This window comes from Humulus lupulus, chromosome 9, assembly GCF_963169125.1.
Source record: "Humulus lupulus chromosome 9, drHumLupu1.1, whole genome shotgun sequence".
NCBI classification, from domain to species: Eukaryota; Viridiplantae; Streptophyta; class Magnoliopsida; order Rosales; family Cannabaceae; genus Humulus; species Humulus lupulus.
The window spans coordinates 44835939-44908027 of NC_084801.1; the positions used below are offsets into that span (position 1 = coordinate 44835939).

The following is a 72089-nucleotide window of genomic DNA, read 5'->3' on the forward strand; positions in this document are numbered from 1 at the left end:
CCTTTTTGAGTCTTCATTACAACTACAAGACAAGAAGTGATTTGAGTCCCACATTAGAGAAGTTCATGCTCATTTCAGGTGTTATCATAAACAAGTGATGTGATTATAATGTTCTCAACTTATTCACATTAAGTAATCACAAAAGAAGAACAATCATGTCAATCATAGTTTCAAAACTTTGTCTAATGTTGGGTTTAATGAAATAACTTCTCGTTAATTTATAATTATGAATTAATTAACAGTCCAACAAGCTCATGTTAATGTAGTTGTCAATGTTATCTAAAGACGAATATAAGGTAGATATTGAGGCATAAGATTGAAACAACACTCTTCTTGTTTTCTATCATTTACCACTATATAATTATTCTAGTATATATATATATATAAGTAGATGCCAATTGTTCTAGGCTCATAGTTTTTGGGAGGTATCCCCTTTGTAGCAGTCATTTTAGCTTCGGATAAAAAAAAAACACATAAAGCACACATATGCTTCCATAGGGATGAAGTAAGTGGTTCCATAACAGTGACAAATAAGGACTTTATCTACCAAATCATAATACAAGCAGTACATGAAACAAAATTTAAGCTGGGAAACCTAGAAAAATTTAAGCTGAAACAAAAATCAAGTTTAAAAATTTCTTACTGATGTGTCTCCAAGTAATTTGCGTTGTTCTTTGAGGTATTTTGCTAAGCTAGACTCAATCTCCTTATCCTCTTTAGATAATGGACCTATTAACCTATAAAAGATAAAATGGTTACACTAGATCATACTTTAAAACAAGATTTTAATATATATATATATATATCAAATACACACCAGAACTTAGCAAATGACGAAGTTGATCTGAGATGGAAAAAGACCCTTCTTTGCAAACTTGCAAATGTTCTCCTCAACCTAACAGCATCATACTGAAAATAAGCTTGTTAATAAGCTTGTCACGAGAGATTTAGGGAATGAGATGAGGGAGAGTAGTGAGGGAAATGTCAAAGATTATATTTATATATATATATTCAGAAAACATGGCTCGTGAATGCAGTGATTCTCAAGAAAAATATAGCCAAAATTTCAAATAAAAAATTATAGAGAAGCATACTTTACCATATATCTTGAGATTTAAGCTGGCTCCATTTTTTTTTCTTAGTCAAGGCTCCAGTAGGAGGTCGGTCCAAGAAAGGAAGTGGTTCAGTCCGAGAGAGGAGGAGGAGGAGGTGGTGAGAAGGTTGAGTCTTTACCAGATAAGCTTGAGTTTTACTTGTTTCTTGACAGGGGATTTGATTTCGTTACTCGTTGCCCACCCACCTTAGAGAAGTGTAACTCACTCCTACCGGCTTGTTGATATCCAATTGATCTACATTCTCCTGCGCTCTATTATCACATGCACCAAAATTCTCAGGAAAATGAGACACGGGAAATGGGTATAGCAGGAAGAGAAAGAGAGAAGGAAAATGAGACACGGGAAATGGGTATACCAGGAAGAGAAAGAGAGAAGGAAAATGAGACGCGGGAAAAGGGGAGTCTACTGTAGAAAAGACTTAGGCATATTTGGCGCTTTTTTATTTTCACTTGCCGCGTGTGAAACTTTACTAATATACAATAATAATTTTTTAATAGTCTTATAATCATGTGTTATTGAAAGGGGGTTTTGTTGTAGTGCATCCATCTGATATGATGCTAGGAGGCGCTACATACCATTCGACCTCTGGCCTAAGGCCATCGCGAGGTCGGGCTTTAGGTTGGATTTCTGGGGGTGCAATATTTACAGGTTGGGAATTCGTAGAAGGGTCCTCGGTGTGAGGGGCAGGCTGGTTAGAAGAAGGGTTGGCTGTTTTCTTCTTTCTACGAGCAGTATACTTCATGCGACCCATGTTCAGTTGACTGGTCAGAGGTCTAGTTGCAGGGTTTTGCTTAGAAAATGGGACTTCCGGAAATAGCTGTGACAGTTGTTCTTGATCCTCGAATAGTAGTGTGATCAGATCGTCATCGATTGGCCTCTGACCTCCCCAAGGATTGTGCATGAATATCTGGGAACATAAAAGGGGAGATGAGAATCTACGGCCAACAGACAGAAGAAGTGAAAACGTTGGGATAACATTGCTCGTGTATAAAAGTTAAGCTTTTATACGACCAACAGCATTCTAACGTAAACACTAAAAACATGCAAACAGTTTGGAAAAACGGATTAAAAAACGAAAGTGAAAAGTTATTTTAGGGAAACTTTTTGACTTCAAAAATAGGCGGGAAAAATCCAGATTTGTTCGAAAGCATAAAAATCAAATTTTTATTTCAATTTTGGACGGTAAATCAGTATTCCTACTTCCCATGCCAATTTCTAAGCCTCACTTAGTGTTTTTGCTAATTAAAATTCCTATCCTATCATGTTACTACATTTGAGCCTAGTTACCCCAAAATCGTTTTCCTCAAGAACATTCAAAATATCAAAGCCCAAATATCAGAAAACTCGAGAAATAAATGTTGCATGGTATATTAGAAACAAAGAAGATCAAGAAACTTACTTGATTGGAAGATTGAAGTGAAGTCACGAGCGTTGATGCTTGGGGCTGGAAGGACACACCTAGAATCACAAAAAATTTCTAAGTTTTTTTGCTTTTTTCTTCTGAGTTCTTGAGAAAAAAAAGAGTGGTAAAAGGTAAAAAATGAGAAGAGTGGGTTATTTATACTGATCATGGCACAGTTAAAAAGGTAATGATTGGGGTGAGTTTTCGATACATGGGGAATCGTGTTATCCATCAAAACGCTTTTGGGAAACTGCAACATCCATAATTAGTTACTTTTTCGAAAAGGCACTGACAGATGTGACAGGTTAGGCAAAAGTTCGGTCGATTAAGTTTATTATATGTTGGTCGCAGTAAAATAAACTTGGGGGGAAAATGTTTGCCCAAAAAATGACTACCTGATGACGTGGAAAAATTAGCATACATGTTGGATACACGTGATTATTTAAGTGAGTATGATTTGTTTGACTATCGACTTGAAGAGAATCCACTTAGCATACATTATATTTTATGGGCGACCAGTCTGGTCGCAACATTTCATTTATTTCCTTCAGATATGTAATTTTTTATTTATGTAATAATTGCAATTTCCATTATTATTTAGATACGCATGTATTAAATGTAATTAAGGCTCATCGGCCCATGTAAAACTCCTTGAGCCTATAAATAAGAATCAAAGGGCTCGAGAGAGGAGACTTTTTTTTTTCTTTGGACTTTCTAAAATTCAGAATTCTAAGAGAGAATCATAGTGATTTTATCTGCCATACTTGTATTCATCCTGAAACTGGTGAAACTCGTGAACTCTTAGTTCATTGATCACAGTTCTTGGGATTCTACATCAATAAGAACACTAAGTAAATGTATGTTATTACCATTTACTGGGGTCGAACCACTATAAATATTTTTGTGTCGTTTATCCTTTTGTCTTGATTTCATCTAATTTCCATCGTTTTACTTGACTCTGTGTCGTTGACCAATTCAAGGGTCTAAACAATAGATTAAACAAAAAAAATCAAGTTCATTATATATATTCATATGCGACAAATAAAAACAAAAGAAAATAGACAAATTTTATATACTAGGTGATTCGAAACATATTATATATATATATAAGTTAATAAAAATATGTATACATATAAAAATGTTTAACATATAAGAATGTTTAATCATTGCAACAAATGTTACACGACAAAATCATGTGAAGATTTATGATAAAATTTATATATATATATATTTATATATATGGGACATTCTTAATGGTTACTTTAATATTACCCATTAGATTAAGATTAATGATCCATATTTATAATTATTAATTAATATTTCTAAAATTAAATTTTGATTTTTGAAATTTTTTGAAAATACTACCTGATTACATGACGGTCACATATTTATTAAATTAAATAATTAAAAAAAAATCTTATTTAAGAATTATATATGAAAATTCAAAATTAATGTAGAAATTTTTATTTTACTCGTTGGTGACTTGCTATACCAAGTCACTATGTTGTCACATCATCATAATTGTTAGTACCCATCTATGGGTAATAACCATTAAGAAATCTTCCATATATATACATGTATAACATTAATTCTTATTTCACTTTTAACTACTTCATTCATTTGGTCATCACACATATAACCATACATGATTAATTAATATATATATATATAAATATATTGTTACACCCCGATTCGAGAATGTAAATCTTGATCTCGAAACTCAGGGTCGTAAGGTGTTAGCTTGAAACAAGCACAGTCGTCCTGTGATCAGCAAGTCAGAAACGGTCTCGTTGAGCAGTAAATGCGACAACGTCAGGATAGGTGAGCTCGGAAACTCACAATGGCAATGGCTCAACACTTGTATAAATTTCTTGATTCATTTCCTCCCCTCAGACAAGACGATTTGAGTTCGAGTATTGTGAGCTCGAAGAGGATGGTGTCATCAACATTATTTGTCGACAACAGAGGCGAACCAAGGTGATGAGCTCGCAATGGGTGAACGATCTCGAAGGTGTGTGGGTCAAATGCCTAAGCTCGTAAGCTATGTGTGAATATGTTTATTTTTGTAAAATCCCCATGTTTAAGGGAACTGATGTAATCTGTTAGTGAATCACAAATATCATGGGATATTACCGCGCCATAGTAACTAATGTATTTAATGGCATTTATTTTAATTGATTTGTATTATATCAACCCGAATTTTGTGGGAAGATAATTAGAAAACCACTTTATAAATAGAGTGGGATGATTCATTTGTAGAGACGAAGAAACTGAGACTGGAAAAACTCAGTATAATTGCTTCCAGAAAGCTTTAAGAGAATTCCAAAGAGCTAATAACACAGACTCGCGGACTAGGCAGATTTTAACTACTGAACCACGTAAAAAATATCATGTCTATTCATATTGTTTCCTCTGGTATTTTTTTTTTTCGTTTAATTGCTCTTCTTTTCTAAGTTAACGAAAAATGGTGTCAACAGTTTGGTGCTTTCATTGAGAGCTATTAAACAAGACGTGAGCCTATTTAATCCGAAAGTCTCCCGAATCATCAATGGTCGCTGCAAGTGACCCCAGTACGGGTGAGCGCCCAGTGCCCAATATACCTGAGGAGCAGATTCCTCATGCTGAGGATTACCCACGACTGCCTGGAAAGTAGCCCATGGCGGATCCAGATCCTGAAGAAAGGAGCAATTCGTTCAACTCTCGGGGGCCGCCTGCCCCCAGGCCTGACGAAGATATGTATTGCAATCCTGAAAGATATGTTTCAATTGTGGAACTTGAAAATCGCCAACTGTGCAAACAGTTGGCAGAGGCCACGAAACGAAACGAAGAATTAGCTAGACATTCTACTAATGCCCAGGCCCCTCCTCAGAGACCTAGGGGACGTCCTCGTGGGAGCATGGCCTCCAGAAGGGCAAAGCAAGTGCCGCCACCAGCGTCTCAGCCAACCCAACCAAGGCCCCAGAGGAGTAATTGCGCTGAGGCTACTACCAACCCAACTGTAGAAGTACCAGCATGAACGGGTAATAACCGAGCCCCCTCGATGACTCGGAACCCGTATCCTGATGCTGCACAAAACAACCTAGAGCCTGATCGAGTGAACTCTGGACCATCCAGGCCTGACAATGGGAGATAACCACCGTCACCCATAAGGCACCCGCCATCGCCAATAAGGCACCCCTCGCCAGTCCAAGAGGTTCCACGACCTGCACATCGGGATGGAAATCGACGGGCTAGGCATGGACAAGGGAATGAAAGAGAAGCTACTTGAGATTGAAGGGCTCCTCATCCTTTGGGAAGCCAAATAATATCACAAATTGTTGGGACAAGGAGGCCAGCAGGGGACCTACCTCATAATCATCGAGCTACGAGTTATATAAGTGAAAGCTTGGATTACACTCGGTCCGTGAGTATTTACAACCCAGAACCGACGCATGCAGGGAATCGAGGGAATCACCCTAATCTGTGGGGACTCCTAAACCATAATCGGGGTCGAGATAATCCTCTGAACTCGAATCTGCGAGACCATCTGAATGGCCGCAAACAGTTAGCGTATAACCCTGTACCGAGATAGGGAGCTGGAGTTTTTATTAATGATAACCAGCCCCCTCAGGTCCAGAATCAACCTCCAGTGGATTTAGTCCAGGAAAGGATTGATAAATTAGAAAGAGCATTCAGGCTCCTATAGAACGAGCGTAATAAGGACAAAGCGGAAGAGTCCAATGAAGAGCTCGAGCCTTTTGCCCCGCATATCTCCAGCACTCCATTTCCTCAAGAATTCAGGATACCTCATGTCCCGCCATTCGATGGAAACTCAGACCTGTATAGTCATCTGAGTACATTCAACACCATCATGTGAGCCAACAATGTTGGGTATGAGCTCAGATGTATGTTGTTCCCTGCCACACTTACAGAACCAGCAAAAAACTGGTTTGAGAAGTATAAAAGGAATTTGATCTTGTCTTGGGATCAGTTATCTAGAGACTTCAAGAAGCAATCTAAGGCTATGATTAGCATCAGGCCCGAGGCCTCAGCCTTAACAAATGTCCGACAACAGCAAAACGAGTCATTGAAGAGTTACCTCATGAGGTTTAACCTAGAAGTGGCCTGAGCTCGAGATGTCGATGATAGCAGTCACCTGATGGCTATTAGAGTGGGTATACTGCCAGGAAGTCCCCTTTGGGAAGACTTACAAAGGAAACCTATCAAGTCATTAACCGAGTTCAATCGAAGGGCCCAGAGGTTTGTCAATGTAGAAGAGGTGAGGTCAGCACTGAACATGACCTCTCAACCCATAACCACAATGACAAACGTAAACTCTGCCTCAACCTCAGCAATCCCATCAACTTCGAAACCCTCTAGGGACAACCCTTCCAAAAGGAAGAAGAGCGAAGGGAACAACCCCAAGACTGATGGAGGGAAAAAGAAGAAAGGGGACAAATATTTCTCCGTATACAAAGTATATACCAAGCTCAATGAGTCTCGGGAGAATATTTACCTAGCTAATGAGAACCAGGTCCCATTCAGACGACTTGACCCCATGAGGAACCAAAAGGAAAAAAGGGATCCAAATAAATATTGTAGATTCCATAGAGATATTGGATACACAACCGATGAATGTTGACAACTGAAAGATGAGATCGAAGGGTTGATCTCAAGGGGATATTTCGGACAGTACGTGAGGAACCAAAATACCAATCAAGCCTTGACAAGCCAAAGGGCAACAGCTGTACAACCTGCCTAAAAGAATAACTCCCAAGCTTAGGAGGACGAGCGACCCCCTCTGATTGATGGAGAAGATGAAATAACCATCTCGGGGGGACTTCATACCACAACATCGGGCAGGAGCTTTCAAAAGAGATACGTGAATGAGCTCAAGACTGGAGATAGTTCTCCCTATGAACCCGAGCCATGAGCTCCAAAATAGTAGAGGGTTGAGACTCAACCCATAACGTTTACTGAAGAGGAAGTGTCACACGTCTAGTTTCCCCATAATGACCCCCTGGTCATAACACTCCAACTCGTGAACAAGAGGGTACGCCTAGTCCTGATTGATAACGGGAGCTCAGTGAATATCCTCTATAAAGCCACACTAGAAAATATGGGACTCGCACTTCGAGATCTAAAAGCATGTAGAACAACACTGTACGATTTTTCAGGAGAAAGGATTGCCTGTATGGTATCCATTGAACTCCCCATGACCTTGGGAGACTATCCAGTCTCGGTAACCAAGATGATGGAGTTTGTCATGGTGGACCTCTCATCGGCCTACAACCCTAGTTGGGCTGGGGGCAGTATTGCTTATTAGGCATTTGGCCATCAAGTTCCTAACTTCTAGTGGCATCGGGACGTTGAAGGGGGACCAGCTTGCGGGAAGAGAATGCTATAGCATCTCCATTAGGGGAAAAAAGCAAACAAGTGCACAAGCACTTGTAATTATTCAGAACAAGTATGGGACAGTCTTCGAGATAGATGAATAGATCGACCCCAGGATAGAAGAAAGGGCTGCCTCGAACCTCTGGAAGATCTTGAGGAGTTCAAGCTCGAAGAAAAGATCCCACAAGGACGGTGAAGGTGGGTAAGAATCTTTCAAAAGAAGCGAAATATCAATTAAGCTGCTTCTTAAAAGAAAACCAGGATGTGTTTGCATGGTAACACTCGAACATGGTGGGAATCAGTCTGAATGTCATGAGCCATGCGCTTAACATTGACAAAAGCTTCCCCCCGAAGCAACAAAAGCGAAGACTCCTGAACAATTATAGAAAGAAGGCCCTCTAGGAAGAAGTCGATAGGTTGAAGGCAAATCAATTCATACGAGATGCCTTCTATCCCAATTGGATTTCCAATCCAGTGTTGGTTCCGAAACCCAATGGTAAATGGCGAACCTGTATCAACTACTTAGTTCTTAACAAGGCATGCCCTAAAGATTGTTTCCCCCTACCTGAGATAGATCAACTTGTAGATGCCATTGCAGGTCATGGCACCATGTCGTTAATGGATGCTTATTCTGGATATAACCAGATTGCCATGCACGCACCAGACGAAGAGCATACGAGCTTTGTAACTGATAAAGGGTTGTACTGCTACAATGCCATGCCTTTCAGGCTCAAAAATGCTGGAGCCACGTACCAAAGGCTTGTAAACAGAATGTTCTCCAAGCAGATAGGGAATACCATGGAAGTGTATGTTGATGACATGTTGCTCAAGTCCAAACATAACAGTAAACATGTGAATGATCTCACGAAATGCTTTACTATACTACGGAAATATAACATGAAACTTAACCCACAAAAGTGTTATTTTCAGAGTGTTTTAAGGAAAGTTTCTGGGAATTATACTAAATGCACGAGGAATAGAGGTTAATCCAGACAAGATCAAGGCATTGATTGATATGCCCTCACCTCACAAGCATAAAGATGTCCAGAGTTTAACTGGACGGATGGCAGCACTAAGTAGGTTTATTTCAAAAGCTACATACCGTTGTCTCCGTTTTTTCAACCTTTTAAGAAGGGGCAAAAAGTTCGAGTGGTCAGAGGAATGAGAGCTTGCATTCCAGAACCTAAAGAAACATCTTGTCGAACCACCAATTTTATCGAAGCCTGTCACGGGAGAAGTCTTATACTTGTACCTCACTACAACCAAGCACGCCATTAATGTCGTGCTCGTTCGAGAAGACAAGAAAGTACAAAAACCAGTGTACTATGTCAGCAAAGGGTTACTGGGGGCAGAATCGAGATACCCTTTAATGAAAAAACTAGCTCTCAGCCTGATCCACTCATCTTGAAAGCTCCGACCTTATTTCCAAGCACACCCTATTCATGTGTTAACTGACCAACCACTTCTACAAGTTCTATCTAAACTAGAAGCTTCTGGAAGATTGTTAAAGTGGGCTGTCGAGCTCGGCCAGTTTGAGATTACATACCATCCGAGAATGGCCATCAAGGGACAGGCCCTGGCGGACTTTATTGTCGAGTGTACTGGAGTATCTAACGATGAAGTTGTAACCCCAGTCCGCGAGCTGTAGAAACTTTACATTGATAGATCCTCCAATGAACACAGATCGGGGGCAGACATTATACTAATCACCCCAATAGGAAATCAATTTCACTCAGCTTTAAGGTTCAACTTCGAGGCATCGAATAACGTGGCTGAATACGAAGCATTGCTAGGAAGACTTCGAATTGAAAAGGAGCTCAAAGCTAAGGATATACACTGCTATAGTGATTCACAACTGGTGGTCAATCAAGTTTTGGGGGAATATCAGGCTCGGGGAATATGAATGGCCGCGTACCTAGACAAAGCAAAAGCTACGCTCGGACAGTTCGAATTCTATGCTATAGAATAGGTTCCCCGAGAATAAAATTTCAACGCAGACGCATTGGCTAGGCTTGCTACGACTAGTGAGGTCGATATACTGAACATGATCGCAATAGAGTTTCTATCGACCCTGAGTATCAGCAAGCCCGACGAAGAAGACATGTGCATGATTGACTCTCAACCTACCTGGATGGCCCCAATAGTCTATTACCTCGAAATGAGAATTCTCCCAGTAGAACGGAGCGAGGCTCAGAAACTGGTGTGTCAGATCCCGAGGTACACTATTGTGGAAGGAAGGTTGTATCGAAGAGGGTATTCTATGCCATTACTTTGATGTGTAACTCCACCCGAGGCAAAGAAAATTCTGGAAGAAATTCATGAAGGATTTTTTGGAGATCACACTGGGGGGCATAGTCTATCCAAAAAGGTAATAAGGCAGGGGTATTTTTGGCCCATAGTCAAGGTAGACGCATTTGAATATGTCAAAAGGTTTGATAAGTGTCAGCAATTTGCTTCAATTCCATGAGGTCCACCTATCGAGCTTGCCATGCTGACCTCCCCTTGGCCCTTTGCGGTATGGGGAATCGACCTAATGGGCTCACTACCAATAGGCAAAGGCAGAGTAAAGTATGTTTTGGTTGTAGTAGATTAATTCACAAAATGGACCGAGGCTGAACCCCTAGCTACTATTACGTTGAAATTTTTTTTAGACTTTGTCGTAAAGAATATCGTCTGCCAATATGGGATGCATAGAAAGATAGTGTTGGACAATGGTACCCAATTCGACAATGACCTGTTTACCCATTTCTGTGAGAAAATGGGATTATATATAGCTTCTCCTTCATCGCCCATTCCCAATCAAATGGCCAGGTCGAAGCAGTCAACAAAACCCCTAAAAGGCTCCATAAAGAAAAGGTTAGAAGAGGCTAAGGGAAGGTGGCCTGAGGAGTTGCCTCAGGTTTTGTGGGCTTATCGAAGCACAGCTTGAACTTCAATAGGGCATACTCCTTTCTCCCTAACATATGGTTACGAAGCCATGTTGCCGATTGAAGTCAAATTACCTACAATACAGAGCCATGCTTACGATCATGCCTCGAACCAATCTCAGCTCGAAGAAAGTCTAGACCTCAATGAAGAAAGACAAGATGAAGCTCAATTGAAAAATGCTGCATACCGGCAACGAGCTATCCATATATTTCAACAGAAAGGTTCGAGATAGGAAGTTCGGATTGGGGGACTTGGTCCTATGACGTATGTTTCTGGCTACACGAGACCCGTCTACTGGAGTACTCGGACCTAACTGGGAAGGACCTTACTAGATCGAGTCTATCATCCAGCCGGGGGTATATAAATTGGCGAGGCTATACGGAGGGTTGGTGCCGCGAGCTTGGAATAGTGAACATCTATGACCTTATTATCAATAATGTAGGTAAGATATTTTCGTTGTAACCAAGCTTTTTTATTTTTCAAACATTTGTTAATAAAAATGTTGAATTTTGTTCCAGAGTTGTTTTCTTTATTAAATGTTGTATTTTTTGCAAACTCCCTTAATTTAATAACCTATGGTCATGCTCATAGGATATTAAGGGGGCATTAGTGGTATACACTCATACCATAAGTTTGAAAAAATAAATAACATAGAATAAAAAGTCTGGATCATTAACTCAACATAAAATGTTTCTAAGTATACATGAAAACTAATAAAAATGTCTAGATTATTAACCCGACATAGGTGTTATAAGTGTGTACGCGAGCTAAGATGGTCTGGATGTAACCAGATCATAAAAAGTATAAGTGTCTGGATATAACTAGATGCGCGAGCTAAGATGGTCTGGATGTAACCAGATTATAAAAAGTATAAGTGTATGGATTACAAACCAGACATGAGCTAAATAAGTTTGGAACAAACAAACTAAAACTAATTGACGGAAAGTTGGAATGTAAAGAATCCCACTTCGAGTTAAGTCGAGTCCGAGGCTGGAATATTTTCCAAAAAGATAGTTTTGACCTCACAACCTTGGGGAGCTACTCGAGGAAGAGGAAAAGTGACTAGATTGGCAAGATATAACTAAACTACTAATCTTACATGCCATATAAGTACTTTCAAGTGCATGGTGAAAGTAAGGTCCGACCTTGACAAATAACAAGGTTAGGCATTGATATATCGGGTAAACTGTGCATGAATGCATTGAAACTCAAACTTAAATCCAACACGTGTGTTTGTACGAATAAACAAATATAAAAGCAAACCTTTAATATAAGATGCTTGAAATATTTTGACCCAAAAATGTAAAGCAAAAATATTAAAGTAAAAGCTGAATGTAAAATTAAATGTATAAAGGTTTTAGAGCAAGAAAATCATATATATAAAAAGATTGAAATTACTGTTTGAACAAATAAAATAGCCCTAAAATGAGCTATAAATTGTCCTTGCCCCAAGGGCTTAAAATAAAAAAATTATTACAAAAAACTTAATGGGACGCAGCCCATGACCACGCTTTTATAAAGCAGGTGCATCCTCCTTAGCGGCATCAAGCTTCTCCGCCGTCTTTTCGGCCTCCTCCTTGGCGTCCTCCTCGTCCAGCCGAGTTTGCCACCTCTCAATGTAATGACCCACTAATCTGGACTAATTGGACCATTATCGAAACTATACATAAAACTTACATTTTTACAAAAATACCATAATTTATTGAGTAACTTGAAAAATAAGAGTTATTTACAAAGAAACAGAATACTAAGAAGGATTTTGGGATCCCATTGTCTTTAAAACAAAACAAGATTTAAAATAAAAGACATTACATAATAATGCGGAAAATACACATAAAAACCATAAAAACATAAAAGGAGACTATATCCTCGAATCGAATAACGCTCGGCCCCTTGACTCCATTCATCATCGATACACATTCTCCAAGCGTCACGAATCTTTCCGCCTCTAAACTTATTTTCCTGCACATAAACAGAAAGGAGTGAGCCTAATGCCCAGTAAGGAAAATCTAACACAAAGTCACATACATAATTTCATAAGAAAACATAAAGACTTAACATAACGCATATATAACATACACTTATTATAATGGCCATTATTACTTGGGGTCCCATAGGCTAAACAAGCATATGCCCATGGGGTTAATGGGGTCCTACTAGCTAAGTAGGTCATATGCCCATAACCCATTTGGGGTCTTGTTAGTCATATGGGTCATATGCCCAAGCCTACAAACATACACATATATCATAACACTTTTAATAACATAAAACATATAGATAACATAATCACATAACATGTTAATTCTAGCCTATTTTCCTTACCAAAGTTACCGAGATTATGGACTGAGTTGGGATTGTTGGAACACTCCTAAAACCATAAGAAAGAGTAAGTCTAAAGAAAGGAGATGAAATGAAAGAGATGGAAAGACTAAACCATAGAAAACATACTTACCGACTTATATGCTTAAAAGCTTGGATTCCCTAACCAAAATAAGAATAAGGTTAGGGGACTGAGTAGAAGGTTTTGAGAAAGGAAATAACATAAAAATACAGAAAAGAACTAGAGTTTTGGGTTTACCTCAAAGATTGCAAGATCAGTCTAACATCCACCGAAATACTATAGCACTTACTTACTTCCCAAAGTGTTTGATAAGCTTATGATGTTTAAGCTTATAGTTTTTCCCCAAACCAAGTGTTTACACTCTCACACTCACTTAACACTAGCAGCCTCTGAACTTAGAGCAAATGGTGAATAATGGCTGGGTACTAGGTCCTATTTATAGAGTTTGGGAATGAAAATATCTTGATTTTACTTGAATAAAAATAATGGCTTTTTAAGTGAAAATCATTTGAATAATCGTTCAGCAGAGGCTGAAGACTCGTTCAGAAGATGCTGGATTGTTGAAGGAGTTTGAATGGCTGAAGGGAAAAGAATTCAAATGTATTTGAATTCATGCTGGTGGAGGCGATATATCGCCCCCTATAGGCGATATATCGCCTGGACCTTTGTTCCCGAGGCGACCGTGCATCGATTCGTGTTTTCCGTATCTACGTGCTGCGACATATCGCCCCCTATAGCTGCGATATATCGACATACGCTGAATATTTAAACACGAATTTACACATTTTTAGCTGAGTTTGAATGGAGTAAACAGCCTTGACTAAGCCCTCAACGTGCTCAAAGCTGCTGACTGACCCTATACATTCAAACTTTTACCCTTATTTAATTTAATCCTCAAAAATACTTAATCCTTAATTACCATTCAAAACATGTGCTTAAAATCCTATTGGTTGATGTCTAAACCTTATAATATAATAATATAATCCTTAATATCAGACACATTAATCAAACCTTAGGTTATACTTAATATTCTTAAACTATAGGTTAAACTTAGAAAATCTATAAGTACTACTATGAGTGTCCAAATAACTCCCGGTCTGAACCAAAAATCCAAAGTAACAATGATAACACTAAACATACTATAATACTACTAAACAATTAGGTAAGTAAAGTTCTTGGACTCTACAATTCTCCCCTACTAAAAAGAATTTCGTCCTCGAAATTTACTTACCAAATAATTCCGGATACCGGCTCTGCATGTCCTCTTCCAACTCCCACGTTGCCTCGCGTTCAGAACTATTGCTCCATAGGACTTTAACTATAGGAAAGCTCTTGGACCGTAACTGCTTCATCCCCCTATCTAGGATGCTAACCGGTCATTCCTCGTAACTTAAGTCCTTCTGGAGCGCTATGGTGTCGTACTTGAGGACGTGAGATGGGTCTGACACATACTTGCGTAACATCGAGATGTGGAAGACGTTGTGACTATCGGCTAGTGCTGGCGGTAGGGCTAGTCTATACGCAACTGGTCCCACTTTGTCCAATATCTCAAAAGGACCTAAGAATCGGGGACTGAGCTTGCCTTTCTTCCCGAACCGCTTGACACCCTTCATAGGAGATATCTTCAGGAAGACTTGATCTCCAACTTGGAACTCCACATCGCGTCTCTTGGTATCTGCATAGCTTTTCTGTCGGCTTTGAGCAGCAAGCATACGCTGTCTAATAAGCTTTACTGCTTCTTGAGCTTGCCTAACAGCTTCGGGCCCTAGAAGCTGCCTTTCTCCTACCTCGTCCCAGTGCAACGGTGATCGGCACCTTCTTCCATATAGCAACTCATAAGGTGCCATCTCGATCGTCGACTGGTAGCTATTGTTGTACGAGAACTCGATCAGCGGTAAGTACTTGTTCCACGATCCTCCGAAGTCAAGTACACATGCGCGTAGCATATCCTCTAAAATCTGAATCGTACGCTCTGACTGCCCATCTGTCTGAGGATGGAAAGCTGTACTAAGACTTAACTTAGTACCCATGGCTTGCTGTAAGCTTCTCCAAAATCTTGACATAAACACTGATCCTCTATCCGATACTATCGTCTTGGGGATTCCATGCAATCGTACAATCTCTTGGATGTAGATGTCTGCATATTGGTCTGCCGTATAAGAAGTCTTAACAGGCAGAAAATGAGCCGACTTGGTTAGTCTATCTATGACTATCCAAGCAGAATCATGCTGCTTATTTGTCTTTGGCAGACCCGTCACGAAGTCCATGGCTATATCGTCCCACTTCCACTCCGGTATGCTAAGCGGTTGCAATAATCCTGCAGGCCGCTGATGCTCCGCCTTCACTTGCTGGCATACCAGACACTTAGATACATACTCCGCTATGTCCTTCTTCATCCCTGGCCACCAATTGACTGCCTTGATGTCATGAGTCATCTTGGTAGACCCTGGATGAACCGAGTATGGGGTGTTGTGCGCTTCTTCTAGGATCGTCTTCTTAATACTTTGATCGTCTGGCACGCATACCCGATCCTTATATCTCAATAAACCTTGACTGGATATTGAGAAATCTGTAGTCTTGCCTTCTCTGACTGCATCCATGTGCGTTGCTCGTGAATCATCATGTCTCTGACCATTCCGTATGTCTTCTAGCAGATTCGATTGGATAGACAAGTTAGCCAACTTGCCTACAACCACTTCTATTCCGGCACTGATAAGCTCCTGTTGCAGTGGCTTTTCTATTCCGGATAAGGCTGCTAAGTTCCCATAACTTTTTCGGCTAAGTGCATCGGCAACTACGTTTGCCTTCCCCGGGTGGTATAGGATTTCGCAGTCGTAATCCTTTACTAATTCCAACCACCGGCGCTGCCTCATGTTAAGCTCCTTCTGAGTAAAGAAGTATTTTAAACTTTTGTGGTCCGTATAAATCTCGCACCGTTCTCCGTAAAGATAATGGCGCCAGATTTTTAACGCAAAGACCACCGCTGCCAACTCCATATCGTGAGTTGGATAGCGTTGTTCATACTCCTTTAACTGACGTGACGCGTAGGCTATCACCTTGTCATTTTGCATCAGTACGCATCCCAATCCTAACTTTGATGCATCACAGTAGACAACGAACTTGTCGTTGGGTGTTGGGACACTAAGTACTGGTGTTGAGCAAAGCTTATCCTTAAGCAACTGGAAGCTTTCCTCACACTTATCATTCCAGTTAAACTTTTGTTGCTTCCGGGTCAGGTTGGTGAGTGGAGTGGCTATTTTTAGAAAAGCCCTCTACAAACTTTCTATAGTAACCTGCTAGCCCTAAGAAGCTTCTTACTTCCGACGCGTTCTTTGGTCTAGGCCAATCCTTCACGGCCTCTACCTTCGATGGATCTACTGCAACTCCGTCTTTCGATATGATGTGCCCGAGGAACGCCACTTGTGAGAGCCAAAACTCGCATTTGTTGAACTTCGCGTAGAGTTGGTGCTCCTTCAATCGCGTCAAAATCATCCTCAAGTGTTCCTCGTGCTCCACTTCATCCTTGGAGTAAATTAAAATGTCGTCGATGAACACAACGACGAATTTATCCAAGTAGTCCTTGAAGACCCTATTCATTAAGTCCATAAACGCGGCTGGCGCGTTAGTAAGACCAAAAGACATAACCAAGAACTCGTAATGTCCATAACGAGTCCTAAAGGCTGTCTTAGGGATATCTTCTCCCTTTACCTTGAGCTGATGATACCCGGACCGTAGATCGATCTTAGAAAATACAGTTGTGCCTCGGAGTTGATCAAACAAATCATCAATCCGAGGTAGCGGGTATTTGTTCTTAATTGTTACTTTATTCAGCTCTCAGTAGTCTATGCACATGCGCATACTTCCGTCCTTCTTCTTCACGAATAGTACCGGAGCTCCCCATGGTGAATGGCTTGGCCTAATGAAACCCAAGTCTAGGAGTTCTTGTAGCTGTGTCTTTAACTCCTTGAGTTCCGTAGGTGCCATCCGGTATGGTGCCTTAGAGATAGGCTCGGTGCCCGGTACTAATTCTATCGTGAAGTCTATTTCTCTAGTTGGCGGCAATCCTGGCAAGTCATCGGGAAATACTTCTGGAAATTCTTGTATGACTCGAACATCTCCAACTTTGAGTGATGTCTCCTTCTCCACATTCGTGATGTTGGCTAAGAATGCTTGGCATCCTTTCTCCATCATTCTCTGAGCTTTGAGAGATGACACTAACGGTGTGCGTAGTCCTGAAGCTTGTCCCATGAAGCACAGTTTCTGGCCGTCAGGAGTATCGAATGTCACCTTCTTGCGTCTGCATTCGATCGTTGCGCCATGCCGTGCTAGCCAATCCATGCCTAGTATGACGTCGAAGTCTTTAATCACCAGCTCTATCAGGTCTCCTTCTAGTTCCTTGTCCTCAATCTTGATTGGTACGCCTCGTACAATTCGTGATGATAGAACTACTTTGCCCGAAGGCAACTCGGTTGCAAACCTAGTTCTAAATCTTTCACTAGGTTTGTCTAGTTTATCTATCATTCCTAACGAAATATACGAATGGGTGGCTCCCGAATCAAATAATACATGACATAATTTATTGAGGATGGAAACCTGACCTGTGACCACCTTGTTGCTAGCATCCGCCTCTCCTTGGGTTAAAGAAAAAACCCGAGCAGGAACCATCTTTTCGTCCTTCTTTCCTTCCGGCTTTTGCTGAGGACAATCTCTTTTACGATGCCCTTCTTGACCACAGTTGAAACACTCCTTGGTGTTGGCACGGCATTCTCCGGGGTGCTTCTTCTGACATTTGGCACATGGCGGGTATTCCACGTAGCCCGACCTATTTCCCCCATTACTTGGTCGTGCCCTTTTATTGTTGTCGGCTTGCTTGTTGTCAGGATGCCTTCTCTTCTGTCCGTTACCGTTGTTGTTGGACTGACTGTTGCTGGACTGATTGTTGTTCCGACTGGCCTGAGGTTGGCTCTGCTGCCTAGGTTCCGGCTTGCTGGCTTCTTCTTTGCTCACGTTGGCTTGCAACCTTTCTACTTCAATTGCCGTCTCAAGAACGTCGGCATATGAAGTGTTTCTCGGGTTTGCTAACTTAACCCCCATCTCGATCTTCGGGCGAAGTCCTCTAACAAACTTGTTCACCCTTAGATAGTCGGTCGGAACTAACTCTGCCGCGAACTTGGCTAAGCGATCAAACTGACGAGCATATTCCGCCACTGTTAAATTCCCTTGCTTCAGATTGGTGAACTCCTTAACTCTCATAGCAAGTACCGCTGAATTGTAGTACTTCTTGTGGAAGAGCTCCACAAATCGGGTCCACGTCATAGTGGCAGCATCGTGGGATTGCTGGACCAGATCCCACCATATCCTGGCATCTTTCTTGAGTAAAGATGAGACGCAGGATATGCGGTCAGCATTATTGAGGTTCATGTGGGCTAGGATCGGCTCCACATTCCTTAGCCATTCTTCTGCTTCAAAGGGGTCCGTAGTCCCTTCGAAGATCGGAGCGTGCTGCTTGCGGAACCTTTCGTACACTGGCTCCATGTGCTGTACAGGATAAGGAGCGTAGTTCGTCATAGGCCATCCCCCATACGGACCAACTTGTTGGGGTGCTGAGGCCATTGGCTGTGGCTGCGGCTGCGGCTGCGGCTGCGGCTGAGGCTGAGATTGAGCCTGTTGGCGTTGTTGCTGCAGAAGTTCCTCAACTTGTTGTCGCAGTCTGGAAATCTCTGCAGTGTTGTCAGCTGGCTGTGCCGGCGCGTTGCGGCGAGCAGTAACACGCACTCTCCTTCGGCGAACGGTAGGGACCGCATTGGTTGCTGGAACATCGTTGGAAGCGTTCCCGTTGGTGCGAGCAGATCTTCGGAGAGACATCGTAGCAGAGTTCTAACAGTTAAAAGAAACATGTTAGAACTTTTTCCTAATAGGCTCGAAGGCAAAAACTTATATTAAAACAAACATATCTCGGACCTATTTATTATGACTTTTTATGAAAAATTATATAGGTCTTTATTTATTATTAGAGTGGGTTTCTATACTTAGAAAAACAAGTCATCTTTATTTTCTAAGTGTGTTTCTAATAATCCTATATGACTTAATTCTCAGGCTCGAAACTTATCTTTGTTCCAAAGTTAACCATATTGAGGGAGGGCTGGGATCAGTAAAATCGTTCCCACTACTAAGGCCCCCTAACTCTCAACAAGGAAACCAGGTTCATTGATTTGTATCCACCCTCACCGAACTCAGTCATTATTCATTTTATTTAGTATTTATTATGATTGAAAAAAAAATTCAAACTCACACATGATATTCAAATAGCATGTTTATTCATTTGGAAAACAATTTCACTTATTACAATCATAACATAAAAGTAAATAAAACAAATAAAAACTACTAATCTAAAAATCGGGATCTTCTACATCCGATCCGTCATCTAACATATCATCATCTATAGCCTCATAGTCATCATTATCATGAGCATCAAAATGCCCTCTAGGAAGGTTTGTGAGAATCCTATTCTTTTGCTCCTTGGTGAATTGAAATTCAAATTTTGCGGTGAACCTAACTAAGAGGAAGTAGTATCTCATTGCTAATGGTGATTCATCCTCATCATTCATTTCTTCCCATATTTCTTCTAAGGCTGCTATTACAGGATGGAAATCTTTAAACAACCTAATCACTAATACATATTGTTCTGTTGATCTTAGCATTATTTGTTTAGCCTCTTGAAGGCCACCTATTGCTTGGTGAAACAAAAGCAACCTTCGTGTAATCCTTTCTAAGGCTCCTACGGTGTTTCTTGGCTCCCTTATTCTTTTTAAGGCCTTAATGGCTCGGATATCTTGGTAGGTTAAGGCTCCGTTCATTCTTAACTGAAACATAAACACTAAAGTTGTTAGCTATACACATAGACAAAGTAACTTGTAACTTGTAACTTAAATACTTACTTGGCGGTCCGATTCGGAGCTTTGAGAATGTGTATCGAGGAGAACTTCATGCGAAGGAACCGTTTGCTCTGATACCAACTGTAATGACCCACTAATCTGGACTAATTGGACCATTATCGAATCTATACATAAAACTTACATTTTTACAAAAATACCATAATTTATTGAGTAACTTGAAAAATAAGAGTTATTTACAAAGAAACAGAATACTAAGAAGGATTTTGGGATCCCATTGTCTTTAAAACAAAACAAGATTTAAAATAAAAGACATTACATAATAATGCGGAAAATACACATAAAAACCATAAAAACATAAAAGGAGACTATATCCTCGAATCGAATAACGCTCGGCCCCTTGACTCCATTCATCATCGATACACATTCTCCAAGCGTCACGAATCTTTCCGCCTCTAAACTTATTTTCCTGCACATAAACAGAAAGGAGTGAGCCTAATGCCCAGTAAGGAAAATCTAACACAAAGTCACATACATAATTTCATAAGAAAACATAAAGACTTAACATAACGCATATATAACATACACTTATTATAATGGCCATTATTACTTGGGGTCCCATAGGCTAAACAAGCATATGCCCATGGGGTTAATGGGGTCCTACTAGCTAAGTAGGTCATATGCCCATAACCCATTTGGGGTCTTGTTAGTCATATGGGTCATATGCCCAAGCCTACAAACATACACATATATCATAACACTTTTAATAACATAAAACATATAGATAACATAATCACATAACATGTTAATTCTAGCCTATTTTCCTTACCAAAGTTACCGAGATTATGGACTGAGTTGGGATTGTTGGAACACTCCTAAAACCATAAGAAAGAGTAAGTCTAAAGAAAGGAGATGAAATGAAAGAGATGGAAAGACTAAACCATAGAAAACATACTTACCGACTTATATGCTTAAAAGCTTGGATTCCCTAACCAAAATAAGAATAAGGTTAGGGGACTGAGTAGAAGGTTTTGAGAAAGGAAATAACATAAAAATACAGAAAAGAACTAGAGTTTTGGGTTTACCTCAAAGATTGCAAGATCAGTCTAACATCCACCGAAATACTATAGCACTTACTTACTTCCCAAAGTGTTTGATAAGCTTATGATGTTTAAGCTTATAGTTTTTCCCCAAACCAAGTGTTTACACTCTCACACTCACTTAACACTAGCAGCCTCTGAACTTAGAGCAAATGGTGAATAATGGCTGGGTACTAGGTCCTATTTATAGAGTTTGGGAATGAAAATATCTTGATTTTACTTGAATAAAAATAATGGCTTTTTAGTGAAAATCATTTGAATAATCGTTCAGCAGAGGCTGAAGACTCGTTCAGAAGATGCTGGACTGTTGAAGGAGTTTGAATGGCTGAAGGGAAAAGAATTCAAATGTATTTGAATTCATGCTGGTGGAGGCGATATATCGCCCCCTATAGGCGATATATCGCCTGGACCTTTGTTCCCGAGGCGACCGTGCATCGATTCGTGTTTTCCGTATCTACGTGCTGCGACATATCGCCCCCTATAGCTGCGATATATCGGCATACGCTGAATATTTAAACACGAATTTACACATTTTTAGCTGAGTTTGAATGGAGTAAACAGCCTTGACTATGCCCTCAACGTGCTCAAAGCTGCTGACTGACCCTATACATTCAAACTTTTACCCTTATTTAATTTAATCCTCAAAAATACTTAATCCTTAATTACCATTCAAAACATGTGCTTAAAATCCTATTGGTTGATGTCTAAACCTTATAATATAATAATATAATCCTTAATATCAGACACATTAATCAAACCTTAGGTTATACTTAATATTCTTAAACTATAGGTTAAACTTAGAAAATCTATAAGTACTACTATGAGTGTCCAAATAACTCCCGGTCTGAACCAAAAATCCAAAGTAACAATGATAACACTAAACATACTATAATACTACTAAACAATTAGGTAAGTAAAGTTCATGGACTCTACACTCAAGGAACTCATCTTCGAGATTCTCCAGAAAGCTAGTATCGAGATCAGCATTGTTGGCCTAGATACGGTACATGGCCATATCAACAACATGATCTTTCTTCCGCTTAAACTCCTCAAGAAGTCGAGCCTTCTCACCCTCGATTATATCGAAGGTGGCCTTCTTCTCCTCCTCGAGCTTGGCATTCAGCTCTTCAAGCTCCTTGATTCTAGAGTCCCTCTCCCTGATTTCAGAATCCTTAGCCTCCAACTTTGACTCGAGCTTAGACTTCGTGTCCTTAAGGTTGTCTGCGAGCTTTCTCTGGAGGGTCTTCGCCTCCTGAGCATAGGATAAGCTTGAGTAGACTTCATTGTTCAGCTTGTAGATAAGATGAGAAAATGTGGCAAAGGCCTATACACAAACAAAAACAGGATGGAACACATACAGAATAAATCCGAGCGGGCAACATGACAGTGTAAAAGGAATTACCGAGGTGAGGAGCTCGCTGCCCTTGTCATAAAGGGTGTTGTTGTCTTGGCAAGAGGTGAGGAATTTTCATTGAGGGGTGCCAAGGTTGCTGAAACTATGGCCAACTCGGGACAGTACGTCCGAGCCCAGAATGGCTCCGTGTTTCCCCGCAGCGTTGTCGATCACATACTTAGGGGAATAGGTCGAAATCGACAACAAGTGTTCCCGAGTGGGAACCAGCTTCTTTGGAGCCAGAGCAGTCTATTGAGAAGTTTGAATGGCAGGAGGAGGTGGGGGGAGCAAGACCTCGGTGGATACTCTGACCTCGGGGTTCGGATCAGCAGGTAGGCTCGGGCCGTGGGCGCCCGAGGCAGGAGGTGTTGCCTCGGATGTCTTCAAGATTTAGAAGGGTGCCCCGCTCTCTACGACACCCTCAGACACTTTCTCTACTTAGCTCCCAAGCAGCGGCTGAGCACATTATCAAGATTGGACTCCATGTCGCCTGCACATGCACAATTTACACATTAGTGAACGAGCTTAAACTACAAAAAGAAACAAGGCTAAAGTCAAAAGAAACCTAATTGGAACCCTCCCCCGAGCTTGTGCTAGGCGACCAAGTAATCCCCCTTTCTTCAGAGGAGGCTAGGGGAGTCCCTTCCCTATATGTAGGTGACAACCTTGAAAGGTCTCTATAGTCATTGGTCCCATATTGAATAGCGACCCCATCCCAAACTTCGTTTATACTATACATAGTTTGGAATCTGCCTAACCAACTATCGAACCTATGTACCCTATGATCTACCCAGGACAAAACATGAAAGTTATCTCTAGAATCCAGGAATAGGATCAGAGTGTTAGGCTTGTACTTAAGCATAGAAGGAGACCACATGGCTGAGCTAAGTACTATTTTACCTCCACCACTTGAGCTCGAGGCCTCGTCTTGGGCTTCATTTTCCAAGGTGGGTTTGTCATGACGGCGAGCCACAAAGGGACGGGCTCATGAGCTCGAATACCTCTGTCTCGGAGGAATTTTTTCAGTGGGAAGAGGCACGTGCTCCTACTTCAAGTACTTGTGATAGGTGACATCATCTGTCAACTGATCTTGCTCCAAGAGGCCGTAGGCTCGGAGCTTTTCTTCGTGAAGATGATAAGATAGGGAGCGCCGACCATATGGTAGTTGGAGCAGGGCTTCTTATACTCCACCATAGAATCTGAGGGTGTGGGACACTGATAGTTGGCTGGAGAAATGGATGTGTTATTATCTTGAGCTTAATCAATTGAACGAACAAGAAATAAATAGGAATGAATACTTACAGATTCGTTGGAATAAACATAATTTGGAAGGAGCGTGGCCATTCGTCCAGAAAAAGGCAAGCTTGAATTTTGGAGGATGGTTTGGCATATCCTCGAAAATCTTCTTCTCCTTCAGATAGCTCGACAAGTAGTAGAAGCCATCTCCTCCCCAAGCTCGAGAGGGGTTGCTTTTCAAACAAAAGAGATAGATAATCTCTTTTGGTTAGGGTCCTTCCCACTTCAGCTCGTGATATAACGATCTGAGGGTAGAGAGAACCCTATAAGAGTTGGTCTGGAGTTGGAATGGGGCGAGCCCAACAAAATCCAGAAAATCCTTAAAAAATGATTTTAGGGGAAGTAGGGCCCCTGCCTTCATATGCTCGCGACTCCAGGCCATGAGTTTGATCTTGCTGTCAGGATTGCCATCACCTGGGGCGTAGCAGCTCCACTCGTTTGGGGTCACAGGCTGACACATCAGTGTGCCAGAGAGTTTCAGGCTGTGGCAGGCGAGAATTGCAGAGATTTGGTTTGTTTAGGTGACTGAGCTCAAATAATGCTTGACCTCGAAGAATTCCTCCCTGGAGGTAGGAACAGATGCAACTTGCGAGGTGGAAGGGCGGTTTGAAGAGTCCTCCATCAGCGAGAAGGCAAGAACACCAGGCTCGTAAGCGAAAGTGACTTTGAGTTGAGGATCAAGCGGGATAGGCCTGATCTCGGGGTCTGGATTTGGATAGATCGCGACCCAGAGTCTCTTCTATTTTCTTTCCTCGACCTTATCAATCTAACGTTGGAAATGGTCTCAGAAGTCCTCTTGTTTGCACCTCACGATGTGCTCGTGTATTAGTTGCTGGTTCCGAGTGAAGGGAGACTCTGGACTGGGAGTTGATGGAGAGTTAGGAATTGCAAGCACTGACCCCCACCTATTCTCAAAGTTCTGCGACATCTAGCAAGAAAGAAAAGGGCGAGGGCCAAGCATACAAGAAATCATAATACAATTTTAGTGATTTGGGCTCAAAAGCCCGAGATCACGAAGTAGGCTCAATCAAGACCAAGGGTCTCGAAAGGACAAATCGAATTCGAAGTGGAACTTCGAACTATTGTAAAGTTTAACGAGAGAGTGGGAAAGTGTGGATTAATTTTTAGAATCCTGAATTTTCAGGGGTAAAGTTGGCGGTTACCCAAAAATGTGATAATTTTGGGATTGGTGCAATTCAAAACCCTAATTCAAAACCCCATTTCTTGGCATACACGATACACTACCCATAACCTAAAAAAAACCCAATGTTTGCATATTTTTACACTACATATGGGTTTCAGAACTATGTTGTCAAAAACTTTGAATCGAAAGTTTTTGCTAAACAACATTGCTAAAAAGCTACCAACTGCAGCATACATTCATACGGGAATGGAAAATATAGAAATGCATGAAGACATGAAACATAAGAGTCAAGAACCAGAAACTTACACACTAAAGCTTGCGGATATAGTGAAATTGACGACTGTAGGAGTGATTGCAAGAAAGATCTCACGGAGTCGAAAATGCCAAGGTTGTTTTGTTTCTTCGGTTTGGAGAACATGCAAAGAGGAAAAGAATGTTTTTCGGCATTGGGTTTTTCTTTCTCTGAAAACTGGAACGTAAAAAGGAAGGAGACGAAGTAGGTGTATTTATAAACCTCAGAGGATATCAAGGGTCGGAATGATCTGGGCCTTTCACTTGATTTAGAATTCAATCTAATGGATGGGGTACGAATATAACGTTGGCGGAAAAAAAGGAGATATGAAAAGACATGGGCAAATGTAAAAGGTATTCAAGTACTTTGACCGTGCAATCCTTGGTTGACGTGTGTCCACACTCGAGTGTAGTAGGTGGCCCGACTTTCAAAGGTAGCAGTTCGAAAGTTTCCTTCTCATAGGATTTAAGCTAATACTTATCAGAGGGCAAAATGTTACACCCCGATTTCGAGAATGGAAATCTTGATCTCGAAACTCAAGGTCGTAAGGTGTTAGCTCGAAACAAGCACAGTCGTCCTATGATCAGTAAGTCAGAAACGGTCTCGTTGAGCAGTAAATGCAACAACGTCGGGATAGGTGAGCTCGGAAACTCACAATGGCAATGACTCAACACTTGTATAAATTTCTTGATTCATCTCCTCCCCTCAGACAAGACGATTTGAGCTCGAGTATTGTGAGCTCGAAGAGGATGGTCTCGTCAACATTATTTGTCGACAACAGAGGCGAACCAAGGTGATGAGCTCGCAATGGGTGAACGGTCTCGAAGGCGTGTGGGTCAAATGCCTAAGCTCGTAAGCTATGTGTGAACATGTTTATTGTTGTAAAATCCCTATGTTTAAGGCGTGTGGGTCAAATTCTTAGTTTTATTGTTTTGTTAACTTTAGCGGAATATTCTAAATATTTAACAGAATATACTTTTAAAATTAACTAAAAATAGATATTTATTAATTATATTAATATAATTCAAATATTAGAAAATATCATTATTATAATAATATTTAATATATAAGACTACATATATAATAATTATATTAATATAAATTTAAATTCAATGTTATAAAATATCATTAATATAATAATATATAATACAAGACTAGATATTTAATAACTATATTAATATGAATTCAAATATTTTAAAATATTATTAATACCAGACAAGATAATTAATACTTATAATAATATAAATTTATATATTATAAAATATCTTATAATAATATAATACATAATCATAATTTTTATTTCAAAAAATTATCCTTTAATTTTTTAAAAATTATCATATTATATATATTTAAAAAAATCAAAACCAATCTTTTCGTTTAATTTTTCATTTAATATGTTTATGTTATTTTTTATATATAATATTGTTTATTTATATGATGATAATATAAATTTAATAAAAATAATTAATAAATTCTATAAATAAATATAAGCAAATAATATGTATTGCACGTTGTTTGTATCTAGTATATATATATACATATATACTAGATGCAAGTAACGTGCAATGCACGTGTCCTTAGTTTTATTTATAGAATTTATTAATCATTGTTATTAAATTTATATTAATGTCATATAAATTTCCAATAAAAATCTTATCTTAAGTAAATAATTAATTAATATTTTTAAGTTTATGTTTGTTCTAGTTTTTGAATTTGGGAGTGACAACAATAGATTATATATTATATGTTTAATGTAATATTTAATATTATACGTGGATTTTAAATTTAAGCTTCTTCTTAGTTTTTCTTAAAAAGTATTTTGTTGCTAATTGATAGTAGATTATATTATATGTTTAATATGATATTATTCTAATAAATGAGTTTAAGTTTAATTAAATTTTATTTAAGTTAAAAAACGTATGATTTTATTATTTTAAAATAATTATTATTGTAAAATATCTCAAATATATCATATTTTAATTTGTTTAATTATTTATTTATTTTATTTATTATTTTTTAAATAATTATCATTGTAAAATATCTAAAAAATATCTTATTTTAATTTTTTTAATTATTTATTTTATTTTATTTAAGTTTAAGTGATATTTACAATCTATCGTTAAATATAAGAATATTCTGTTAAAGTTAACATTAAAATAATAGAAAATCGTTAAAACCAAGAATTTTTGTTATCTAATACACACTTTTTTATATAGAAGAGATATTTGTGTGCATATAATATGTATCATCAAATGTGGCAGTACCCAAGTTTAAATACTAAAGACTATCGTGGCATTCTGTTAAAGTAAATGATTAAGAGAGTATTATGTGCAGAGGACACGTGATTAGGTTCTATTTACTATAATAGGTGATTAGTCTAAAGTTGTATTATGTGTAGAGGACACGTGCTGTGTGGTCCCTCACAATTCAGATATATATGCTCTTGTACTATCCTTTTCATTTTCAAGGAATATACAACCTAATTCAATTCCTTCTTCACGTCTGTCATGGTATCAGGCCTTAAACAACTCTAAATGGCCTCTGCAACCAGCCCTCAAGATTCATCCTCTGTCTCCCACGGAGAGACCACCCCTGTCCCACCTGTTACAGATGTTTCTTCACAGTCGACCATGGCCCCTATGGTCTCTATCTCCGCCCTTTCACCTCCCACCTTACCCTCTCTTCCATCTGTAAATCAACCTATTGTTGTCAAACTTGATGAGCACAACTTTGTTGTTTGGCAAAACCAAATGCTCAATATCATCATTGTTAATGGTTTAGAGGATTTTGTCAATGGAACTCATCCCTGCCCTGACCCGAATGCTTCCAACCCAGTTGACCCAGTCAATCTGACTGTTCAAACATGGCATTGGTACAACCGATTAGTGATGAGTTGGATTTACGCCTCCATAAATGAATCTATGCTTGGACAAATCGTTGGCTATCGCACGGCTGCTGATATTTGTCTTGCGCTTGAGCAAATCTATGTCGCTGCTTATCTTTCCCAGATTTTCGAGATTCGTACCCAACTTCAGACTCTTAAGAAGGATGGTCTTACTGCTTTTGCATATATTCAAAAGTTCCGAGTTCTTTGTAACATCTTGGCCTCGGCAGGTGAACTAGTTTCTTACATAGATCAGCTTCTCTATTTTCTCAATGACCTGGGTCGGGAGTATAATGCTTATGTTTCTCCCATCCAAGCTTGATCTGATAAGCCTACAATGGAGGAGGTCTTTAGCTTCTTACTCAACTTTGAGGCCCACATCAATCATCAAAACGTGGTGGATACCCTAAGCTCCCTTCAAGCCAACTTTACCAATTTAGCTCTCCATAAACCCAAACCCAAACTCCATCCCACTTATCAGCCTCCACCTCACTCTTCCTCTTCTTCTCGCCCATACACTTCTTCTTCTCACCCCATTTCTCGCCAGCCACACACCTGGTCTCTTTCCCCGCATCCATCATCCTCCCATCGTCCTACCTCCACTCTCCCCACCAACCATCCTCGCTGCCAGATCTGTCTCAAAGTTGGCCACACTGCCAATGTGTGTTATCATAGACAGAATCTTACTTATCATCCACCCCCTAACCCGATGCGCCCTTTCAATGCCTTTCTCTCTCAGCATATCTCTGGTTCTTCTTCGAACACTGCCCCTCCCACTACCTCAGCTATTGCCAATCTCTACTCAGATCCGGCTTGGTACTTGGATTCTGGTGCATCTCATCATTTCACACCTGACTTGAATGTTCTTGAGGGGGCTCAGCCATATACTGGTTCTGAACAGGTGACCGTGGGTACTGGTTAGGGTGCTTGCATTTCTTATGTTGGTTCTACTACTCTACCTGCCTACAATTCTGCCTTAAAATTATCTCGTGTCTATCACTCACTAGCTCTCTCAAATAATCTTCTTAGTGTTTCACAGCTTTGTGCTGATAACCATGCTTTCGTTGAATTTCACCCCCATTGTTTTTATGTGAAAAATTAGGTCACCAAACAAATTCTTCTCACGGGTCATCTTGATAATGGCATTTACCGAGTCTCCAATCCAGCGTCTCCAGTCTCCTCTCCCTTGTTTCATCTGTTTTCTGCCTCAACTTTGGATCCTAATCTGTGGCACTCCCGTTTGGGTCATCTAGCGAGTGATGTTACTTGTCATGTTTTTTCTTCTTGTAATCTTTCAGTTCTGTAAACTTGTCATCAATCTATGGCTCATAGGTTGCCTTTTCCTATATCTGCATCCAGGGCCTCAAAACCCTTTGAATTAATACATAGTGACTTATGGGGTCCTTCCCCTGTGTGTTCCATATCTGGTGTTTGTTATTTCATTTTGTTCATTGACGACTTCTCTCGTTTGACATGGTTATATCTTCTTAAAACCAAGGATGAAACATTTCCTGCCTTTCTCATCTTTCAAAAAATGGTCTCCACCCAGTTTACAACCAATATTCAGCGGGTGCGTACCGATTGGGGAGGTGAGTTTTGCTCACTTACCTCTCTTTTTGCTCAGCATGGTATACTTCATGAGTTGTCTTGTCCATATAACTCCAAGCAGAATGGGCGTGTTGAACGAAAGAACCGACATATTGTCGATATGGGGCTTGCCTCAATGGATCATGCCTCGGTTCCTCTTGAGTATTAGCCCTATGCCTTCACCTTTGCTTCCTATTTAATTAATCGTCTCCCTACTTGTGTCCTCCAAATGCAATGTCCTTATTCTATTTTGTATCACAAGCCACCCCAATACACTCACTTACGAGTGTTTGGCTGTGAGTGTAACCCTTTACTCCGGCCTTTTAATGTCCACAAACTTGAGCTTCGTTCTCAGTTTTGTGTCTTTCCTGGCTACAGTAGCCATCACAAGGGTTATCTCTGTTTGCATCAGGCCACATGCCGTTTATATGTTACCCGTCATGTTGTTTTCAATGAACACAACTTCCCTTTTCAGCAGGCTTCCATTCCTACCTCACCTTCTCCAGCCTACACAGTTATCAATTCTCTTTCATTTTTCCCTCCTCCACCTCCACCTCCCACTTCCTCTACCTTGTCTTTATCTATCTCTCCTCCTCGTCCACCCCTTTCGGTCAGTGAATCCTCTCCTGTTATCTCCTCTCCTTCCTCATCTGCTCCATCGCTGGCTCCTTTTCTCTCCACACCTGTGTCATCATCACATGCTGCTACCCGCATCCCACATAATTTCCATCCCATGGTAACCCATGCTAAACAAGGTATTTTAAAACCTAGAGCCTTTCATGGCACCCTTGCTGGTATTCTAATTGAACCATCCTCATTTTCTGAAGCTGTTAAACATGTTGAATGGCATAATGCCATGGACCAAGAGATGTCGGCTCTCCACTCACAAGGTACTTGGATACTTGTTCCTCCTCCTTTGGATGCCAAGACAGTAGGCTGCAAGTGGGTTTACCGTGTTAATCTCAATCCGGACGGCATAGCCTCCAGATATAAGGCCCGTTTAGAGGCCAAAGGGTATCATCAAACTCACGGCATTGACTTTCATGATACCTTCAGCCCAGTGATTAAACCCACTATGATCTGCCTCATCCTTAGTCTCACTATCTCTCGTCATTGGGACATTAAACAGTTAGATGTCCATAAGGCTTTCCTCCATGGCGGTATCATGGAAACTATTTACATGAGTCAGCCTCAAGGGTTCGTTGACAAGACTCGCCCTCATCATCTTTGTCTTTTACAGAACTCTCTCTATGGTCTCCGCCAATCACCAAGGGCGTGGTTTACTAAGCTAAGCACATCTCTCTGTCAGTGGGGTTTCAACGCCTCTAAGGCCGATTCCTCCATGTTTCTTTATGTCTCGGGCTCTACTATGTCATTGTTCTAGTATATGTGGACGATATTATCTTGACTAGTTCCTGCAACTCTTCTATTGTTGCCTTGCTAGGTTACTTAAAGTCTCAGTTTGCCATAAAGGACCTTGTCCCACTCCACTTTTTTCTTGGCTTAGAAGTGCATCGTTCTTCTGCTGGACTTGATTTGAGTCAGACAAAGTATTTTCAGGACATTCTCTCCAAAACAGGCATGTTGGATTCCATACCTTTATCCACACCTATTGCCTTGGGCTCTATCTCTCTTCACGATGGTCATCCTTTGTCCTTAGCTACGAAGTACCGGAGCATTGTGGGAGCTCTACAGTATGGTACACTAACAAGACCAGATATAGCATTTGCTGTCAACATGTTATGTCAATTTATGCACTCCCCTACGGACGTTCACATGCAGGCTGCAAAAAGGGTGTTGCGATACATCAAGGGAACCGGTCATCTAGGCTTACTCTTGCAACCTGATACTTCACACACCTTACATGTTTATACTGATGTCGATTGGGCCTCCTGCCCTGATGATAGGCGCAACACTAGTGCCTATTGCTTGTTCCTTGGCTCCAACCTCATCTCTTGGTTGTCTTCCAAGCAAAAGGTCGTTTCTCACTCTAGCATAGCCTCTTAATATCGTGCATTGTCCAATGGAGCTGTCGAAGCATCCTGGATTCAATCTCTTCTTTCTGAGTTGGATCTTCCTCTACCTCAACCACCAATGCTTTATTGTGACAACTTGAGGACGCTTCACCTTGCCTCTAATCCAGTCCTTCATGCTTGTACAAAACATGTCGAATTGGACTATCATTTTGTCCGCGAACGTGTCCTTTGCAAGTCTCTGCTTCTCGCTTTTACATCTTCTACTGAACAATTGGCTGACTATTTAACTAAACCCCTTGTTACTCACCGGTTTCAGGAGCTGCGTACCAAACTTACTGTGCTGCCTCGCCCAATGAGTTTGAGAGGGGATGTTAAAGTAAATGATTAAGAGAGTATTAATTAGGTTCTATTTACTGTAATAGGTGATTAGTCAAAAGTTGTATTATGTGCAGAGGACAAGTATTGTGTGGTCCCTCACAATTCAGATATCTATGCTCTTGTACTATCCTTTTCATTTTCAAGGAATATACAACCAAATTCAATTCCTTCTTCACGTCTGTCACATTCAAGCCAAAAAAATAAAAGTTTTCCTTGTTTAAAGCTTATGATGATATCTATATAATATATCAACTATATCTTTATATATTAGTTTAATGAAAATTGTTGTTTTATGTTAGATTTAACACTTTTTTTATTGTTTTCTAACATTGTTAGTTTTAAAGTTATCTAAATAAGATAAATATATATATATTTAAAAAGTAATAAAGTCATCTAAATAAGATAAATAAATTAAAAAAATAAAAAGTAATAAATGAACCATAATAATTTCTCATCACATATTTTAAAATTTCATATTAAAGTATTTAAATTACTCTATCAATTATGTTTTCAAAACTATAATCGAAATTTTTTAATGTGCTTAAATTTATTCATTTATTTCTTTTATTAATTATTTATTTTGCTATTTAACGTGTTTTGTTTATCTAAATACATATATGTAATAGTAAAATAAGACATAATATGCAGTTTGTTAAACAATCCATTTTGTTTTTTTAATGAGAAATTATGTATTTTAATTGCGCTAGTAATTAATTAAATAATATATATTTCTATATTAATTTTTGTTTACTTTAAAATTGTTTAAATCAAATAATTAAAATTTGATCAAGTAATTTTTTTTTAATTCATAGTTTTAATTTAAAAATTTTAAATATCTTATTATATTGAAATTTATATGTATTTTTTCTAAAAAAAAGTTAATTTTAAAACTATAATGCACCATATCTGTATATATAAAAAGCGTGTATATAATAAATTATTAGTTTAATGATTTTTCATTTTTTATTTTTTTAAAACTATAAATAATATTTTTCTTTATTTTTTTAAATATGTTTATGTCATTATTTTATAATAGATATGATATTGTTTATGTATTTAAAATTTATATGATAATAAAAATAAATTAATATATTTTTAAAATAAAACTAAGTAAATGTGTATTGCACGTTGCTATACATGTGAGTGGACAAAAAATTTGGAGAATAAACTTCAAAAGGTCAAATCCTTAACTGAAACCGACTAGGTAAAAAGGACAAAATGATGTGTGCTATCAAGTAAAAATGAAGAATGCACACTCAATTTGATGAAAAAGAAAATTGAATGAGAAGCAAAAAGAAAATATTTCAATTAAAATTAAATTGTGACAAAAATAAAAATGACTATAAACATAAGTCATCATACCTTTGTTAAAACACATTTCTCTTAAATATCATTGGATTCAATTCCAAACTATAAGATTTTAATTACTTTCACAAAGACAAAATCTCAAGTAATTTTGAATTTTTTTCATAATTTTTATCAAAATAGAATTGTAAGTCCAATCATATTCAAACTTATTCAACTGAGATTAAAAATGAGTTTCATTCCAAAACAAATTCAAAGTCTCCAAAAAATATAAGTTTCACAAAATCCATGAACTACCTTCGACTTGATTCCTTCAAAGGATACGCAGGCAACCTAATCTCTAAGGTTGGGTACAGTTACAAGCTCCCCAAGTTTCTCAATGAGGTCATTTAGCTCAAATTCCCAAACGAGGTCATTCACCTCAACAAAAATTCAAAGTGAGGTCATGCACCTCAAACCCCCACGTCAAATGGTAAGAATTTCCAAGTGAGTTAATTATTCACAAAATTCTCAAAGATACAAAAATCCATGAACTACGTTAGACTTGATTCCTTTAAAGCATATGTAGGCCACTTAGTTGCTAAAGCTAAGTGTAGTCACAAATACCACAAATTCCCAAAGTTCTCAAATATTAAACACAACTCTCAAAATTCCATAAAAGGTCATTCACCTAAGAATTTTTCCTAACTTCCAAAACATCAAATAATTCCATGATATGGTCATCTAACAGAATTTCTAAATTTTCTAAAATTTCTATGGATTCCTAAATAGTCATTCACCGGAATTCTTCCACTCACTTTCTAAAATATCACATCTAGAACTACAAGTGGCTTGATCCCTCAACCGGGGTATGTAGGCAGCTTAGTCAACCAAATTTACTCAGTTCAACAACTTCCCAAAAATTACAGAAGTAATTAATCTCATCATAATTGGATTTAAAAGGTGTTCCTTTAAATAAAAGGATTGTAATTAAGGGATTATTCCTATAATATTGGATGGGTCGAACTCAAATTAATAAACTCTTATGCTATAAATTTGGCAAATGTGAAATTGTATTGTGCATTAATTTTTATATTTAAATTTTCTGAGCCTGCCAGAAATCATGTTAGGCAAAAATTTTATAGTTTGGAATTGAATCCAATGATATTTGAGAGAAATGTGTTTTGACAAAGATATGATGAGTTATGTTTATAGTCATTTTTATATTTTGTAACACTTCAATTTTAATTGAAATATTTTCTTGTTGCTTCACATTCCAATTTTTTTTCATCAAATTGTGTGTGCATTCTTCTTATTTACATGAGAGCACACATCATGTAACGTCCCAAAATTACCTAATAAGGCTTAGGGCCGGGATGGAAATATGTGAAAATATGTGTTTAATTGCTATATTAATTGTTAATATATGTGAGTTATGTGATAATATGATTAAACTCGCATATTTAGGGATATTAAATATGCATGTGAGCCCGCTTCTTATTAGAAGAGCGATTTGGTAATTTGGCTCGTTGCGGGCATAAATGTGTATTTATGTGCATATATGTGATATATGTGAGAGACCACATTATTATGTGGGTTTATTTGGGTTACTTGGCACTAGGCGATCCTAGGGAGCAAGATAGCGGGAAAGTCACAACGGGACCCAATACCCGAATCGGGGCGAGTCAAGGGGTATATTGGGTATTATATATTTAATTGGTTATCAGGTTATGAAAATAAATAATTGGAGATATATTTGGAGTTAGAGTGCTTAGGAGGGAATATTGGGGAAATTTACCATTTTTCCCTCGGGGACGTTTTTGGTACCTCGAGCCTTGGGATTAACTTAAGTCACTTAAGTTAGATAGGACAGAAAAGAGAGACACCTAGGAGCTGCCTAAACCGACCCTCCTTTCTTCTCCTTCACTCTTTTTTCTTCTCAAGCTTTCTTAAGCTATTATCATTGAAACTAAGGAGAATTTTGGGCTAGAAACATAAGGATTGGAGCTAAAATCTTGGAGATTAACTCAGTAGCAATGTGGTGGATTCAATCTTCAGTAGAGGTAAGATTTTAACTATAGTTTTAGCATTTAAATTCTAGAATTTGGTGGCTGCTTTTCAGGGTTCTTGAGCCTTTGAAGTTCAAAGATTGAAGTGTGATTTTGATGAGTTTCTAAGCTAGTTTTCTATTGGGTTTTATTGCTGGGAACATGTTAGAGTGATTGGGATAGTTGAATTATGTTTTGGGGTGAAATTTGGTATAGTTAGGATTGAATTGGGCTGCTGAAATGGAGATTATTTCTGGGTTCAAGGGGCCAAGTCGCGACCTTGTTCTTGACAAGTCGCGACTTAGCTCGAACCAGGCGCCTTGGGAGGTCTCTGCCTGGGGGGGGGGGGGGGGGGGCGCCGCGACTTGTTAGGCCAAGTCGCGGCCCGTGCCTCTGGACAGAGAGGGGGAAGAGGCTGGTCATGGGGGCAAATCATGGCCCGCCTGGGCAGTTTTTCCTTGAGAGTTTGTTTCCAAAATAGAACTTTTCTTTAGGGCTCGGGATTATTTTCACTACCCGGTTTGGTGGAACCCGAGGCCCCGAAGGCTAGGACTTGGTCCGGAAGCCTTTGATCTCTTGATATTAATAGAATCCTATTTTATGGTTGTGACTTAGGGTGTTGCTAAGGGCTCGGAATCGGGATCGTGCTCGAGGGTCGCTCTTATTTACGCTTGCTTGGACCTAAGGTAAGAAAACTGCACCCAGAACGTGTTGTATGTGATTAGCGCTTGGCTCGTCTGTTGTATATCAATGTGATAAGGGCTTGGGCCCCAGGATTGGTTATGTTAGGTTATTGTTTTAAATGCTTCTTGTTAGATGCCTAAGTGCTTATATTCGTTATGTGAATTCTATGGTTAGGGCAAGTGGCTCCGTTATATGAATATGCTTGGTATTATGAAAATGGTTATCCAATGGGATTATATGATTAGTGTGAATATGTGCTTAATTGAGGGATGTGCCTATCCACACTTGTTCCTTATAAGTAAGGTATGAAATCTTGGAATGATGGCTTGACTTATGAGCCAAGAATGGCAATAGCGCGCTGTGTGCTGGTCGAAAGGCATTGGCCTAAACCAGCAACGTATTATTATGTTGATCGACTCTAAGGTTGAAGGTGAACCACAGGGGTTGGGCTAGCTCGATGGCTAGTGAGACAGAGCTAAGGGCGAGGTCCCCGATGACTCTATGGTCACGTAGCTAGGGCATAGGCCCAAGAGTTGGCTTAAAATCCAACTGAATAGGGCAAAAGCCCCAGGTTGATCCAACGATCACTCGATTGAACTTACATAATATTGGTTATGAATTGATGTCGCTGATTTTGTTCAATGGTTATTTTAAGTTATATTCTCTGTTATCGCACGTTCTGTATTCTTGCTGAGCCTCGGCTCACAGGTGCTTTGTGGTGCAGGTAAGGGAAATGGAAAGCTTAACCATTGAGTTGGAGAGGTTCGGTGGTGGCGTGTACATATGCGGCAACTTGACCATCACGGCAGGGGTTATCTCAGAGGAACTAGGGTTACTCTCTGTTTTGCCGTTTAGGCTGGCTGATGTAACTTTTGTTATGTTGTATCCTTTTTAACAATTGAGTTGTAATATTTTAGGATCCCATGTTATACAACACTTTTGGAATAAAATTCAATGGTTATTTGACAAAAAAAATTTAACCCTAACCCTTGTCATAACCTTAGTTACACGTTTTAAGCCAAATGACCTGATTAGCAGGTCTGACACAATTTTAAGTACACAGTGTAACGATCCTGGATTAGAAGGGTGCTACAAATCATTTTGTTTTTTTTACCTAGTCGGTTTTGTTTAGGATTTGTCCCTTTGAAGTTTATTCTCCAAATTTTAATTGATATTTTATACAAATATGATGATAAGCTTTAAATAAGGCAATTTTTTTTTCTTGAATGCTACGGTAGGTTTTAGTATTTAAACTTGGGTACTGCCACGTTTGATGACACATATTATATATTTTAATTAATCATATGTATGTATGTTGATATGTGTGATCACCAAATGAATGGGGCTATTCAAAGTGAAACAAGAATTAATGTTATACATATATAAAAAATTTATCATAGTTCACATGATTTTGTCGTGTAACATTTGTTGCACTGATTAAACATTCTTATGTATATATATTTTCATTAACTTATATATATATACTAAATAGTATTGTGCACGCTTGTTTAGTTTTATTTATAGAATTTATTAATTATTTTTATTAAATTTGTATTATTGTCATATAAAATTCAAATAAATAAACAATAATATATATGTTGACTGTATTTTTTACTATCAACTTAATCTGAAAGATTAAAGGAAAAACAAGAAAAGAACACAAGATTTTACGTGGTTCAGGCTGTAAAATAACTCTAGTTCCACTACAAAAAACGTGACTTTTGCCAGTGCAATTTTGCGTCGGCAAAAGCCATATAGTCTTTCTCGACGCGCTTTTGCATCGGCAAAAAGTGACGACGTACACCCATCAATAATGTGACTTTTGCCGACGCAAAACACACTGTGTCGGCAATTGTATCTTTTGGCGACGAAAAAATGCACTGGGAAAAATAAGGATGCGCCAATGAAAAATTTTGTCGCGGGATTGTGGAAAACACTTTTAGTAGCGCAAAATTGCGCCGGCAAAGATGATTATTTTAGTGGTGCAAAATTGCGCCGGCAAAAGATGTGTCTTTTAGTAGCGCGCTTTTGCGCTCGCAAAGGTGGATATATGTAGTGGCGCATTTTTGCACCGGTAAAGGTTGAGACTTTTGCAGATGTAATTTTGCGTCGGTAAAAGTATTTTTTAAATAATTTTTTTGATAATTTTACTAATTTTATTTTCAATATATTAATATTAATTAATAAATTTTGATTTTAATATATTAATAATTATTTAATTTTTTAGTAATATTATTTAATTAGAAAAAAATAAAAATTAAGATTTTATAAATAAATAAATAAAAATTGATAACTATTAATGTTTATTGTCTCTACCAAACATGAAAATATAAAAGAAGTTTAGTAAATTAAATCTCTAATCAATTAAACTTTAAATAAATAAATAAATATATAAGTTTTACAAATGTGCACTGCCCTCCTCATCATCCCCACCCCCATGAGCATGATCATCCTCGTCTGGATCCTCTTTTGTAAGTCGACAGGAAAACCAGAGCCAATACACCAACCTGCTTCAACAAAGCACTGAGCAGTACATCTTGCTTCAAGAGACGAAGCTCTTCCCCCTGTCTTAATATTGTAGCCTGCAGATCACTGACTATCTGCTGCCAATTTACAGGAGCTGGTTGTGGAATCTGTGACTAGTCATTTTCTTGACCCTGACTGTTATTATTATTCTAGCCCTGATCACTCTGGCCAGCTGAAGTGTCTGTCTGCCCTGGATTCATAATTCTGTCACTGATACCTTGCTGAAATAATGATCAATACGACCAGTAAGATAGTAATAACTAAACCTCTTGCCGCCTTACGATCCAAGAACAAGCAGACAATTATCATATTCCACAGTCATACAAATATATGAGCAGATACATGTTCATAGCATTTAGCACTCATCATGTATCACATAATAACTCATAAACAACCACACTAATAAGTATGTTCCAGTAATCTCAGTACTAATTAGCACACATTTGCTGAGAATATAATATTTCAGGGCACAGGTTTAACATGGTGTCTCATGCACACAGGTAAAGCATATATACCACATTTAAGCAGTTATACATATAACCACATAAATAGTTACCAAACCATGAGTCGAGCTTGACTTCAGTGATGTGTGTACATGCCCAGCCAGTCTACAGGAACCTTAACCATGGCATGCTCTGATACCAAGTTGTAACGCCCTGGTTACCCCAAGATAGTTACTGTGAACGGTGAACCAGAAATTTGACCCGCTACCCGAGTCCATTGGTTAAAAACGTGCTCTAAATGTGATTAACAGGTTAAGGTGGAAAAACCAATAAAAGGGAAAGGATATTTTTCATTACAAACTTCTCTGCAAAGCTAATCAAAACATTTACAAGTTGTTCTCAGTACAAAGTGGTCATTACTGTTTCAAATTTACAATCCCGCCGACCTAAGCGGCAAAAATAGGGTGAACCCCCTAGTTCCTCTTAGAACACCTTGGCTGTGGTGGTCAAGCGGCCGCATATGTACACATCACCACCTAAGCTCTCCACTCAAGGCTGGGTGAGCTTTTCTTTCCCTTTACCTGCACCACATAGCACCCATGAGCCAAGGCCCAGCAAGAAAATACAATATTGCATGATATAATTCCAACAATGATCATAATAATCATTCAGGACTACCAGTCCAAAACAGATAGGTGACAGTCGCAAAAGTCACAAAAGTGGGTACAGCCCCCTCTAGCCATGTGACGATAGGGTCACTCGGGCTTAACCGATAAGTGAACCTTTTATTAGTTTAACCAGGATAGGTGTATGGTGAATAGTCACCAACATATCCTTCCTCACGACCATAGAGTCATAACCCTGGAACATTGTTCCCTAGCCATGTGACAATAGTCACCAGGGCCTTATGCCCTGGCTCTAAATAACTAGTCTTAGACTAGCCAAGCGCTTATAAGTTCATCGACCTTAGGGTCGGTCCAGCATTAATTCCATAGAGCCATTCAATGCTGATATCGATTAGATCTAATCTTCATTTGGCTCGACGTTCATGACGCTATGCCATTTCTGACTCTTAGGTCAGTGTCCCTGACTAGTCAGTGCCCCTGACTAGTCAGTGCCATAAACAAGTAAGCAACATTCTCTAGCATTTAATATGCAATCCATGTCCACATTTATCAACCAATGTGCCTCAATAACAATCACGCATGTCATACATACACAGGGTGCAGTCTTCTTACCTCTGGTTCGAGTGAAAATTAATATAAGAACGACCCTTGAGAACGATCAATCTTTTAATTCCTTGACGGTCACCTGGTCATAACAAAAATATAGCATTCATCAATGAAAATGAGAAACAAAAGTTCCCAAACCAAAACCTAGCCTCCGAGACATCAAATCCTACTAAACCAGGTAGTAGGATTGATCCCAAGGCCCAAGGCTTGAATCCCCAAGCTAAAAACTCATTTCTGGCCAAAAAATGCCCTTATGGGCCACGACCCTCCCTAGCCACGCCGCGGCCCGCCCCCAAACAGAGGCGGCCCTTCCCCACCAAGCATCGTGGGCCGCGGCTCACCATAGCCATGCCGCGGCTCATTACGCAAAACAGCAAAGAACCAGAATTTCTTCCCCTGCGTTCTCCTTGAAACCAACCCTTCAAACCAATCCCAAACATCAACCTAACACCCAATTCAACCCCTAAACTTCATCTACAACTCACCCTCATCAAATCCCAAGTTAAACACCAACCTAGCTTCCATTAATTCCAACCATCCATGAGGAAATTACAAGCTAAAAACTTAAAGCCAAAATAGAGTAAAACCAGAAAACTAATGGCTAAAACTCACCTCAAACTTGAAATTAAACCCCCTTCAATGACTGAACCAACCCTATGAACTCAACTCCTTGATATCCTAGCTTTATTCCTCACTTTGAGCTCAAAAACTCCAAAGGAAGACAAAGAGAAGGTGATGTACGGGAAGGAGAATTCCTTGTTCTATTTTGTTCTGTTTTTTCTACAGCCAACTAAAGCCTCATATAAATCCAAACCAAATTTCCTAAATTCCCCTAGGTCATTTAAGGTTTCTAAAGTCATCCCAACGGTAAAATCAGTATTTTCCACCTATCTCGTTAATCATAATTAACGCTCTCCAATTCCCGCTAATCTCGACAATCTCAAACACCAATAATTCATATCCAGTTACCCTATAATTCCTGGTAACGCTCTAATCATTAAAAACACCTCGAGACTCACCCCGAGCCCCAAGCTTAAGCTTGTTATGACCAAACCGATAAATTGTATTTAAAGATCGTCTCATGCCAAATAACTCGAACCAATCCACATTATAATGTGGCCTCACAATATATCATTGACATGCAAACAAATATACAATTATGCCCTCAACGGGCCAAATTACCAAAATACCCCAGTAAACAAATGTGGACCCACATGCATGCATTTAACATCATATTATAATATAATTCTCATAAGCATGCATAAATTCATTTAATGGCATAATTAAACAGTTATGGCCCTCCCGGCCTACTAATCCAGCCATTAAACCATATTAGGGATTCCGGGGCATTACAGATATACACTTCAAACAGAAAATATTACTCATTAATCTAGATTGTAATTTTATAATTAAACATTAATGTAAAAACTAAGGCATACCTGCTGAGAATCAGAAGCCCAAAAATCGCATAGAATTGCCCAATCAAAAGAAGTAATCAACCCAAAAGGTTTTGACTTCGCTCTCTCATTGCCCACCTCTCCTCCAACCTCTACCCAGTGTTTCTTCATCGTGTGGCGCCAATCAGTCAAATGATTTTGCATTTGTCTTACCATGGCATCGTTGATTACTGGATTGTCTTGTGGATAAATGAATTTATCCTAAAATCACAATTAAATTTGGAATGTATTAAAATATTATGAAGATAGACAAAATCTTTAATAGTCAGTTATTAAAGATTTAAAAAATGCTTACAGATAACCTATGACGAATAACTTGGATATCAGATGGCGCTACTTGTTCCCAAGCTAGTGTAGTTGGGGGTACGATGTCACGCATATAACGAGCCATGGAATTGTTGAATCACTTGCTGTATGTTTGAATAGCTTTTCCAATTTGTGCATCAAACTTTACTTTCAGATGGCTAACTTTTTTGGTGGCCAACTCCTTCTCAATATTGGCATAGTAATAAGCTCCTCTGCCCCTCTTGGAGTCACCACTGGTGTCATTACTTTGTTTGACCATTCTACATTAAAATATGCATTAATTAACTAATTCAAATTATTTATGTCTGTTGTTTTTTGTTATAAAATTAACATTTTATTACTTATGGTCTTTCCCAACCTACCCTATACCGACCTAGTGGATCCCTTGGAGATAGTAAGCAGTCATGTACTTTTCCCCATTTTTTCAACATCTTGAAAAAATGGGGAAAAGTACATGAATACATTGGCTATCCCCAAGGCATCCACTAGGTGCATGTCTATTGTTTTTTGTTATAAAATTAACATTTTATTACTTATGGTCTTTCCCAACCTACCCTATTTTGACCTAGTGGATCCCTTGGAGATAGTAAGCAGTTATGTACTTCTCCACATTTTTTCAAAATGTTTCTCAAACATCTTGAAAAAATGAGGAGCAGTACATGAATATATTAGCTATCCCCAGGGCATCCACTAGGTGCATGTGTATTACTTTTTTTTATATATATATAAAATTAACATTTTATTACTTATTGTCTTTCCCAACCTACCCTATTCTGACCTAGTGGATCCCTTGGAGATAGTAAGCAATCATGTACTAATTCTCATTTTTTCAAGATATTTCATCAAATATCTTGAAAAATGAGAACGAGTGCATGAATACATTGATTATCCCCAAGACATCCACTAGGTGCATGTGTACGTCTGACACTATCATTAATTAATGATAATAAATAAAATTTTCATTGAATTAAATAAAAAGTTACATATATTTGTTCAAATTACATATCATTGTCCTCATCATCACTAACTACAACATCATTACGGACACCACTATCACTATCACTATCGACTAGAACATTGTCGTCATCATCATCGTCTTCATACTCGGCCAATGTGTCATCTTCAAATTCAACTTCATCATCGACAACAAATTCATCTGAACCTTCGCCAACTAAATCATCGACGTTGTGCACTTCAGTGGGATTGACATCAACCCGATCATACTGAAGATTATAAAAAATTGGAAGTTCTACCCACAACTGAAATGAAGAAGAATTAACTTCTTGCAATATTGGTATATCATTTGTGGTCTCAGTATCATCAACATCGGAATTTGAGAAATCTCAAACATTCCTCAGAATGTATTCATTAACAAGCCTCCAATCATCCCCATTTTTCACATCTCAAAGATAATTGTAGAGTCCAAGAACTTTACTTAGATAAGTTAGATAGTAGTATAATAGTAGTAATAGTATTATCTTTATGACTGTTGATTTTTGGTTCAGACCGGGATTTATTTGGACACTCATAGTAGTACTTGTAGATTTTCTAAGTTTAACCTATAGTTTAAGAATATTAATTTTAACCTAAGGTTTGATTAATATGACTGATATTAAGGATAATATTTAGTATACTATAAGGTTTAGATAAGAACCAATAGGATTATAGCACATGTTATGTATGGGTTATTAATGATTAAGTATTTTTTAGGATTAAATTTATTAAGGGTAAAGTTTGAATGCTCTAAGGTCAGTCAGCAGCTTTGAAAACGTTTGAGGGCTTAGTCAAGGCTGTTTACTCAATTCAAATTAAGCTAAAAATGTGTAATTTCGTGTTTAAATAATTAGCGTATGCCGATATATCGCAGCTATAGGGGGCGATATATCGCAGCACGAAGATACGAAAAACCCAAAACGATGCACGACTGCCTCGGGCATACTGGCCCAGGCGATATATCGCCTACAGGGGGCGATATATCGCCCCTCTCAGCATATTTTGAAAGTTTTTGAAATCATTTTCCATTCAACCCTTCAACCTCTTGATAAGTCCAGCATCTTTTTGAACGAGTCTTCAGCCTCTGCTGAATGATAATTCAAATTATTTTCACTTAAAAAGCCATTATTTTTATTCAAGTTAAATGAAGATCTCTTCACTCCTAAACTCTATAAATAGGACCTAGTATCCAGCCATTATTCAGCTTTTACTCTAAGTTCAGAGGCTGCAAGTTGCTAGGTGAGTGTGAGAGTGTAAACACTTGGGTTGGGAATCATAAGCTTGATCATCATAAGCTTATCAAAACACTTGGGAAGTAAGATTTTATAGCATTTCGATTCAAGGTTTAGATCGGTCTTATAAGTCTTCAAGGTATCCCAAACTCTAGTTCGTTTCTGTACTTTTTCTTTAAAAGTTCTCATAGTCTTCTACTCATTCTAACCTTATTCTTATTTTGGTTAGGAAATCTAAGTTCTTGAGCAAAAGGTTTTGGTAAGTATATTTTTAAAAGTATAGTTCCTTCATCTCTTTCATCTCTTTTTCTTCAATAGACTCACCCTTTCATAAATGGTTTTTAGGAGTGTTCCAAAGTGCCAACTCTGTCTTCATATCCCGGTAATTTTGGTAAGGAAAATATGATAGAATTTATATGTTATATGCTTTTTATATGTTATCTTATGTTATGAAATATGTTATGTTATGTATGTTTGTAGGCTTGGGCATATGACCCATATGACTAACAAGCCCCAAATAGATTATGGGCATATGACCTGCTTAGCTAGTAGGACCCCACTAATCTAATGGGCATATGACTTGTTTAGTCTATGGGACCCCAAATAATAATGGCCATTATAGTATGTGTATGATATAAGTGTTATGTTATGTTTTTATGTTTCTTATGAAATTTATGTATATGAACTATGTGTTAGATTTTTCCTTGTTGGGCATTAGGCTCATTCCTTTTTGTTTATATGTGCAGGAAAATAGTTTTAGTGGCGGGAAAGGTTCTTGGAAGCTTGGAGAATGTGTATTGAGGTTGAATGGATTCAAGAGTCGAGCGTTACGATTTGAGGATGTAGTTTTGTTTTTATGGTTTTTACATGTATTTTTCCGCACTTGTTATGTAATCCATTTTTATTTTAAATTATGTTTTGTTTTGTTTTTAAAACAATGGGATCCCATGTCCTATCCTAAATTTTATGTAAGTTTAACTCTTAATTTTTACAAGTTCCTTAATAAAGTTATGGTATTTTCATTTGTAAGTTTTATTAAGGATTAGTAGGTATAGTTTTCGTTAATGGTCCAAAAGTCTAGAGTAGTTGGGTCATTACAATAATACACCAACTTCGCTTGAGATGCGAGAACAAAAGGATCATATTTATAACATTCTTCCTTCATATATACGCTCGTAAAATTGGATTCCACTTTAGTTCTACTTGTATTGAACCATCTACACTTGAATAGGAGAACACTGTAACCCATCAAGTAGGACAATTCAATTACTTCTTCCAAAAATCCATAGTAGTTCACTTCTTCCTCACTTGGCACCATTACACCACAATTTTGTGTTTTAAGCTTCATATCGCGACCATGAATCACAAATTTCACACCATTCACTATCATCCTTGGATAAGAGAACACGGTGTCGCTTGATTTGTTTGCGAGAGCATACAATTCATTATTAACTTCAGTAGATGTTGACTCGTGCAAACCGTTCACCTATCAACATTAACATTGAAAGTTAGTTTTGGATTGATTAAGTGGGGTTTCGGAAAAGAATTGACTAATACACATACTCGTTCTTTGAACCACTGAGGAAACTCAGCTTCTTGTTGAACTTCAAGATTCGAGCCCCCCCGTCTTCTTAATTCATCCATATGCTCACTACAAACGGACAACAATGTTATGATTTTTTACTTTACTCGGTATGTAAACCAAAAAATTTTATTGAAAAAGACTAGAAAACACACCTAAGGTACTCCTTAATTTCGGCACAATTGTTCAAGATATACCACTCAGCCTTTTTCTTTAACTGCAGATTGAGGAGCGTACTTGATTTCTTACCAAATGGATGACCAACAGCCTTATAAATAGAATATTCCCAATTTGGTTAGGATTCAACACAATCTTCATTCCTCTCAGGTCGATTGAATCGAGTCTCAACCCCCCGGAGGTACATTGAGCAAAAGGTTAAGGCCTCGTTCACCACGTAAGCTTCTGCGATTGAACCTTCCAGACGTGCACGATTTCTTACATACTGTTTATAAAACCGCCATTGAACGTTTAATGGGATACATCCACCTAACGTGCATGGGACCGCCAAGAATTGCCTCTTTCGAAAGATGCAAAACCAAATGCACCATAATGTTGAAAAATGCTGGAGGAAAAATCATTTCCAACTTGCATAAAATGGTGATAATGTCTGTCTCCATCTTCTCATGGTCTTTCACATTCAAAGTCCGTAAATAAAGTTTTTTGAAAAAACCGTACAACTCAATAATTGGCTTCCGAACTTCAGGAACCAAATACGATCTAATTGCGGCGGGCAACAACTGCTAAAACAACACGTGGCAATCGTGTGATTTCAGCCCAGTTATCTTGCCATCATTGACATTGACATTATTCGAAAGGTTTGTAGCAAAATTGTCCAGGAATTCAACTGACTTCACAAATTCACAGAAAACTCGATGCTCCGGGACACTTAGGGTGTAACTGGCGTGCAGTTTCTGCCACTTGTTTCCCTCTTTGCGGAGATGGAGTTTTTCCCTAATTTTCATGTCTGCTAGATCAAGTCTTGCCTTGTCAGTGTCTTTAGATTTTCCCTCTAAGTTCAACAAAGTTCCCAAGACACTGTCGCAAACACTCTTCTCAATGTGCATTACGTCCAAGTTATGCCTCAGCAATAATTCCTTCCAATAATCAAGCTCCAAAAATATGCTCTTCTTCGACCAATAAAGTTCAGTCGGAGCCCTTTTGCGTTTCACACCACCAAATTCTTTGTGTTTCCCAGGTTGTCTAATCAACAAATTCTCTAATTTCTTCAACACATCATCACTGGAGTAATCTTTCGGTGGTGGCCTGAGTTCCTTGTTACCGTCGAATAGTGCTCGTTTACTCCTCCATTCATGATCCATATCAAGAAACCTTCTATGGCCAATGTATGCAATTTTACTTCTAATCCCTATAGAGGGAGTTTCTTCATTACATGTGGGGCACACCTTGTACCCTTTTGTGCTCCACCCAGACATCATAGCATAAGCTGGGTAGTCGTTAATGGTCCACAAGATTGTTGCACGCATATTGAATGAGGTACTATTGTATGCATCTCGTGTCTCCACCCATAACTCCTTCAACTCATCAAGAAAAGGTCTTATATAGACATCAATATCTTTTCTAGGTGAAGAATGACCTGGAATTAGAATAGACAACATTAATGATTGTGGTTTCATGCACTTCCACAGCAGCAAGTTGTATGGGACAAGTATCACAGACCACATGCTGTAAGAGTTGCTCATGTTCCCAAAAGGATTGAAACCATCTGTAGTAAACCCAAGCCTAACATTTCGAGGTTCGGCTGCGAAAGATGGGTACAACTCATCAAGGTGCTTCCACGCCTTACTGTCAGCGGGGTGCCTCACCACAACATCTTCCTTTGGCCTTTTAGAATAGTGCCATCTCATATCCTCTGCAGTATATCTCGAACTGTACAACCTTTTCAATCTCGGCGTCAACGAAAAGTACCGCATGACCTTATGAGTCACTTTCTTCCCGTTCCCACGATTATCTTGCCAGCAACACTCACCACAAACTGGACAGAATACCAAATTCGCATTCTCCTTCCAAAACAGTGAACAGTCATGCTTGCAAGCATCGATGGACTCATATCCCAATCCAATACTCCACAACTTTGCCTTCGCCTCATAGTTAGACTTAGGTAAAATTGTTCCGTCAGGCATAGCGTCGACTAACAATTCCAGCAAACCATCAAAGTAATGATTGCTGCACTTGTTAATAACTTTCAAATGCATCAGCTTCACCAAGAAGTTCAATGCGGAATACTTTCTGCAACCCGGGTATAGTTCACTTGATAGCTCCTTAAATAAATTGTCATACTTGTCGCGATGTTGGACATCATCTTGGGGAGGATCATTATAGTTTCCAGCGGGAGCGTCATTTTCAGCGTAAACATCCTCCAGGATATCCGCTATCTCATCTCTATCCTGATCTCGTACCACATCTGGTGGCGGCGACAGCGCCTCTCCATGGTAATGCCACACTTTGTAGGACTGTATGATGCCATTGTTGAATAAATGCATCGAAATTGCATTTATAGGTTGGAACTTAACATTCCCACATTTCTTGCACGGACAACGAACCAAACCCCGATCGTTCACCATATTTTTAGCGATCTTGAAGAACTCCTTAACATTATTTCTATACTCAGAGACCAATGATTCCTCGCACTCATCCAGCTTCTGTTGCTCGCCATCTTCAAGCGAAATAATTCATAAAATATTAATAATTGTCTTAAAATGAGGGAAATGATAGTCAAAATATTTCATAATTGTTTGTCTCCCTAATTATCACTAAGTGATAATAATATCCTATCTCTGGCAAAAATTATTATTTATATTTACCAAAGCAAATGTAGCTAATTATTAATTATTACAATTTTTTAAATCATTTACTTATTTATTACTTTTATTTTAAAATTAATTTAATTATACATTAGATTCATTTTGTAATTTTTTATTAAATTCTTCAATTTGTATTTGATTATTTACTTAATTAATAAAAATTTTATTATATTTATATTTTATTAAATCATTTATATTTTTAACTTTTTTCAATTACAAAACATCTAATATTAATATTAAAATTAATTGTTAATTATTATGATTGGTAATTTTATTTTATTTAAATTATAGTTAAAAATTAATTTTTAGATGTATTTTTTAATTAAACTTAAACTTTTATTTACTTAATTATTAAATTTTTATTAATTTTACTAAGTCTAACAGAATTTGGGCAGCATAATGACTATATTTCAAACTATCCCAAAAATTTTAAAACCTACAAATTAAACACATATATAACCAGAATATTCCCAGATCATATAAAAGACATATATTATTATTAACAAATACATCAATTTACATATATACAAATATTTAACCACAAAAAAGCATATACCAAAACTGATATTTTTATTGATACAAAAAAAATTATTAAATAAATATTTATAAATATATCACATTTAATATAAAACAATTTAAAAATATAAACATACACTATAAATTTGATTTTTTTTAAGTTCATACTTTTACTAAAATACATATATTACAAAATATAATATAATAAATATTAACAAGCAAAAATAAACAAATACATATAAAGCATTAAAATTAAAAAAAATACATATTCAAATCTGTTTTTTTTATTTTACAAAAAAAACAATTAATAAATACTAAAAACATATATTATAAAAATATCTTAAAAATAGTAAATAAAAAATAAAAATATTACAGTGGGTGAAGTGGCTCTGCTCCGACTGCTTCGGCAATGGATCGGGGACTCCATAGAAACAATAAAAAAGTTCAATACATAAATAAAATAAAATTCAAAACTATATTATAAAACTTACCTTAGGGGGCGGCTTGAAGGAGGAGGGGGGCGACAGTGGTGGGCTCGCGGTGGCGTCGGGGTGGGGTGGGGTGGGGGCTCGCGGTGCGACGTCGAAGTGGGGTTGTGGTCGGGGAGCGTCTGGTTCAGAGGGAGAGAGAGAGGTCGAGGAAGAGAAATGGGGAAGAAGGGAGGGGCGGCTGGTGAAATATCATTAAACTTTTGCTGGCGTGTTTTGTTGCGCCGGCAAAAATCACCCTTGTTGCCCTAGTACAAAACGGTGTCGTTTCATTTAAGTGGACTTTTGCCGGCGCAACGAAACGCACCAGCAAAAGTTTTCACCTACCACATGCATTTTAAAATGCGAAGGCAGGAATTTTCCCATTATACTTTTGCCGACGCACTTCATCAAATGCGCCGACAAAAATATATATATTTTCTCGTTTAATTAATAAAATTATTTCAATTATTCGTACACAATAATTGAATCATTTTATTGTCTAAATAACAAAATAATAGTTCAAATGCTTAACGTAATACTAATTTCGGGTATTATATCGAAGGAGATCGAAACATTCACGCACTACTAACAAGCTAGGTTAATTATCAATAATGCTTAACATTTCCAATATTTTAACACTTACAGTTTAAACAAACTATTTATAATGTCAATAATTACTAATATATACTAAATATATCAAAAATTGATATGCTTAACTTATTTTTCGGGTGTTATATTGAACAAGACCGAAACGGGCACTACCAACAAAATATGTTAACTAGCAGTACTGCTTAACATTTCGAATATTTTAACAGATACGGTTTAATCAAACTATTTATAATGTTCATAATTAATAATAAAATACTAAATGTATCTAAAAATTGATGAAATTTGATTACATACAACCTACCCTATATATATCACAAGAGCTTATATATTTACACATTAAATAAAATTACTTTAAATTCTTTTCAATGATAATAAAAGATCAGTGGTATGATTGACTATCTATTTGTTCCTCAAAAAATGAATAATTATTTAACGTTTCAAGAAATTATCAATAATGAAACGTACATATATATATATATTAACAAAAGAACAATATTCGATCATATGATCGGTAACACTAATTAATAATGTTGAGTAAGACCAACATTGTATATATTCATAAACTTATGTGTAATACAACAATTTATTAGACCTATGATAATTTTTGTTTTAAAATAAATGATAATCGTATGGTTAGATAAGCATAATCGATAATGATCACAACAATCTTAGTTCATAATTACAAAGTTAATTAGTATTATTGTTGATCTTAGATCAATCTAACAATTTATTAAAAATAAATGATAATTGTATGGTTAGATAAGAATAATCGACAATGATCACAACAATCTTAGTTCATAATTACAAAGTTAATTAGTATTATTGTTGATATTAGATCAATCTAACAACTTTATACCGTTACTTAGATGTTAAATAATTATTAATTAATGAATCATAATATATAACACTATAATCACTTATAAAAATTAAAAATAATTGTGTATTTAAATTCCTTAATACTTTTACCGGCGCATTTATAACCTTTACCGACATGTTTAGAAGATTTTTACCGACGACATCGTAATGCGCCAGCAAAAATGCCACCGTCAATTGAAGGGTTGTATAAAAATTATTTTTGCTGGCGCAATAATGCATAGTGCGCCGGCAAAAAGTGGGCCATAAAAAGTGTGCAAACTTTTGCCGGCGCAATTGGAAGTGGCGTCGGAAAAAGTTTCTTTTGCCAGCGCATTTCGTAATTGCGCCGGCAATAGCAAGGGTTTTTTCCAGCGCAATTCATGAAACGCGCTGGCGAAATTCCATTTTCTTGTAGTGTCCACAAGTCTCTCTTATTTTATGAGATTGAAACTTGTAGTAGCAAACTTCAATGGTAGTTCTCAGGCAGCGTATATGTTACACTGAGTTATAGAGTTTTTCTCTCTAAAATATCAAACCCTCTCCAAGGACATACCCCAGCCCTATTTATAAAAGCTGGGATCATTAATATTAATCATCTCTCATTAATATCAGGGTATTAATGTTAAGTTAATACAAAAGGGTTGTTCTAAAATAAAGACTATGGCCCATGTGGATCCTACAGGGCCATTGCAGAAAGTCACGCACCAACTTTATAGGGAACATATCTGTAATTGTCAGGGTGCGGCGCACGTTTGCTCATGTCAGGCGACGTTGTGGGTAATGCCAATTTTTGAGTGTACGAACTCGGCACCACTAATCGAGGTTCTCCAAAAGTTGTCAGACGATCGCCTGATGGCCCATAATTGCAGTGACCAACATCTGGCGGCTATCCCCGGCCAGAGGATCGGAATCATAGACCCGGGGGACGAGTGAGTGAAGAGAACTCCTCCGGACATGGCCTCACCTGGAGAGATCCCTACCATGAGGACGGACCTCGAGGCATGACCTCACTCGGAGACATCCACGATTTACCTTTTGCCCCTAGAGGTGGCATCACCTGGAGGTACCCTCGCCTCGAGGACAGACCTCGGGGCGTGGCATACCTTAGAGACGTCCACAACTCACCCGAACTAGGTTTTTTGGAGAAGTTGCACTCCGAGCGCCTCATGACTTACCTCATCACTAATCACTCTTAATGGCCACGTGTTAGAAGGTGAAAATATAGACAACAATATATAAAAGAATGACATAAACATACTAAATGAAAAATTAAACCAAAACATTATTTATGATTTTATATATATTATGATAACCTTTTTAAACATAAATGATCATTTTTATTTTTTAATAAAAATTAAGATTTTGTATTATATCTTATTATTATAATGATATTTTATAATATTTAAATTTATATTAGTATAAGTATTAAATGTCTATTCTTGTATTAAATATTTTATAATATTTGAATTCATATTAATATAATTAGTAAAAAATTAGGATTATATAATATTATCATAATAATATTTTATAATATTTAAATTTATATTAATATAATATTATCTAGTCATGTATTATATACTATTATAATAATGATATTTTATAATATTTGAATTTATATTAATATAATTAATATATATCTATTTTTAGTTATTTTTAAATGTATATTCAATTAAATATTTACAATGTTAAAATTAACAAAATAAACAGATAAAACCAAGAATTTCCGTTATCTACAAATTTTTTATATAGAAGAGATATATGATATGTTTCGAATCACCTAGTATATATATATATACTTTCACTACAAGAAAAAAATGATTTTAATAACACCGAAAATGTGTTATCAAAACATACCATAACACTTTTTGATGTGTTAAGACCGGTTATGTTATCGTAGGTTAGGGTACTTTACATAACACTTTATCATTGTTATACAAATGTGTTATTATACTGTCAACGATAACACAATTTCTGTGTTATTTTAATAAATAGATAAGTGTTTAATTATGTTATTTATAGTCGATTATATAACACATTTCAATACTTATAAATTTGTGTTATACTACACTTTAGTATAACACTTTTTTTGTGTTATACTATACTTTAGTATAACACATTATTTGTGTTATACTAGACTTTAGTATATCACATGTGTTATATTAGCTTAGAGAAACATAATCTTTTTTTACTTACATAAAACTAAGAAAACAAATATGAAAGTTGAAGCCAAATAAGGTAACATAAATCGATTTTTATTAATTACTCAAAATGTAATTACAATATTTAGTCTACTAGTCTAGGCTTATGAGATCATATTACAACATAATTTATGCTCAATTCAGATTCCTCTATCACTAAATACAAAAAATAAATGTATACAAAAATTAGTGAAATACATTCTTCCATTCTAAAGTCCTCAACTACAAATGTTGTCAAGAATTGCTCCAAAGAAGTCATCTCAATATACCTGCACATTGTAAAAAAAAGTCCTTTTATTATTAAGAACATAAGACTTAAGCTAGTTTCCACCTGTAAGCATATAAAGTTTAAATTAAATTTGTAATAACTCCAAAACTTGACGAAATAGCAGGGTATAGCAAGATGTACTACCATGCAAAACAACAACTGAAGCAACAAAACATATTGCTTCTTCCCTCGAAAATTAAACAAGAAATACAAAGAAAAACTCAGAACCTGCATGTATTAATTTAAAGAGCATTAATTTAAAGATCCAATCCTAGCACAAATAGAGAAAAACTCAGAACCTGCATGCATAGGAAGATCATGAAATTTCTAGGAAGTACGAAGCATAAATGTAGAAAGACAGCTCTGACTCTGACGTACTGACCTGTTCAAAAAATAAAAGTGTTACTCAATTATCAACACATCAAAAGCATAGAACAGCAAGATTCAATTACTACTGCAAAAGCAGAAAACATAGAAACAAATGACCAAGGGGCATAAAAAATTAAAGCTCGGTAATAAAAAATCCAACTAAGAGGCATAAACAATTAAAGCTCGGTAATAAAAGCAAAATTTCCCACTTAGTGAAAATGAAAGAAACAGAGTACTCTATCAATACCTAAAACTTAATGAAAATGAAAGAAACATTCAGCAGCATAATTCTAAAGCACAGCAGAAGACTTTCTTCTTTATACCTTAACAAGGGTTGACGAAAGTCATCTTTTTGTTGGTCGTTCGTCTTCTAACATGGTCATATCAGCCTATTAAGAAAGAAAAATCTAAGCATATGAATTTTCCACAAAACAAACAGTTAAATTTAGGAATGAAAGTGAATGAGAAAATCAGAGAGGATAGAGAATGAATGAACTGAACTTTATTGAAATATATAGAAGTGTTAAATAGAAGAAGAGAATACATCACTTATAATGAGCTAAAAATTCTAGTAAGACTAACAGATTCATAGAAAACCATAACAGATCTAGCAGCTACCACTTAATAAATAAAATTTGTAGTAATAAAAGTACTACAATCTTTCCATTAATCATTTATAATGTGCACAAGGGAAATAAAAAGCCCACCTATTCAGATGATGTTAGAATTCCCTATATAAAGCCCTGATAGTATATCCATGGAGATCAGAAGCATTGCTTGTCTCAACAATAAGGGCAGGCCATACATCATCTTTTACATAATTTCCAGCCTCCTAAGCATGGCATAAAAATCAGAAACTTCTTAGTTAAAACAAAAACTCATCTTATATTAGTCCAATTAAAGTTTATTACATTTATATTGAGAGTCAATACTATTATGCTTAGATTCACCATTGCAATTGCTTAAAAGGGAGCACCGCTGTCGGGTTTTATTTGCATAGAAAAATTCTAGTTCTAATTTACATAACTATGAGATAGAAAATGGTACCTTAAGAAGAGAAGTATGAATGGAAAAAATTAGAAAAGCATACATAACAGTTAAACTGTATGATTTGCTACAAATAAAAGAAATAAAGAAGGAAAGTCATGTCCATAGAAATCAAAAGTGCAAATAGGCTTGTCCAGTAATTATTGTTGCAACCTCTGGAGAAGGAAATTCAGCCAAATTAAGGGATAATAATACAAGAGATTGCAACTCTAAAAATGTTTTAACTGAACATCGGCCTCAACATCATAGTCAGATGGTAAGATCTTTAAATGCCTCGAGCTTACCGTTTGATGCAAGAGATTCTGTAGTTTGTCCAACTACCGAATGGTTTCCATTTTCTGAGTTGTTACTTTGGTTGTACACAGAGTTGGGCATGGCAGAGCTGAGTCTGCCCTCAAAGTATGTGGAGTAAGGAGAGTACTTGGCACATTGCTCCTTCCATCCTACAAAAAAAAAAAAAACATAACAATATGCCTCTTAAATGCCTGTATCATTTTGATCAAATAAGAATCTTCTATCAAGTACTTGGCTTAATAATAACCCTCATCCCAGTCTCTAAATAATAATCCTACTTAACACAATGTAAAGCAACAGCGACAATTTTCCATGTGTACCATTAGGCACCATGTTCACTAGATATATATAGAGATTTTCAGTACTCACTTAAAGCAGCATCATGGTCAAAAAGAATTGTTTCTAGGAGTTTGTGGACTCGAACACAGTCCTCAAGTGTCCATTCCCCGATTGGCCCAAGTGCTCCGTTTCTGCAAAATGATGAAATGTCAAGTTTCCATGTAACATGACAAAACATGTTGAGCAAAAATGAAACTCCTCAAAGCAATGTACAACATCTATCTGGGTGTTCAGCATTCAACCTCAGTAGTTGCTTTACAGCCTGCACTCCAAAGACAATTTAGTCATCAGTTGGCCTTATGCAGCTCAAGACAAAAAGAGGGGTCAAAATAAAAGCTTCTCAGCCACACGCTTAAACAAAAGCTTACCTGAAAGGGAAGCAAAACCTTCTATTTTCTCACATTCACTTCAAAAGAAAGCAAATGTGTTTCTAACAAATCAGGGGAGTTCTTTTGAAGCAACTTCAAGTACCTTGTAGCCTCTAAAAGTGGATCTTCTACCTAAATAAACACATAAATATCAAACAGGGCAAAAATTAACAATGTATTACACCACAAGAAAATGACAATCCAGCAAAACTGACAATACACCAAATTGCATTTAAAACCTAAAAAAAAACCAAGGTCAGATGTCTAATCCGTAATAATCATCAATTTCTCCCTTGAAACTTGTTCAGTCCTCTCTAAAGGGGTCTGAATTCCACAATTGCAAGTGCTCTTTTTTTTTTTACAGAAATTCACATTTATTGTCAAGCTATGAAAATCCATCAACGACTAATTGATAGTACATCATAAAAAAATAAATCCAATATGTGGAACCCAATATAAATGCTTTACCTAATTGCACCAACTGCTGCTTTATGAAAATATGGATTTGAATGCAATCGATCTTGAAATTTAAGCATTTCAACATATGTACGTAAAGTCATTTTCCTCAAACAATAAGAATGGAAGTCAAATTGGTCTTCAGTGATATTAGCATAGTGCTTCTCCACAGCCAGAAATTTTTTTAAAGCCCGTCCAAGATCACCTTGACGGAAGTAACTTTCACCAAAAGCAAGATCATACCTTCAAAGTACAACAGAAAATACTTAGAACCAACAACCAACATAACTTGCTTCAAAAAGTAAATAGATCCAGCAGTAAACTGAGACAAACCACATGCATTGCATGTCATGAAGGTTGGTATGTTGATCTCCATCTTTAGTGAACAACACTGCAGTTTTCTCAGCTAAAGCCACCTTCGAAAGAGAAAATACAGCATGAAGCACATACAAAACATTTAAAGCAGCATGAAAGAAATAATTCATAATAAGATCAAATAATCAATGATGAAAATGACTGTCACAATACCTGATCAGCCTGAAGCATACGCTTAACACATTCACTGTTGATGTAGCGATCTGCAAGATCCATACATCTAGCTTCATCTGCCAATGCAGCAGCAGCAGCCAAATCACCAGCATGCTTCAAAATTCGGTTCTGTAATAAAAAAACAAAATTAAAAATTTGGAAGAAAAAAGATAAACAAAATTAAAGAATCCTGGTAAGTGCATGAAAACAATATCTCACCAAAAAAACTCAAAACGTTATAAGTTCAATAAAAATTGAAAGAGAGTGGAATGTGTACAGTAATCAAATCCTATTTCCCATGGACAACACAGCTAGTTAAACTGCTCCCAGAAGATATCTGCCCTTCACAATTAAGCTAAACCGGTTCACACAAGTAAACCATAAAAATTCCAAGGTAAATGCATGTGAAAACCTCTAGACTATAAACAAAAACTTACTAAAGATCTCAGATATTGTGGCAGCTGGCCAACAATATCAAATCTCTTTAAGAAAAGAATAAACCATGAAAGACCATTTCAAAATATATCGTCAAGTGTATCTATAGATACATACACATGTACAAACTATATCTTGTAGTATAACAATGATTTCAATAGCAAAATATCTCTGCTACAAGATTAAGAAGGGAAAAAAATCATAAGATTATATTAAGAAAAAAATCCATAAAACTTATTCCAGAAAACATTTACATTAAAAAAACTTTCATTAAGAATCCTAACCAACCTTGCCCAAGTATAAATCAATCGCGGTTGGGGTGTGCTCAATGGCCTCATCAATTTTAGAAAGAGCGATTTCATATTGTCCCCTTCTGTCGTAATGCTAGATCCAAACAGAAATTCTAAGCAAAAACAAATATCCCAACAAAAAATATTTAAGGGGGTAGCGAAAAGAAGAAAAATAAAGGTGGCTAACTTGTGCTAATAGGAATAAGGTCCACATAAGAGTTGAAGGAGGTTCTTTCTTTGAGCGGCATTTAAAGTAAATATTTTTTTTTTTTAAAGTGACATCATCAATAAGAATTACCAAAAGAATGCCTCTGGCAACAAAACCATGTGCCAGACTAAAAAAACACTTACAAGATAAAAAATTAGAGCAAATCAGAGCATTCACCATTCACAAATAAAATCTAAAAGCAAGGAGATAGTTTTATAATATTATGATACATTCAGTGACCACAAATCTAAAATCATGTTGCTTAGATCATCTGCTTCAGTATGATAGAAACATGATTGACTGTTCATATATAAAGAGAGCAGGAAAAAGATAAGTCTAATTCACTCGACAAAACCAAAACAAGGAAAAACAATATCAACATACATCATTGAAAAGAAGAGAAAAAACAGGCGGGGGGGGGGGGGGGCGGGGTGCTACGAAGGTGGAGGAACTTTATAACTTGTCGTTAAGAATTAAACCTCACACCATGAAGAAGCAAACCACAAGCTCCACTACCCATTGGCTAATCAACTAAACCACACCCGGAAGACAACTCTTATAAATAGGCATCACTAAAGTGTATAAATGTTTCAACATGATTTGCATTAATGCAAATAAGTGCTACCACAGCTTACCTTCCAGGGAATTGACCAGAAGTCTTAACAGCATGCTCCAGCTCAATAATAAGTTCCTCAAGAATGTCTGCCTGGAAAACAGTGTGACAAAGCATAACTTAAACCTACAGAACTAATATTTTCTTAGGTCCTAAAAATAAAAAAATTAATGTGTAAAACAATCAAGAAGAATGAGGAGCATACCTTTCCTGGATGATCATACAATGGAGAAAGATCAGTGAACAATGATGGAACTCCCTGAAAGCATCAAGAATATACGTTGCCATAAAATATAAAAGATCGAGTCAAAGTGATAAAAAAGGAACCATAAATACCTTAGTAAGGAAGGGCCTAATATAATTTTCAGCTGCTTCTCTAAACCTAACACCTTGCAGAAAGTCGAGCGGTATTCTCTGAAACACCCAACCTAACAAGATTTAGTGATAACTCAAAAAAGTCCATAAATAAGAAGAGCATAAAAAAATAATAATAATGATGATGGTCATTCTAATGTGGTAGTAACCAAAAAGTGGTACCAAGAAGCTAATTTAATTGCATTCAACTCATAAATCACCTGAGGACTTTTTAGCTAAGCATTTCTAATATTAAGTAAATATGATAAAGTCACGTCTAAAATGGAATGGTATACCATGAAAGAAATTTGGAAATTAATAATAAATCAATATTAAGTTCAATAGGTCAACCCATTGAAAAATTAACAAAGTTCTCCCCCTTTGAAACTAATTAATAGCAGTTTATTAGTTAAAATTTACCAAAAATAATATCAACAGATACATGCAGAACAAAAAGAATCCAGTGTATAAATTTAAAATCAACTCCATCATAGCAGTGCACAATATTTGATAGAATAAAGCCCGGTGTTATTACAAGTTTGTGTAATAGCTAATAGGCTTCACAGCATTCAGATAAAATGGTAACCATTACAAGGAAAGCAGCAAAGTTAAAATTCAGATCACTCAATATTTTACCTTGACAGCAGAAGACCAAGTGTATTGCTGCCTAAGAGAATTGTACAATGAATCCAATTGTTCAATTTGGTCGGGTGAATACTGACCATTTTCATAATAGAGCCCAACACACTTGTGAAGGCCTTCATAGTATCTGAATTGAACTCGAAATAACAAGTTCAAAATATAAATCAAATTTTCACAAGGAATTGATATTTTAAAAAGAAATACAGCATTAGCATTACTAAATTTTCACGTATGGACAACTAGATTGACTTAATTTCAACAATAACATCAGGAACAAGATTTCTTAAATGCTAGAGTTGCTCCATAATCTGCTTCTCAAGCACATAGAATGATCAGTAGCTTATCAGTAATCTCTCTATAGTAACTAATAAACAAGCTTTCAGCTTTTAAATCAACAGCCTTTGTAAAGAATCCTTTCGGTCACAAAATCATCCACATAACTCATAATTGGCAGATTGAATTTTACTATTCAACATGCTTTTTGGGAAATCAAATGTCCATTTCTAATGATCTATTAGGTAAATCAACTATACATCTCATTAGAGAATCATACAAAAATTTCTAAATGGCAGTTGACTCGAGACTATTAGCTTTAAATTATTTTCAGCCACAAGAAGGCTTTTTAAAAAGATTAAATATGCATGCACCTTGCTCTTGTCCAAGAAGGGTTTTTACTTAAACTATTCTTTCCAATGATTATCATCTTCGATAATTATTTTCATTTAAATTAGTAAACGGAGCCTTGGTGTCACACATACACTGGGAATAAATAATAATGAAAAGGGACCTATACAAAGGCAAAACTATATGCAAAACGATACGGCTCTCTAAACAAAACTTCAAAACATTCAAAATGGCAGAATAAGAAAATGGCAGAATATCTTAGAGTTCTAAGATATAAATCCACAAAGAAAATAGCCAAGAAAATTTTAGAGTGTATTATAATAGTGGCAAAAAAGAAAAATTAAAGGGGCATTGGTTACCAAATTCAGCTTCTTTTCATGTTCTTGAATAGATCTCAAAAGCTTAGCTAAATCAACTCGATCGTACTCAGAATTCTGAAATAGGGACTCCATTTCAATGACCTGAACTCGAAAAAACACAGAAACCCGCTTCACAAACTTTAATACAGAATATAAACATATATTTATATGTGAATTTCAAAATTTGGGATGTGAATATGGATACCAACTTGTTTAGAGCAATTATTGAACTCTAGTTTAATGTCACTGAAAGCTGTTGATAGGCCAATTCATTTCCCAAAATCATATACTCTGAAAATCCCCTGTATCAAAGAAATCTCCTCTTCAAAAAAAGGAACGAAAAATGAGATGCAGAAAGAAAAAAAAATGGTAAGCGCAAAAGGAAAGAGAAACCTTTTGAGGTTGGAATAGGCTTCAGCCCGACGCTGCTGAACGGCGAGAAATTTACGAAGCAAATTAACGATGGTTGTTGAGGAATCTGAGAAGCCAAAGTGCACTATTTGGTACTCGCTTAAGGATGTTGCACCTGCATTAATCGACACATGAATCAGTATAGTTATTGCTATGATTCAATCAATTCAAAGTTATGCAAATATAAACACTCGACTAACCATGTATTGAAAATATCAGGATCCATCTTGTATAGCTGGTTAACACAAGAAAATATAAATTTGTCCTCAGGTAACCCATAGCTAGATCTCTTGGGTTGGCAGTTCGAGTCTAACACATCACAATTTTTCTGCAAGAGAAACATGAAGTAGTGTTGTCACAGGAAAAGAAAAACTACTTTGACTAGTACTAGACAGCAGCAGCAATAATGTGAAACAGAATTCCAAAGCTATGAACTAAGAATGAAATTACAGTTAGGTAAAGGAAATACCTTCATATCGTCCAAGGGCTTGCAATGAAACACTTTAGAACACCATATATCCCTTATAAGAGAAAATTTAAGAATCAGCCTCAACGATAATAACCAGTCGCTTTAAATATAGATCAAACATAGATCAAATAAATAGATGTCTATAGCTTTTTTTTCATTCAAACATTCAATCAAACATCATAGCTACATTAATTATATAGTTAAATTGTATATTTTATAAACATTTCCATTCTCACAAATGAATCACTGATAATGGAACACCACTATCAAATACACACATTTTCAACAAAATCAGTAATACTCAATCAAATTTATTGAAATATAAGTTATTTTGTAGAAAAAAAAACTCATCGCAGAAAAAAAAAAGAGAAAAATACCAAAATGTTGAAATGCTCGGCTTGCATGGCTCTAGGATGGAGAAGGTGGCTGGGCGACGAAGAATGCCCGAACTGAAGTCTGGATGGAGCTAGTTGGTCTCACGCTGGGAAGAAGGCTTGGCTGCACACAGGAAAGAGGAGAAGAAGAGCTGGCCTCCGGTGTCGTCGTTCACCTCTGCAGTCGTGTGAGGGCTTGGGCCCGCGTGGGTCGAAGCTTCGACGCCCTCTGAAGATCCCTAGCCAGTGCGTGTAGGGGAAGGTCGGGCTCCATAAACACACAGGCGAGAGAGAAAGAGTGAAGGAGAGAGGTCTGGTGGGAGAAAGAGATCCGAGAGAGAATGATGAGGAAAAAGGAGAAGGAATTGAAGGAAAGGAATTGTGTCTCACGGTCTCACAAATTTTAATGAAAAAAAAAAAAGCTAAGTGGCGGGATGGTGAAATTATTACCACTTTTTTTCATAAAGTGCTCCAACATAGTACTCTAGCATAATACTTTTTTATTAGTATTATATTCATGTGTTATGGAAATGGGTATTTGGTGTAGTGTTTGTTTGCTCTTTTTGTTTTTATTTGTCGCATATAAATATATATATATGAAAAACTTCTCAGTAGTTACTACTCATAGATGTGCACTAATAATTATGATGATGTGGCAACATAGTGACTTGGTATAGCAAGTCACCAACATGCAAAGATTTTTTTTTTCTACATTAATTTCGAATTTTCATATATAATGCTTAAATAAGATTTTTTTTAATTCTTTAATTTAATAAATATGTGACTGCCATGTAATCAAGTAGTCTTTCCAAAAATTTAAAAAATCAAAATTTATTTTAAGAAATATTAATTAACAACTATAAATATGGATCATTGATCTTAATCTAATAGTTAATATTTAAATAGTCATCTATGAGTTGTAGCCATTAAAATATATTTATACTTAACGGATATTTTTTAATCTGTTGCCAACATGATATTCACGCATTCAATATATTATGATGTACATAATGAATTAAATCTTTACATCCCTTTTAAACTTTGCCTCATGAAAGAATTGACCCAATTGCATATTTCAAATATTTGAGTTTTTTTTCTATCTTTTCGACTTGGTGCTTTTGTAATGACGTATTGAGTTTGGTGATTTTTTAATCAAAATTAACATTTTGTGGTAATTTTGACGACATAATCTTATATGAATTTGTTTGAGATTTATCATATCTTCTATGGCTATATTTCACTTTTGGAGACCTTTTGTGGCTAATAATGCCTAAGTCAAAGTAGACCGTGAAATATATGAAAAATATATTTTAATTTTAGGAGAATTTGAGCAACATAACAACATTAAAAAAATTAGATTTTGTTCTTTCATCTTTGGCAATATCTTACTTTTAGAGACATTTTACGGCTTATAAAGTCTTGGTTAAAGTGGGTCAAAGACAAAAAAAAAAGAATCACTAGAGAAAGAAAAGGTATTTGAAATATGGAGAAGAAAATAGAGGCAAGCCTTAGCACTCATTTTGTAGAAATCCCTAAAGAATGAAAACTTAATTTTCTCTGCATTTTTATTGTAGCATTTCTCTCTCTATCTCTCTCTTTATCGTAATCTCTCTGACAATTTTGACATAGTTTTCTCTTCTCTTTTTTTTTTTTCTCAATTTGTCTGATTTTCTTTTGCCCTTTTATAGACTATATTTTAAGATAAATTGATCAAAGAATGAAGGAAGTTGAGTAAATGTGAGTGGTGAGAGGTTATTGGTTAGTCGAGAAAAAAGTGGATATATATTTTTTTTTTCTTTTCTGACCGATTCTTTTACATTTTCTTAATAACAAAGATAAAAAAAAAAATAGTTCAATAGATGCCCCTCGAGAATGTGCGTGGTAATTGGTGGACACGTGTGATGCTCAAGTGACTTGGAGAATATGACATTTTAACTTTGTGCCACCCCTTGCAATAATGCTTTCTTTACCACTCTTAATTTAAAATGACAAATACTTTGCATATTTGACTTTCAGCTTAGGGAGAGTAATTACAAGAGACATTTCAAATTTGAATATATAGGTATTTTCATAACTTCTCTTAACTTCAAACTGAGTATGATCATTAATTTCCAAGTATCAATATTTTATGGATTGCATATAATTGAGACTACCGCAAATCCGATTGTATTTTGATTTTGTTTTTGTTCTCAAATCTTAAGATTGCATTTCGTATATTAACATTACAAGTTGCTCTATTTTCTTTTGTGGTATACTAGAAGATGGCCAAGTTAGACTTTCTTTTTTCTAGTATTATTTCTTTTTCAATTATTCTGAGTTTATTTGTTAAGGAGCAAAACATTGACGTTAATATTAACTTGTAGTACCATGTATATAGTAAATTTTGGAAAGTTATACTCTCTTTTTTAAAACATTGTTTCTTGTTCAATTATGCTAAATTTATTTTTCAAAGTGCAACTTGTACCAAGTATAATGTATCTTGTTGGATCCTACAATTGGATAAAAGATTTTGGCACCATGTGGATCCTAACACTGAAGCAATAATAAGTTGCCATGCATATAAAAGTGTGTCCATGAATTTTCATGCAAATATTGTAAGAATGAAATTTTAAAAAAAGAACAAAACAAAACATAAGAATTAAAGGACTTAACTTGAGCTTCTTTATTACCATAAGAGAACCTTTTATCTTTTTTTTTTTTTTTTTTGCAATCTACATAATTTTTTAATTATTAGTTTGCTCTGAAATATTCAAAATTTTCCTGGAGAAGGCATTTACGGAATGCAAGAGCTTCTTGTGAAACCGGTGAAAGCCTTTAATTTCTTTCCCTACATAACTATTTATCACAGGAGTTTCAAAATTTTCATGGAGCGTGGGCATTCATGGAAGAATTGATGAGAAAGATGTTTACATCAGAACTGGAAAATTTCTGTAAGTTTGTTTGTAAAACAGGTGAATGCCAATGCATCCTAAACTACGTCCTAAAGATTTTGCACATCTTTATATTAGTATCTAGGTATTTAGGTAAGTTAGAAATATTTGGCAATATTTAGTTTATACTGAATTGTTTTGATAATAAAGTTCGTTAGACATTACAGTTTTGGGGTTGTCAAATCTATTTTTTGAAGCTTCAACTTTTAAGAATCTAACCATTAGTGCTTCAAAATCTCAGTTCTCATTCTAAAAGGCTATGCAAAGAATGGAAGTTTTCATGGATACATACGTCTGATGTGGAGGAAAGTAAGTTAGAACTTTTACCTATTGGATGCTTCTCGATCTGGTGTTGCAGAAGCAATAGGTTATACCAGTTAATGGGCATTCAAACAACAATGCTGATATGTCTTAATAGAGATTTCAGGTGATGCACTTTTTATAATTGGGAACATGATTCTCTTGTCAAATGTCATGAACGAGATACCAAAATCCATCAAGCTTTCAAGCAAATTGTTCAAATATCTTTTTGTCAACTACTACTACAGCTGATATACTGATCTTTTTGTCAATCTTTGTTGGCCACCCTCTTGTATAGGCTGCAGTTCTTGCTGATGTTAGGACATGCTTACTAACCATCTTTGATAGCATGCTACTACTTTGAGAAACTCATATACATGGAGGGAAATACTGTAAATATTTTCTGCAACTCAAGTCCATAAACATGGATGCCATGACGGTCACAACAAATTGATTTCACATGTAGACCAGCAGTGTTGCTCCAACAATGCAACTTTAAAAGTGTGGGAATCTCAAAAGTGTTTATCAGAGACCATCACTTTGTTGAGTTTTATGTCTTTATAAAACCACATTTCTTATGCAATTCATTTATTATCAATAAAGTAGTATAAATCATTTTGTTCAATCAAATTGCGTTGTTTACATGTTTTATTATGTGATTAATTATTATTAATACAAACGTTTATAAAATCTTGAGCATATGTATAGTTACAATTATAGTGACTCGGTCACAGTAGATTATAATTGTAATTATATGTTCAAAAGCATTTTTTCCTAAGAATAAATCAGTACACTGAGTTTTTACTGATTCAATAATCTACGTAAGATCTACTTACACATCTGGTGTGATGTCATATCTAGGACATTGACCAAGTAAATAAGATCAGATGTATTTTGTTACATTGGACTGAACCGATATTGATTATTGATAAGATAAGTAAGTATCGTTATTATCTAATCTAATCATATCACAACCATAGGTCAATTCATTCTTAATTCTGAGTGATTATTATTCTGTTAATTGTATTATTCAAGTCTTTGATATTTGTTTGTTACCAGCTTACCCTACGGACTAGCTCATACTTACATATTTGAGATTTTGTGGTATAATTGAGTGAGAGTATTTATCATAGACATAAAATCTATAGCTTTTGTTTAAGAAGTGAAACGATTATTTCTTTATAGCTTGGTTCAAGTGTTAAATGATAGAGTACTTATTTCTGTAATTAAGTTTATAGAAATATCATTTACAAGGAACTTAAAGGGAGTTAAGGATAAAATACTAATGAGGGGTAAAACGGTAATTTGCACCCGTCTCGTTAGTAGATAATCTATAGATGATTGAATAACGGTTATGGCTATAACAATGGATAATGTATTTACATTTGGTGTAAAGCGTTCTATGAATTCAAGAGTGCAATTCTCAGTCTATAATGGAGTCACGAGGAATTAATAAGGTAGTGAGTTTATTTGTTATAAATAAACTCACGGTAATTTATTGGAGCTTGAGTTCATGGATCCATGGTCCTCATGTCATCTCTTATCAAAATGAACCTAGTAGTCTTGAATAATTAATTTAATTATAATTATAAAAATATCATATTGACTAGGTCAATGAAAATAAATAATGTTAATTTATTTATTGATATTTTGTGAGAAAAAAAATAGAAGAAATTTTGAGGTTTTTATTGCAAAGTCTCAAAAAGAGAGTATTATAGCCAATTGAGACAATTTTGTTAATATCGATAGATTGATATTAATATTAATAAAATGAATTAAATAATGGTCAAAATAATAATTGGTTAATTTTGACAAGTATTTAATTAATTATAATTATTAAATAATTAAAAATAAAATGGGAAACTAAAACCCATTTTATGTCCTAGCTAATTGTCTATATATACTAGTGTTATAGAATGCATTAGGTTAAATGAATTTGACAAGGTAAAAATTCACTACTAGTATTCTATACCTTGCCGCATACTCTCTCTTAGTTTTCTCTCTAGGAAATCTCTTCTCATGTGTTGAGACTTGCCCACACAAATACTAGGTTGTTTTAGAGAAAAACTTGGAAGATTGTGGTCTTGTTTCAAAGCGGGGATTCCTTGCAATACATAGCATTTAACAAGGACAAAAGGTTAGGGAATCCAAAGGGTGTAGTCATTGTTCCGCTACGCATCTCGTAAGTACTCTAATAGTTTTGTCATGTATTTACGTATCTCTCTAATATTCACATGCTTGTATGATTTTATGCTTTCAACTATGTATATTGTTTTGAATATATATTTATAAGGAGTATGCATAAAACTTATATAAATGACATCCTACAATTGGCTTCAGAGCTAATGGTGGCTAGTTTATATGTTTTTATACATGTATGTAATTTTTTGACATGTTCGATAGGTTAATTGGATGTTAGCATAATTGTTTGCATGTTTAACTTTTATGTATGTGTGATGCTAAAAGGATATTGTTCATGATTTTTGTATGTTTTTTTATTGTTTATGTGTATTTTATTTTGTCGTATAAAACCCATAAACTCTGTAGATAAAATCAAAGTTTGAAAATTGCATAATTTTTTTATTTTTTTTATTTTGAGATTTTTCTTTAGCCTACACGTTAACGGTATATATATATATATAATTATTTTTGTTAAGTTATATAAATATTTCATCTATAAATATATATATATATAACATTATGTATATGTTTTAAGTGACATCAAAAAAAGAAGTGGCTACGATTTTTTTAACAATGTTTATATTTATATATGTGAGGCAATTAAAAAAATTATTTATTTTGGATTTGAATTTTTAATTCCTTAATAAACGATATATTTTTGTGCAAGTAAATATCTTTTTGGTAATTTTTTTTTCTAAAAAGAGAATATATTTTTTTAATGGGAACAATCGAATTAATTTTTATTTGATTAATATTTTAAAGATTGATTGAATTAAAATTAATTGTGAGTAATTAATTGATTGATTTCATGAAATTGATTGATTATTTTTTCTTAGCTATTCATTTATATGGTAATAAATGTGTACATGCATAAATTAGTAACATGTCATATAGATAGTATGTTAGATCCATCTAATTAATTAATATGCCATGCATCATTATAATTGTCATTTTTACAAATTTGTGCTTAGATGATTGGCTTATAGTAATGGCCCGTTATTTTAGATAATGAGAAAAAGATAAAATAAAACGAGTCATAATCTTGATAGGTTTTATTTGGGCCCAATTGGACATGTAAAGTTTAAATTCCTCTCTTGTGGGTGGTTCCGCTTGTGAATGCCAATTTGATTTGCATTACTAGATTGAGTCTAATCAATTAAATAAACATTAATAAAATAGAAGTTCAAATTCTTGTCTTTTTGGGCTTTGTGTGGAAGTTAGGGGGCCTTGTAGTGGGTACGACATACTAGACCCAACCCTCCTCCATGTAAGCCGAAAAGTTAGACTTGATTGTATTAGGGTAATTTCAGTTGAACCTAAATTAATTGATTAGTAACACAATAATTCTAAATATTTAAAGTGGATTTAAAAGGGTATTTTAGAATTAAAAGAAATTTATACTAAGGTTTATTAATTATTTTAAATAATATGAAAAACCTAGTTTTGTAAATTTAACAAGGTAAATACTAAATTAAAATAATGAGCTTTAATTTTTGAAATTTGATCTCTGTTGACAGTGAGAACTCGTCAACTATGTTATGTCGGAAAACTCAAAGCTTAGTAAGAGAATAACTAAGTAAGAACTTAGAATAGACTTGAGCAAAGATAAGTGCAGATCAACAATGGAGTAAAAAATCGTTTATTGCTTAATAGCATGCGTATACAATGAATTTTCTAACCCCTTAGCCTGAGGGGTGAGGATCTATTTATAAGGGAGCTCTAATGGCTCCTGATACATGGTGGTCCCTGTGGAAAAAATAGTACATGGGCACACTGCTAAGGTAGTGGAGCAAGGCGTTATGGTGCAAAAGGTTGTGGTGGTCGGCCCTGGGACATGTCATTGGCGTGCAGGTAATGCCACCACTGTTTGTACTAATTCATACCACCACTACTTAACTGATACAGATGTCAAGGTCACGCTTCTGACCTCCTCAAGTTCACACGTACTTGACCTGACGTACTCCGTATCAAAGCTTACACCTTGCACATACCTGATCGAAGGTACCTTGGACATACTTTTGGCCTCCTTAGAGAGTAAGCCATGGACTTGTCGGCGAAGTTGTTGTTTCCAAAGGGGTCCTTGCGAGGCGGCCTACATGGGCGAGATGTGAGGGCTCTCCCATGGTCTCTTCCACATGGGCGAGACGTGAAGGGTCTCGCATGGTCTCATGAGGACACGGTTGCACGTGAGGCACATACCTCGTGGAAAGGCAATGCACCTGGGCTTCGCGATATGGGAGTTCATCTAAGCCACATAACATGGGCGGAGTGCCTAGGCCCCGCGAGATGGTTGTGCGCCTAGGTGTCACGAGACGACTCAGTGCCTTGTCCTCATGATATGGGAGGTGTGCCTAGACCTCACGAGATGGGCGTCGTGAGGGGAGGCCAAGTGAGGGTCTCGCATAGCAAGACCGACCCTTCTGGGTGTCTTCATTAGGTGGCGTAGACGTGCGAGAGGCCTTGCGACAGGGGGTCACAACTGCATGAGGCGTGGGCCTTGCGAGGCACCTTCCTAGGCGCGAGGCACCCTCCTGGCGCGAGACATCCTCCCTGTGCGAGGCCCTTTCTAGGCGCGAGGCTCTTCTTTGGTGCAAGGCACCTCTTTGGCATGAGGCATCGTCCTTCGCGAGGTGCTACCATCAACGTGAGGTCAAAACCCCCGCGAGAGGCCATCTCCTTTGGTGCTACTTTTCCTTGATGCGAGTTGGCTTGTCCATGGAGCATGATACTTGGAGTAAGGTGTCAGGTGACCTCGCGCGGGGTACGCTTGGTGGTGGATTGTACTCTTTTGTTTCATATGCTTATCTGATGCCTTGGGAGACATGTAATGAAGGCCCTTTAAGAGTGGGAATTTTTCGGTGTCCACACGTTGTTTCTTGGGTCAATTCTTTCATGTTCACAAACCCTTACTTATTTCAACACGGGGTCATTTTCCTTGTGGATTTTTGGCATCCACAATATCCACTATTAATTTAACAATGTTAGAGTTTAGTGGGCCTTATGGCGCTTTGATTACGTCTCCCTACGGATGGTGCTCACTGGACTCATCCCTACGGTGACTATGAGAACTAAGTCTATAATAATTGAAACCGTGGGTCTAGCTCATAAAGTTTGAAATGATTGAATTTGGTGACTTTGATCAAATAGGAAGGTTATTAATAATAGTTTTAGACTATTATTAATTCAGATGTTTTATCTATTTAACTAAGTGAACTTGTGATTCTTGCCTACCGGGACACATGTATTCATGGCTAGTTAAAATACCTTAGAAATAGTAGATATGTGTTTTTTAGTATTTTACAAATCTATGCATATTTTATATGTTTGAGCTATTTCAGAATGTTTATGTAGCTCTATGTAGAATCTCATCATCTCCCTTCTCTCCAAGGAACTTCTCACTGGAGAGAATTTTCCCAAATGGAAGTCAAACATCAACATTGTGTTGATCGGCGAAAACTCCAAGTTTGTTATGACTGAAGTTTTCTGTGACATCTTTGGTGATTTATCTTCAAAAGAATCAAGGGAGAAGTAGGAACGTTGGCTCACTGCCAACAACAAAGACAAGGTGTACATTCTATCTAGCATGTCGGACACGCTAAGGATGAAGCTAGAGGATATCAAAATTGCCTATCAAATCATGGAGCAGCTTTAGAAAATGTTTGGACACAAATCTGGACAAGCTCGTTTTGAGGCAACAAAGAAGTATGTTAATGCCAGGATGGCACCTGGAATGAATGTTTGTGATCACTTCATTAAGATGACAAACAAATTTCAGGAGGCAAGATTGCACGGAGCCACCATAGACGAGGAAACTCAAGTGGGGCTTATTTTGAATAGTCTTGCTCCCAGTTTTCTTCCATTCACCACCAACTACTTACTACACATATTGAAATACTGAATGACTCAACTCATGAACGAGCTTCAAATGTTTGAAGGTATCAATGGTGGACCAAGTAATGGACATGACAAGAGGCATGTTGCTGCTACTGAGGTTGCTCCTAGAGAAGCTAACTTAGTTTCATCCTTGAAGAGCAACAAGAGGAATAAGAGAAAGAGCAAGAAGGGCAAGGCCACAACTACTGCAAAACTAACTGGAGGTGCGGCAAAACCTGCTGGGGAAAAACATGTTGCTAAGAAAGCCAAAGGAGCATGTTTCAATTGTAAGGAGTCTTGGCATTGGAAAAAGGATTGCCCAACTCTCAAGGCTAGAGGAACCCAAGGTAATTATCAATCTTTTTCTTGGATGCATGTGTTTTGGAAGATAATAATTATGTATGGATTATAGATTCTGGATCCACTAACCATGTATGCACTTCTTTGCAGCTACTTAGCAATTGGACAACAGAAAAGGAAGGCGAGTTGAAGCTTAGAGTCGGAAATGGAGCGTTCATGAACGTTGAAGCAAGAGGACAAGCTCGTCTAAATTTTGGAAATAAATATTTAGTTTTAAATAATTTTTATTTTATTCCAAACTTTAGTTAAAATTTAGTTTCAGTTTCTTTATTACATCAATAACAAGTTTTAATATATCAATTTAATTGAATGGATGTGAATTGTGTGTTGGATGTATGGAAAATGGGCTACACCTTTTATGACCTATCGAACCCTTCGCTTTTAATAACGAGTTATTTAAGGTAGCTAGATCTAGGACCGTCAAACGACAAAAGATCGATAACGATAACATGAAGTATCTTTGGTGTCTCTGACTTGGTCATATTAAATATGATAGGATCAAAAGACTAACAAAGGTTGGACCTTTAAGGGAACTCACAATGGGTTACCTACCTATCTGCAAATCTTGTCTCAAGGGTAAAATTATCAAGCGCCCATTCTCAGCAAAAGGAGAAAGGGCCATAGAACCACTAGTGTTT

General features: G+C 36.7%; 2 protein-coding genes and 4 long non-coding RNA genes across 6 annotated transcripts in view; 1 reads left to right on the top strand and 5 right to left on the bottom strand.

The window, feature by feature from the left end:
- The window catches only part of LOC133801791 (uncharacterized), a 7478-nt gene extending 5985 nt beyond the window's left edge, over positions 1-1493 (bottom strand). Inside the window, exons 1-3 of the long non-coding RNA XR_009876979.1 lie at positions 1100-1493; positions 818-909; positions 644-737 (exon numbers count right to left, since the gene is read on the bottom strand). This is a non-coding gene — a long non-coding RNA (uncharacterized LOC133801791). The remainder of the gene's footprint in view (positions 1-643; positions 738-817; positions 910-1099) is intronic.
- A 26318-nt stretch (positions 1494-27811) lies between these two features.
- On the top strand, positions 27812-28483 carry LOC133799663 (uncharacterized). The gene has a single exon (XM_062237661.1). The coding sequence runs from the start codon at positions 27812-27814 to the stop codon at positions 28481-28483; it is 672 nt and encodes a 223-aa protein (XP_062093645.1).
- Positions 28484-53392: 24909 nt separating this feature from the next.
- On the bottom strand, positions 53393-55031 carry LOC133801793 (uncharacterized). Its single transcript, XR_009876981.1, has 3 exons — positions 54704-55031; positions 54320-54385; positions 53393-54009 (listed from the first exon to the last, which is right to left on the bottom strand). It is a non-coding gene; the product is annotated as an uncharacterized LOC133801793 (long non-coding RNA).
- A 312-nt stretch (positions 55032-55343) lies between these two features.
- LOC133801792 (uncharacterized) lies at positions 55344-56730 on the bottom strand. The gene is made up of 3 exons (XR_009876980.1): positions 55919-56730; positions 55707-55807; positions 55344-55486 (listed from the first exon to the last, which is right to left on the bottom strand). It is a non-coding gene; the product is annotated as an uncharacterized LOC133801792 (long non-coding RNA).
- A 1685-nt stretch (positions 56731-58415) lies between these two features.
- On the bottom strand, positions 58416-60273 carry LOC133799664 (N-terminal acetyltransferase A complex auxiliary subunit NAA15-like). The gene is made up of 5 exons (XM_062237663.1): positions 60218-60273; positions 59565-59697; positions 58911-58988; positions 58780-58833; positions 58416-58667 (listed from the first exon to the last, which is right to left on the bottom strand). Exons 1-5 carry the CDS (start codon positions 60271-60273, stop codon positions 58593-58595), a joined length of 396 nt encoding a protein of 131 aa, XP_062093647.1. The 3' UTR covers positions 58416-58592.
- A 529-nt stretch (positions 60274-60802) lies between these two features.
- LOC133801756 (uncharacterized) lies at positions 60803-62157 on the bottom strand. Its single transcript, XR_009876949.1, has 4 exons — positions 61434-62157; positions 61165-61292; positions 60947-61079; positions 60803-60855 (listed from the first exon to the last, which is right to left on the bottom strand). It is a non-coding gene; the product is annotated as an uncharacterized LOC133801756 (long non-coding RNA).
- Positions 62158-72089: the final 9932 nt, after the last annotated feature.

Excerpts from the sequence above, each read along its gene's own strand:
- LOC133799663 (XM_062237661.1), top strand. The coding sequence starts at position 27,812 with ATGGCCTCTGCAACCAGCCCTCAAGATTCATCCTCTGTCTCCCACGGA.
- LOC133799664 (XM_062237663.1), bottom strand. The coding sequence starts at position 60,273 with ATGATAATCATTGGAAAGAATAGTTTAAGTAAAAACCCTTCTTGGACA. Across the intron at positions 59,698-60,217 it reads CCTTCTTGGACAAGAGCAAG|ATACTATGAAGGCCTTCACA; the intron begins GTGCATGCATAT and ends AGTTCAATTCAG. Across the intron at positions 58,989-59,564 it reads CTTGGTCTTCTGCTGTCAAG|AGAATACCGCTCGACTTTCT; the intron begins GTAAAATATTGA and ends TGGGTGTTTCAG.